Genomic DNA, 72,089 nt, shown 5'->3' on the forward strand with positions numbered 1-72,089 from the left:
AAATATTTTCCAGAAATATTTTTAAAACATATTAATTTTCTATGGAAATGTTTTCGTTACCTTCTATTGTAACTAAAATAAAATACTTTCATACAATATTTTAGGAATATTTCCAGAATATTTTATCGAATGTTGAATACAAAATTTTAAAACAGATATTAAAAATGAATAGAAGCTGTTTACCATCCTGTATATGAAATATAGTTTGTGCTTTTAGTTAATAATTTTCTGATACACTACAGAAATATTTTCCCACATAGGAAGGAATATTTACTCAACCAAAAGAAAATATTTTCCTTGGATTCCAAAAGTTTTTTCTTCTCTGAAGATTTCCATGCTGGTTCTCCCAACGTGTTCCGAATATTTCCCAAAAATGTTTGGAAAACATTTTAGTCAAAACAGGGAAAAGAAACATTAGAAATGAATAGAAAATGTTTTCCGTCGTGTTCTGGAAAGTAGTTGTGTTTAGTGGACAACATTTTCTGATATATTAAAGAAACATTTTTACATTGTTTTCAGAACATATTCTGTTGCTACTGCAGAAAACATATTTAAGAAGTATCCTAAATATTTACCAGAAATATTTTTTAAAAATGTTTGGAAAACTTTTTATGAAGTACAGGAAATACATTTTAGAACGTTAGCAGGAAAATAATGTAAGGAAAATTTTCACAAATTGTACTAGAAACATTGTGTTGAATGTTGAGAGGGAAAACATTTTCGAAGTAATACTAAAAATGTTTTACATACATGATATAGGAAACACAATACGAAAAAGTATTCCATATATATTATAAATGTATTCCAAGAATTATAAATACGAAAATTAGAATGAGTAAAACAAAATGTTGCTAAATGGACAAGACAGTTTTATTTTCGTTTTATTGTTCTTATTTACTGCTCTTTTGACATAAAATTTGCCACATACATGTCTTTGCCGATTATACACGTACTAACATTATAAGAAATACCGGGCAAATTTGTTATCAAATTATATTCCTACAACAACATATCTATAGACATGGGAATATTTTGGACATGAGTGTTCATGTAACCAGAATTCAGATATGTGTATAACTTTGGGAGGATCGTTCTCAGACAACCAAGTAAAGATCCGAGAAAAGGTAATAGATCATAGCGGGTTCCATGCAAACTTTTCGGAGAACCAGGCCCCCTTCCTTGGCTATGGACATCTTTGACATTTTATTTTAGCTCCTTCTTGCCTCATACTAATAGGGCTGAATTTAAACGTTTCAAACCGTTTATTTCAGCGACTCCGAAAACCATGGATTTGACACAAATTTCAGTATTTTTGATTCTATATATGTCCCTGTGCCACCCAAAGAGTGATTCTGGGTTCGATGCACAGTTGAACTCGTGTGGTTCGGACTCCATAAGTTGTAGATCCACGTCTCATAGAGTTTGGCTGCTGAAACGGACGCTAACTCTACCAGTAGCAAACACAAGGATTTTTGTTTGGGGGCTGAAGACCTTTTTTGGGGGTTCAGATTCAGAGACGTTACTAGGGAGTGCATGGGGGAGCACGCCCCCAAAACTTCGCTTCGCCCACCAAATATTTAAAATCACACACACACATCTATCTATCTATCTATCTAACTATCTATATGTATATATATATATATATACATATACATATAGATAGTTAAATATACTGTATATATATATATAATGAAGGGCATTTGCAAATGTGCCTCCCAGAAATCAAAGCTCTGGGTGCGTCCCTTTGCAGATTACCCAATAACTACAAAATTCCATTTTTTGTTCACTCAAGAACACAGTAAAATTTGCCTGCTGTTGGGCAAAAGAATATGGTTAGTTTTACTCGGGTACATTTTTGGCATCATAGTCAAGTTTATTTTATTTTTATTGTTACGGAAATGTATATCCTGACGCCATTTTGCTTTTTTTAAGAGAATCTACTTCTTTTTCATTTTTTTTCTATTTTCTACTTCTGGCCTTCTGCCGGAATGACAATAGAATACGATAAGAAAAAGAATTATTAAATAGCATATAAAGTTATTCAAGGCTTAATAGTCATTTATCTAAAATTTTCCTTGAGAGCTACTTAATAATTCTTTTACATTTTAAAGAAGATATTTATACTGTATAGTAACAGAAGAATAATCAAAGATCAATCACTCAGGAAATATACTAAATTTTAAGGTTTGTGAGTCACTCTTCAGTTGCATTTGGATATGTATTCTTCAACAATGTAATCTCGGTACTCTTTCTTACTATCTTTTTATTATTATCGGTGTGAAATTTACGGGGGCTTGAACCCTCCTAAATAAGACCTATTGACGCCAGTGAACTCTACATCACCTCACCTCATGAGATATTCTATTTTTGTATAATTTTTAAACCTCTTTTCTCTCTTTGAATCCCTTCCTCCTCCATTAGAACATGCACCATAAAATTCTAATGAACCTACGGTCTTGTCTAGACTATAGTCTCTTTGGTAAAGGGTAACATTCTTTTAATGTTATGGTGATATTCTTGTATAGACTAGGATTCAATCCTACGGAATCCAACCACCTAAGGGCAGGTGGATTTAAATTATAACCCAGATAGCACAGAAAAATTTTTAAAAATGTTTAAAAATTTGCAAAGGCAAACTAAAAAGTTTGCAAAAAATACTTGCCTTTTCAAATGAGAAAATTTGCCGAAAGTTCAATGCAAATAACGAAGTTGACGCTGGCTGAGTTTGCAGCAAAGTTGCCTCAGAAAATGAAAACATCTGCCAATACAAACGAAATGTTTGCGACTGCACAGCAAGAAAGTTTTCCAGGACTTTGCTGCAAATATTTTGTGCAAATTTTCTTTGACAAAATTTCCGAAAATGAGCTGATAAATTTGGTGAAAATATTAAAAGGTTTGCATCAACATTGCAGAAAGTGTTTTCACGATCGCAAGATCATGTTTGCTGTAAATGTATCAGGTAATGTTTGCTGCAAAATTATAAAGTGAAACCTAACTTTATGAAACATCAAAATTTTTATAATGTGGATCCGTCTTTTCTTAGTGGCAAGCATTAAACATCTTTAGCTACTTGCCAAAGATAATAAACTTACGAACGATAAACGCACAGACAAAGGATATCGCAATTTATCTACTTACTCAACGATCATATCCCTGTACTTACTCTCACACACATTCACAAAATAACGTCAGGCTGCCTGGGTCAATAAAACCATCTGATAAGAGACCAGTGAGTTTATTCTGGAGTCCTCTGGTGCATTGGTTTTTCTCGATTCTCACTTCCCGCTTGCTTTGTCACAGTTGATGTAGCGCAGTGAATTCTGGGTACGATTCGCGCGCACTCGGTAATATCATCACATATTTGCTTTCAGCAAGTTTTTCGAAACAAGTTTTTTTACAGAGTAGCAAACTGTTTGCGACGGCAAACTTTCAACGCTATATTTTCAAAAAAGATGCAAGTTAATTGCAGTGATGAATTTATTTTTACAAATCAGCGAAAATTTGCAGATCATATTGAAAGCTTTTAATAAATATTAAGAAATTTTGCCTTCGCAAACTTTCAGATTGTTTGCTCCACTAAACGAAGCAAAAATTTGCCGCAAGTATTCGTGCTATCTGGGAAGGAAGAGTCACTGAAATTATATAAATTAAGCTATATAAGCAGTGGCGGATCTAGAAGATAAAAACGGGGGGGGGCAGTCAGTACCCAGACTATGATAGGCATATATAAACTTTCAAAAATATAATAAATAATAGCTTAAATTATTTTGTCACTGGAAAAACTGAGGGGCTTGGCCCCCGGCTATGGCCTAGATCCGCCACTGGATATAAGTTAAGTTAGAGTTAGCAGTTGCTAAAGATATACTTCAAATTACCTTATAACCACCAAGTGAGAAAGCAGAACTTAATCTAGTTTCGTAAACTGCACGTAAGAATTGCTCGTGTGCAGGAGAAAAGAACTCAACTTCGCAATCCTCCTGAATACACTCTTAATTTACAGGAAAGGTAGTAATAGTATAATTCTGAAATCATTGAAGAGGCGATTGAGTTTTGAATGATATATTTCCCAATTGGTGAAAGAATTAGTAAGTCTATCGCAAGGAGATCATAGTTCGTTAATAGAGGAGGAGGAGGATGGGAATCGAGCTAAAGCTACTAGAAAGTGCTACAATAAGGAGAAAGAGTGACATTAAGTTCCTAGTATGATATTAAGCTCCTCTCACACTTACTAGGTTATCACTGTTATATGCAAGAATACAGCGCTTAGAGTGGCAGTGTTCCTTTGCAGTGTGCAAGCAAGGTTCAATAAAATGAACAAATATTGACTGCCTACATTGAGAGTCCTCTTGTCTATACCCTTGTTGTTCAGACAGCGCCGTGGTTTCTTAACTAACGTACATCGCACTACGCTCACTTAAGTTTGGTATGGTGTAATTTAGTTTAACGTCCCACGTTAGGCCGGGTAGGCTAAAGGAGACGTGGACTTACTGATTATACTGGAATCCGAACCACTTTGGTAGTTGAAATGCTCTCCCACCGCGAATCGAACCCGGTCGGGACTCCATGTGCCAAAGGCTTGCATGCTAGCCACTAGACCAGCGGTTAGGGCTACGCACACTTAAACAATCGTACACAGGCTTTTGATGTTACGAATGATCTCAGTTCGTAGCTTGGCTATGTAGTGTCCATTGTTCTTCCCTTCTAAAAACCGGTGGATTTCTCCCTCGTGTGGCGAACTAGATATTCTAATTCGTCCAACATAAACGAATTCCCACATTCGGCACTTTCTTAATAAATAAAGAGAAACTTCAATATTAAAGAAATGTTTATCTTTTTCCTCTTGGGAGCGAAATATTCGGAAGCACTAAGACCCGATTTCCATTTATAATCAAAAGTCTACATAGCGAATTTCAGATTTCCAGCTTAAGCGAAAACTCACATTCACTAAATTCTAATGAAAATTTGTGAATTTTAACAATCAATGTTCTTTTACCCCTTAGAATCGGAATATTCTGAAATCCATAAAATAGTATTTCATTATTTTAAAGTGCAAGCGAATTTCATATCTCAAACTTAAGCGAACACTGATATTTGAAACATTCTGTTTAAGAAAAAGGGGCGAAAATTTAACATTGCGTTCACGCAAATAGACAGGGAATAAAGGACCAGCCGCTTTATTCACATCTTCTTCCATAACGGTTTGCATCGACGCACCGCACTATTTGTGTATTGGTTTGTGGTATTGGCCATAGCAATTATCATGGCTTTTCGATTTTTTTTCTCGCGTTGATTCGCTGTACGCAACTTTTGCGTTGAGACGACACAAACCACATGGAAATGTACCCCCAAGATCTCCAACTTAAGCAAATACAAATATTCGGCACTTTCTGATTAAACAAAGAGATATTGTGTATTAAGTTACACAATACATATTTGGGAACGAGCCAAACGTTAGTCACTGCTGAAGAGTGTAAAAGCGGAACGTTTATTGGAGCGGTGTCGCGAAAAGAAAATTTTAATTTCCTTTTTTAATACTTTTTTTCTTAATAGTGAGTCTTTTCTGTTCTCTGGTATCTCTGTTAGTCTTCCTCTCCAGCGAGGGTCACATGTGACATTTTCATTCGTTTATTGATTCGGGCACGTTAATTTTGATAAATAGAACTGTATTACGCTCTTTCAAGTCACGTTATTGGATCAAGTATGGAATCTCATTAGCCTAGCGGTGGACCAGGGCTGCTAATTACGGGGCAAAAGACACTAAATCTAATAGAGTAACCTCCCCCCCCCGTTCAGCCCATCTGGTTTGTGTCAATGAAATGAAAATGTTTACGTTTGCGATAAACGGCATGGAAATTATATTTAAATTGGATTTTCCATTTCTTGAAATGCGTTGCAATCACAAAGTTGCCAGAATCGGGACCAGAATGAAAATTTACTTGCGTGATCGCAGCTCCTATTTGCGATAATCATCCACATACACGTCACCAAATTTGCTTTGTGTTGCGGCCGCAAAAATGAGAAAGACGATATTTAATACGGGTTTATTATCATTGTCTCAGGTTGAAGGCTTGATTTTTTTCTAGCCATTTCTGGATTTTTTAACTATTGGTTTTAGCCACTTTTCTTCGTTGAGTGTTGGCAATACTAATTGCGACGTTCATTTGTTTTTAGCCGCGCAAATACTCAGCACAGCACAGACAAAGGATCGGTTGTTTTGCTTAACCGAAGTCTAAGCTGGAAGTCGCTTACCTGATAGAGAAGTTTATTTTAATATATAAATATTTTTTTTCTTCAACGTAAGTTATATATACGTTAAAACTTTGGCATATTAGTTGTTTGCTAAAAAAAAGTATTAAATTATATATAATTCATATGAATTATAACATAATTGAAGCGCTTAGATGATAAACGTGTTCTGTTACATTTTTTGAAACGTTGCATTCTCGCGATTGATGCGTAATACATTATTTAGTGAATCCTAGTCTGAATGGAGATATTTGGAAATGATGGTGCTATGTTAACGGACAAAGTTGTGAAAGTCTATTTTTCCGTGATATTCAGTTTGTTACGTAACACCTTTATTCTCTAAGCTCTTCAATTAGCGTGTAGCTAATATCAAATTTCAACCTGTCTGTGTGCCAGTCGCCTTTTGAACCATATAGTGTAATTTTAAAAGTTTGGGTATAACTGACGAAGCGTCATACCAACTTTTTTAATTTACCGGAAAAATTAGTTGCGTTTGAATGGTAAGAAAAGTTCTAACCTACGTGCAGATTAATTATACGGTTTTATACAGAAATGCATGTGGATGGTCATATGCCAGAGCAGTCTATCTACCTTTTTCAACAATTTTGAGTTAACGAATGCTTGTTAGATAAAAAAAAAAAAAAATACGCTTTTTCTTATGCCAGAATGAGCTAGGCAATATCAGCATTAATTTCAAAAGAAAAGGGCCACTGGCTCATTCTGGCATAAGAAAAAGAGCATTTTTTTTTATGTAACAAGCATTCATGAACTCAAAATTGGTGAAAACAGTAGATAGACTACTTTGGCATATGACCATCCATATAGCCTACTTCTTTCTGCATTCACTTTCTGTACCTTCAGTAATCATTGAGGTGTCCACTTGCATTCCCGTTGCAGATTCACTTTAAGAGGTCTTGCACAAAATTACCAACCAACCTCTGCTTGGAAGCTACTGGAAAGAACGAATGCTAAGTCAGGGCAGGAAGGTAGTACGTAGAGAGCACATGCGTCAACGATGGTGGGTCGCGTATTCACTTTCTGTACCTTCAGTAATCATTGAGGTGTCCACTTGCATTCCCGTTGCAGATTCACTTTAAGAGGTCTTGCACAAAATTACCAACCAACCTCTGCTTGGAAGCTACTGGAAAGAACGAATGCTAAGTCAGGGCAGGAAGGTAGTACGTAGAGAGCACATGCGTCAACGATGGTGGGTCGCGTAAGCGAGGATTGTCGAGAACCTGCTTTCACAATATAAAGACATCTTTTTGTTAGTCATTTGCTCGTTATATTTGTCGCACATAGGATTGTCCTTTATTAATCTACCACTACTTACCTTATGGGCGAATACGTGCATATCAGGTTCGACTTTCCTTAACAAGTTGACTGCCCTTATTACATGGTGAGTTTCAGTGGAAACCATATTTGTGTTTTCGAAACATACCGCATTCAAGATGTTCGGGAAATTACGCAAGATTTGATTAAACCTTGACCCATTTAATCCACAATTATCTGAGACCTTGACTTAATTTGTGAAATTTTGTATTTACTTTACCCAAACCCTAGAACTTGGTATTTTCTAACAACACAAGTGTTGTACCTACTAAACAGACCCCCGCGGATACCTTCTCAAATCCTTTACATTGTTATTGTTGTAAAAAATATCAAGTATAAAATGTTTTCTGAGCTGTATCTGGCGTGATTGCTAAATGAACAAAGTAAAATACACTAAATAAAATACAACAAACACATCATGGAAAAAAGGAAAATTAGATAAAAGATTCTTTTCTTAAAAGAAATAAAGTTGTAAACTAAAAAATGGGAGCTTCCTACTTTTGAAATTCAAATGTAATTTTTATTTATTTTTTTTTAATTTAAACGCGAGGAGGCAAGTAAGAAAACCTGCGAGTCTGGCTCTTCTACAGTAGTTAGATTACAATTACCGTGATCAGCTATTTTCTCAGATATTGAAAGGTGTTTCCATCACTACTTATTAACAGGGTTGGCTGGTTTAAACCAGCTGTTTTTTTCAAAAAAACCAACTGGTTTAAACCAAAAAACGAAAATGTTCGTAAAAGTGTGTTTGTAAAATCTTGATGAACACACATTTGTGGGTTATCACGTTTCACTCCCGTATATTATTCGTATTATATTCAGACCTAAATTCCCCATTCATTACTCAAAAAGATTATACTACAAAAGCAACTTTTTTTTATGTAAGTTTATAAATGTTTGTTTTGTGATTTTTTTTTTTGTAGTTATTATTGTTATGTAATTGCAATCAAAGAAACATTCTAAATATTGTTTTGTTTCAATGTTTACTATTGATAAAATACATCGAAATGCCGTACTTTTGTGTGTGTGGGTGGGTGGGGGAGGGTCATACAGACCCCACGAGAGGCATTTAGTGAAATGAGAAGTATCTTTGATATCTATTTATGTATAAATGAGTCTGAGCCAAAGTGGACTCAAATAATTCGTATCTTTGTGATATGCAAATTAAGTCGTTGTATTTCTTGTAATTTGGACCGATAAAAGTCGTTGTTAACTAACTTGAATTAAATTAGTTCTTCTGTACTCCGTAGTACTTTGAAATTGTCCATATGTAATTCAGTATAATGGTTTCACTTGTGCAACTGTTTATCTTTTTGTCCTTCTGAAATGACTCTTGAGAGCTATATTAAGAAGCATGTAAAGAGCAGTACAACGTATTTTTATCAGGATTCCTTCGTGAGTGAGTCGGCAGACGTATCGCATTTGTGGCCAGTTAGTCCTGGTTCCGAGTTCAAATGGAGGACAATTTCTCTCGGATGTAACTCGAGAAGCAGTTTTTATTCCGCTTTAAGCTTATGTGACCCCTTCCAGCATAACCCGGCTGCTGCATAATAACATCAAGGCGAAACAAACTTATTTCTGTCCATATATGATATGAATATATAGAGCAAATTATTTAAACCAAATAAACCTGGTTTAAACCAAAAAACCTGGTTTAAACCAAAAAAACCTGGTTTAAACAAAAAAACGGTTTTTTTTGTTTTTTTAATAAAAACGATGGTTTTTGCCAACCCTGCTTATTAAATTATTAAGCCTTGAGCACACTGTCAGAAAAAAAGGATTTGAAAAGGTCCTTGCCTGAATTTATTGCTGATACTATTCCAGCATTCACTTAATCTGTAAAAGAAAAGCTTGGGGAGACTAGTGAGGATGGCTGGCTATCGAATTTTTAAAAATAGAATTACTTCAATAGTTGTTTCCAGCAAAATTTGAACCTAGGGTCGTACATATAGATGTAAATTCCAGTATTAATAAAAACTCGGTCAAGATATTGTGAAAAAACCTTGCAGATCAGCTACCATAAGAAAGGCTTTTCTCCCCTCGCACCAGGCAAATGTCAGACTGGAATTTATAGCCCACAAGTTGTCTCCTTTCCAATGCCTTGAACGAAGAACATTATCCCTCTGACGTCATCAAGCCGCAGATGCCATAACAAACTATCATGATGGGAAATAAATACGCTTACGTCTTTCTCTGAAGTAATACTGGCAATTTACCATGTTCTTTGGAATTTCTTCGCTATTTCTCGATATCTTTGCTTTTACATTTTCATCAACGGAATTTACATAGCTATTGTTTCTTTTCCTTTAACCAATTCTGACAATTTCTTGGACATCGGGGAAATTGGAGAGCGACTCTTAGTTCGTCAATCAAATATTTTCGGAGAGACGCACTGAAATGATCAAAGATTGCTGTGACGCGCTTATGCGCTGCAAGACGCGCTCCTCACTTTCTTTTACTACCCCTCTAGTTAACAAATTTCCTTCAAATATTTCTTTTTATCTCAACGAAAACGAAACAACAAAGAAAAATATTTATTTATACACTTTTTTTTTTTTTTTTTGGCCAGTACGTTGCAGAAAAACTACTACTAGTACTAGCTGCTGAATATTTATCGAAATCAATCGCAGCTTTCTTTGATGTCAATTGCGGCTACAAATGAACACTATTAATCTGAGGTTTTCTGTTAGCAGATGATATTCGGAACGATGGTGAATGCTTTAAAGTAGACCAATGGTAGGTCACGTGTTTTATTTTTATGGAAGTTAACGATTCCTTGACGCAAATATATTATTTTAATTTCCTCTTAACCAGAGTTTGAAAAAAAACCGTTTTTAAAAAAAGCCCAACCCACCAGGGCCGATATGGGTTTTTTCGTTTTTTTTTTTTTTTTTTTTTGCGTGACATTCAATGCCTTTTGGGGTAAGAGTGTTGAAATGTGATTTATATTTCAAGATTGCCATTGTTACAAATTCCAACAATATTCTAATCACTACTGTTTTGAAAAAATGGCCGCAGTTTTGAAACTTGACGTTCGATTGCCGCCAAAATATATACAGCTAATTTAGTGTGTTTCGTGCTTCTACTCTGAAAATTTCAATTTAAAAGTCCTAAAATTGCTTTTTGTAACGTGCAGGGTTGGCTGGTTTAAACCAAAAAACGAAAAATGTTCGTTAAAGTATTAATGTTCGTAAAATTTTGATAAACACACATTTGTGGGTTATCACGTTCCACTCCCGTATATTTAGTATTATATTCAGACCTAATTTACCCATTCGTAACTCGGAGATTATACTACAAAAGCAACTTTTTTTTATATATATAAGTTTATGAATGTTTCGTTTGTAATTTTTTATTATATAGTTTATGCAATTGCAATCAAAGATAAATTCTAAATAATGTTTACTATTGACAAAATACATCGAAATGCCTTATTTGGGCTGGTCATAAAACCCCACGAGAGGCATTTATTGAAATCAGAAGTATCTATGTCAAATAGGTCAGAGCCAAAGTGGACTCAAATAATTCGTATTTTTATTCACTTTTCTTATTGATATGCAAATTAAGTCGTTGTATTTGTTTAACTTGGACTAATAAGTCGTAGTGAACTAACTTGGACTAAATTAGTTCTTCTGTACTCTGCAATATTTCAAAATTGTCCATATGTAATTTTGTATAATGGTTTCACTTGTGCAACTGTTTATCTTTTTGTCCTTCTGAAATGACTCTTGGCAATTATATTAACAAGTATGTAAAGATCAGTACAACGTATTTTTTATCAGGAGTCCTTTGTGAGTCGGCAGGCGTATCGCATTTGTGGCCAATCAGTCCCGGTTTCGAGTTAAAATCTAGGACAATCCCTCTCGAATGTAAGCAGAGAAGCGGTTTGGGTTCCGCTTTAAGCTCATATGTCCCCTTCCCTCATAACCTGGTTATTGTATAATAACATCAGGGCAAAACAAACTTATTTCTGTGCATATGTGATATAAATACATAGAGCATATTATTTAAACCAAAAAAAAACTGTTTTTTGGTTTTTTCAATAAAAACCATGGTTTTTGCCAACCCTCGTAATGTGGATACCCGCTATTTTGAAAAAAAAAAAAGTCGCTATTTTGAAATTTTACGTTGGTATGCCGCCCAAAATACGTACAGAAAATTGTGTGTTTCGTGCTTGTACCCTCAAAATTTAAGCTTAAATTTAAAAGACTGAAAGTGGTACCCTGTAGTACAGACGAACGAACAAATGCAGATCGAATAATCCCAAGAAACTCTGACATTTGCCAAATATGAACACAAAATATATTAATTTAAAACAAATATATTAATCATGTTTCATAAAATAAATGTTTCAAAATGTCTTAAATGAAATTAAATATTTTCCAGTGTAAAATAAATAGTTTTATTGTTGAAGTTCACTTCCGATACTTTGTGCATTCAATTACGGGAATTTCCCTAGCACTTGTTGCAAGACGGTTCTTTCCAGAAAATTAATTTAAAACAATTAACAAATATGGATTGTTGACACCAGTGTGGAATCCAAAAGTGTTCTCTGTGTGGTTTCTGTCCTAAAATGAGGAAATATCTTCGATTGACGAGTTTGAGTCGTATATGGGTGTGCATGATGTCTCCGAGGTGAAAGTGGCGAAATCCGTATTAAAATTGGTGTTGTGGTTATTTTATTATAAAGAAATAAAAAAAATAGGCCTAATGAACGTTAAAATTCCGTAATCTTTAACAATGAAATCTAGTGCAACGGAAAAACGAAAAGTGCATTTTTATCAGTTACTATTCGTTAAAAGTGTATGTTTGAAATTTTCAACAAAAACAATGAGTGAAACAAAACAATTTTAATAACGTATAACCATAATATGGATACATCAAACATTTCAAACGATGTGCAATGTGCTCATTGTAATAAACATTTTCTTAGCCAAAGAGGCTTATCCATTCACACAGGGAAATGTCATCACGCGACACGCAAGAGTAAGGACAGTAACGTGAAACTTCAACAGCCTACCAACTATATTTCGGATTTATTAACCTTAGATTTCAGTGACAATTCTTCTGAACTTTTAACCAAAATGAATGATCTTATGTCTTATTTGAAGGCTAATGTTCCGGTTCATCGTCGTGTCCCGCGCGGTGCTCGTTCATCGGTAGCTGATTCTCTATGTGATATTATTCGTAATATCAACAACACCAATAATGTTGATTCTTGGATCGACCTTTTAGTTTTCCCCTACGCAGTGCTTTGCATTCCACCGCGTTCTGAGAAAGTAAGTAATCTCACCACTTGGATGAAGCTAAGAGTCAGAAACTGGAGGGAACATCAGCGTGAAGTATTAACAAAGCAGCATCGAGGGACCAACGAACTTCGCAAACCACAAAAATCCGGTTCAACCAATACGAAAAGCATCGAACAAAAATTAGCAGATGGTGATATACGTGGCGCTATCAGACTACTGATATCCGATGACACTGTGGCTACGCCAGATACGTCAGTACTACATGCTCTCAGAGAAAAACATCCAGCCCACGTTCACTCATTCATCAATCCCGAACCACCTGAGGACTCGACTACAGTAACTAAAGTCTCTTCCATCGAATTATTAAAGGCTATAAAATCCTTCCCCTCTGGTTCGGCAGGCGGAATGGATAATCTCCGTCCCTCAATCTTAAAAGATCTACTTATAAATCAAGACTTTGGTTCAAGGGAACGGTTAACCACATCCATTTGTGAATTTATGCACTTAATTATATCTGGGAAAGTGCCGACCATTTTACGACCAATTTTTTTTGGTGCTTCACTTATAGCACTGAAGAAGAAAAGCGGTGGAATTCGCCCAATAGCTGTTGGCAATGTTTGGAGACGCTTATCAGCAAAAATTATCTGCTTCCGGATACGAGATTCATTAATTAATATACTATCACCACACCAACTTGGGGTCTGTATACCATTCGGAGCAGAATCAGCCGTACATGCTGCCAGAATGTACTACTCATCTTCCCATACTGAAGTGAAAGCATTTTTGAAAATTGACTTCCGCAACGCCTTCAATGAACTCAACCGCGACTCAATGTTACAATCTGTTAAAACTAACTTTCCAACGTACTATCCATACATCTACCAATGCTACTCCGAACCAAGCAATCTTTTTATAAGGGATAACATAATTCATTCACAACGTGGAGTACAGCAAGGCGACCCACTTGGACCAGCACTGTTCGCCCTAACAATCCATCACATTATTAAGGATATTAACACAGATTTAAATATCTGGTACTTGGATGACGGTACCATAGCTGGAAATATCGACGTAGTACTACGCGCTTTTAATAAAATTCGTCTAGAAGCTTCATCTATTGGATTGTTTCTTAACTCTGCCAAATGTGAAGTGAGTTTTCTGAGCGCCAGAGCTGATGAGGTCCATGACCTTTATGAAAAGTTTAACGAAGTAGCACCTGGTATCAAACTCTTATCACCTACCAATGCGGAACTTTTAGGGGCTGCCATCTCTACCGAATCAAGGAGCAAAATTTTATTGGACAAGATATCAAAATTAGAATTCTTCTTTTCTCAATTATCAAAACTTTCTGCACACTCCGCTTATTATTTACTACGAGCTTCACTCTCACTTCCAAGATTACTGTATTTCCTCCGTTGCTCCCCTTCTTGGCAGGATGATAAATTACTTGACAAATTCGACCACACTCTTAGAACAGGACTGGAATCCATTCTAAACTGTTCTTTGAAAGACAGTTCATGGTTACAAGCTTCCTTACCAGTTGAGAATGGAGGCCTTGGGATTCGTCGAGCCATGGATATCGCCATACCTTCTTTCCTCGCATCATTCTATGGCTCACGAGAACTAATTGGATCTCTTCTTCAACAGGAAGTTGACTTAGACTCGATTCGAGATGTACAAGAATGCACCGATAAATGGACTAGTCTGGTTGGAATGGATCCCCCACCTATCGACAAAAGACATGTTCAGTCTGTTTGGGATGAACCTATAGTCAAGCTTCGTTTATCTTCACTCCTATCATCAACTAATAACCCAGATGACAAAGCCAGGCTGTTAGCTGTCTCTTCCTCCAAAAACGGAGCATGGCTTCAAGCCCTACCTTCTCACACACTCGGGCTACACCTTTCTAATGAGAGCTTTCGTATTGCTACAGCTCTGCGCTTAGGTGCTAATATTTGTGAGCCTCACTTTTGTCCTGCTTGCAACGCATATGTTGATAATAAAGGATTACATGGCCTTTCATGTAAAAAAAGTGCGGGAAGACAATCTCGACATCATATTGTAAACGACATTATTTGTAGAGCCCTCGTTTCAGCGGGAGTTCCTTCAATAAAAGAACCAAATGGTTGTTGCCGCTCTGATGGTAAAAGGCCTGATGGCATGACCTTGGTACCGTGGAAAAATGGAAAAGCACTAGTCTGGGATTTCACATGTTCCGATACGTTTGCTCATTCCAACTTACCCCATTCTTCAATTCAGGCAGGTCTCGTCGCCGCTCACAGAGAATCAGACAAAAGACTAAAATACTCAAACCTATTGGACAAATATTGGTTTGTAACAGTAGCAATAGAAACCAGTGGGTCTTGGGGTCACGAAGGATTTAATTTAATTAATGAAGTTGGTCATCGAATAGCAATCAAAACTGGTGACCCCCGAGCTACTGCATTCCTTTTCCAACGTATCAGCATCGCCATCCAGCGCGGGAATGTGTCATCGATCTTAGGCACATTACCTCCTGGTAAAGAACTGGACGAGATTTTTCTTCTATAACACACAATAAGACGGAAGGAGACATATCCGAGGAGGCTGACAACCACTTTGACTATGTTCATGAAGAATGTTTTGAATCCAGTTTGGATAAATATACATTATTGGAAGTCATGGCTAATACCGGGAACTGTATTAGATCGAATAGACTACAACATAGAACAAGTCCAAGTGCAGGTACAAGAAGGACTTCAGCAGCTGCAGAAAGCAGAGAAACATCAGAAAAGAAGTCGGAAAATGATGTGTGTTCTAGGAGTGGCAGCTTTTACAATCTTCTTGATGGTGCTGTTGATTGTGGTGAAATCTTAAAATGTTTTTATTTTACTAATTGTGCTTTGAACAAGACTGAAAAAAAAAAAAAAACATTATTTTGTAAATTAAAATGAAATTACTTGTTGCTTTTAGAACGAAGCGCTAATAGCGCAGCTTTTACGTTTCTTTTATTATTTTATTGGAAGAATAACTGCACAAGTCAGCTTGCTTATTAGTTATATTTTACTTTCTCTTCTGAATCTATATATGAATAAATAAATGCTTATTAACAAATACATACTATAATTCATATTTTATAAAGTAAATGTTTCAAAATGTCTTATATGAAATTAAATATTTTCCAGCGTAAAATAAATAGTTTTACTGTTGAAGTATTCAGTTCTGATGCTTTGTGTCTTAAAATGTGGCAGGGTGCCCGAAAAAACCCGTCAATTTTTTCGCATTGGATCCACCTGAGAAAACCCATTTTAAAACCCTTCCCGGGTTTTTGAGCTTTTTGTTAGTATTTTATTGGTGCACTTTTAAGGTGATCACATTGAAAGCGATTATCAGGTTTTGCGCTTTCCTTCGCCGAATTAGATGCTTTCACGTTAAGGTATACAACAGATTCAACATAAGACCTTCATAAAGTTCTGAATACATTGAATGGATAAAGAAAATCCTTACCTTAGCTTGAGATAGAACAAAGTAATGTATGAATTATGCTTGTAACCTATTTAAAATAAAATTTGCAATTTTATATTTTAGAAAATACTTTCCGTGAATAGTGTGCTCGGCGACGCTAAGGGACGTTATCCCTCATACATTTGATGGCTTTAAGACCATGGGTGCCAGTACTACCAGTAAATATCTAGTGTATTAGTAAAACTACTAGTATTTTTTATTACCTTTGATGCTAACACAAGTATTCTTCTGTAAAATTTTGTTTTCCAACAACAACAGTTTATTCCTGTTTAACAGCAGCAACAGCGTAACAATTCTTGTCAAATTTAAGAAGCTTAATGTTCAGAGTTCCGAAAACCAAGTTACGCTTATTATTTCAAGTGCTGAATTCAAACTTAAGTACTAGTGGAAGTTTCGGTGTACAGTGAAGAAAGCTTGTATTTTCGAAGGAAAAAATAAAAACTATACTTTCAATGTGATCACCTTAATTGCACCAATAAAATACTAAGAGAAAGCTCAAAAACCCAGGTGTTTTTTTCAGGTGGTTCCAATCCAAAAAAAAAAAAAAAAAAAAAAAACCCTGCTCTTAACCCTTGAACTAAAGTAAAGACCCTATTTTTTTTCTGAACCTTCTTCCAAAATTAGAATGGAACTGGTTCCGCGACGGTAGGTTCCGAATTGCTTCGCCAATCAGTAGTTTAAATTTTTATCAAAGGACGTGAAAACTGGTCATTGGTATGTAAAAACAGAACAACTTCAATGCCACCACATGGATATAGGCCCTACACCTCACCCTCCTCCCTTGCCACCTATGGACTGAAGTCTATCTTCTTTCTTTAGAAACAAAAGGAGCTTCTAAGAGTTAAGAAAAACCTTGGCTTTATTTTAATACCGCGGTCAGCTTTCAGAAGGTAGGGACAGTGCATTTGACGTCTTGAGGAAAAGTCATTGCAGGTTCAGAGTGTTTTCAATTATAGGAAAATGCAAACATTTTAAAAGAATATCATTCGCGGCAATAGCCTGACGACCAGCGTTGAATGAGATTTTGTTTTTAAATACAGTACATAAGAAAAGCAGTTGCTGTTTGTTCCAATGAAGTGGGTATACTATGGATCGAATGCAACGTATACTTACGTACTTCCTAAATTTTAGGTGGCTATACGATAATTTCCAAAAATTAGAGGTGGATATACGCCGTATACCCTCCATTACATCCCTGCTTACACACTGAACTATCAAAATATTGTATTAAGTTCCAAAGATAGTCTATTTCTAAATTTTGAAAATTTACAGGGATGAAATGAATAATTTTCTTGTTTTTGTGCTTGATAATATATAAGGAGAGCAAAAGTTTTTTTTTTTTTTTTATATACGCGGTTCTCAACATGGAACTATTTGGCAAGCAGAGCGAGGGAACTACTTGGCGCAAGGTTTACCTCATGATAGGATTGTGTGAATATAATGAGCATTTGTATTGTAAACATGGTTGCAGGTATACAAACACGCAGCCGTGGATGTGAAGTAACACTATTTCAGCTTGTGAAACAATAAGGTGATAATCAGTCTTAATAAATATAAAAATAAATTGCAGAAATGTAAGTAAATAATGACAAAGAAAGGTGCTTGTGTATGCTTACCAACCTATGATTCGAAATATTCAACATAGTGGGCAGCATTGTATGTTAGGCGGGCGCTGTAAGATAGATTCTAGATAAGGAATAATGACCCTTGTATCCCACAACGTGTAGATTTATTTAGATACATTCGACTCTATCTCTGGTCATCGTTGGAAACTTCTTCCCGCTGCTTCAAATTAATTACCGTTGATTTTGAGTTGAAAAAACTTAATACTATAACCTTGCACATTGAATACCATGAATAATTATCATGTAGAATCTGTTGACAGGAGTAGTATGCATTAACGAAGGTAAAAGCTGGTTACATATGGTGAAAAGTGTGTTCTTTATTTTCCCTCTTTCGTTTTGAATTACTACCCAGAAATATTCTGTTTTTGGGTTAGGTTCCTTTTTAGTTCCGATACTTACTAGTTAACCCTATGCAGTCTACATAGCACATTATTTTTTCATGTCAAGGTTGCGAACTCCTCGGACAATGTAATTTTTTTTTTTTTTTTTTTCATTTCACTTAATTTTTGCATACAGTCCTTGGAACGGCCTTCGGCCATTAAGGCAGTACTAACTTTTTTCTTATAAGGTGTTTTTACTTTCTGTCAGAAAAGCTTCGTTCATTTGTTTGTTTAATATATAGTTGTACACGAGGGTTAACAATGGAAAATTGAGTCAACGAAAATTAGTTTATACAGAGAAATAACAATGGTTACTATGCAATGCAAAGAAAATTAACCCATTGTCGTTAAATTTTAATCCATTGAACATTGTGAAGTTGTTGCTAGGCGCATATCTCGGAAACGGGAGCACATGGAAAATAAAACTTCGTTTCTGCAAGTCTATATAAAATTTGCAATCAACCAGTGAATTCGGCACTTCTTTAGAGCTTGTGGTTTCCGAAATCCTACTGTTGAAATGAACTGGCTACCAACATACACCCATTGTTGGTGACATATATAAATCTAGCATTCTAATATATAGATTGTATTTTTAAAATCTACTTTCAATTTGTTGCTAGCGAAGCACATGCCAAAATTCAGCGTCCCAAGAAAAGGCTACCACTGAGCAGAGGTGCAATAAATAGTGGTACAGAAACTGCGATACCTGAAAATGTCGAAAGATCGTGAACAAATTCCGCTGGATGAAAGATTAAGCGCTCTGTGGCTTATTATAAGCTTCATAATTACATTAATTTGCTCACCCGTGGTTCAGTGGTGAACATATGGGCCTTCGTTGTGTGAAACCTCCGGTCCGATCCTATGAAAAGCTCACATCTTCAGTGTTGACTCACCATCATGCAGCAGTTGCAGTTCAGGAAGTTACTTGAACTAAGAAATAGCAAGCTCGAGTCTAGGAAACCAGCAATGTGCTGACCACACACACATTCACACATGCAGTGAAAAATCAGGTTGGTCAGTTAAAGTCTTTAGATTTTATTCTATTGCTATTATTTATATTATTATTATTATTATTATTACTACTACTACGAGAACAGTAGCTACCGTCACATACATTAGTGAAGTTGGGAGCTAAAACTAGACTTGTTTCTATTAAGTTTTCCAATAAAGTACTGAGCTCCCTCATTGCTATGTGGGTAGCGTGTGCGCCTTTTGCGCGGGGGACCCTGGTTAATTTCCGGTGGTAGATCATGTGGTTTGGACCCAAGTCATGCCGTATGCCCAAGTTTCATGTAGCCTCGCTATTGAAATGGACTTAAATCATAGCAGCTGCTGCTTAGTGAACTTTCGCCTATTATATTCTTGAAAAAAACATTAAAATTAAATCGAACGAAATCTTTTACTTTTAGTCTCACGGTTGTGCCTGCTATGTTCAAGGTGACGGTGATGATGAGAAATGAATGAAATGACGGAATGAAGAAAGTGGGAGGAAACGTGAGCATCCCGAGAAAACCCACACACAAGGTGTTTGTCCACCACAAAGCTCACTTGGCGCGAGCTGGGATCGAACTAGGGACCCCATGCACCAGAGGTGAACGCTCTACCACTGAGCCACCGCGGCCTATTATACTTTTGTTCATAACCAGACTATAGTTCAATTCATTGTGTTGGAAAGGAGGGGGGGTGATCTGATGTGTCCCGTATTCTCATGAAGAAAATATGGCAGGTTTATTTATGCTGGAAGATGTTAATTTCATATAAGACATTTTGAAACATTTATTTCATACAACATGAATTGTATCTTTGTTTTAAATTAATAGACCCCTTTTGGTATTCATATTTGGCGAATGTCAGTCAGGCTTCTGGATGACTTGATCTACATTTGTTCGTTTGTCTGCCGAGCTCCTTCATGGCTAAGCGGTTAGTGTACTCGTCTTCGGCGTGGGTGACCCGGGTTTGCTTCTGGGGGGAGCTCATGTGGTTCGGATTTCACTTTAATCAGTAGGTCCCATCTCATAGCCTCGCTGCTGAAAGGGACGTTAAACACAAAATCAACTCGTTTGTCTGCCTCTACCACACACACTACAGAGTACAACTTTCGGCCTTCTAAGTTAAATTTTTCAGAGTACAAGCACGTGACACTCTAAATTTCCTGTATAGATTTTGGCGGCATACCAACTTAAAATATCAAAATGGCGGCCATTGTTTCAAAACAGCGAATATCTATCTACGCTACGAAGCGCAATGTTCAGTCTTTTAAATTGAAATTTTGACGGTGGAAGCACAAGATATGCTAAATTTGCTGTATAGATTTTCTTGGCGATTGAATGTAAAATTTCAAAATGGCGGCCATTTTTTCAAAACGGCAGTGAGTAGAAAATTGTTGCAAGTTGTGACAATGACAATCTTGAAATATAAATCACATTTTAACACTTTTACCCCCAGAGACGTTGAAATATTTCGAAAAAAAAAACTATTAAACCCGAAAAAACCCATATGGGCTCAGGTGGGTTGGGCTTTTTCAAAAAAGCCCAGGTTTTTTCAAACCCTTGCTGTGGTGAGTGTCTTTAAGTGGCAAACCAAGGTGAAACGACGTCTAAACGTTGAGGGGTTGCCCTCCCCCTCATTACAGATGTTTGACTTCGTAGCTAGGGCAGACTGGTAAATCAGGACAGGCGGCGAACTGTGGCGGAAGTCACATCAGACTTTGATGCTGGTCAGAGTACAAATGTGTCTGAACACTTCTAACGATGGGTCTCCGCAGCCGACGCTGTGTGCCAGTGTTAACACCACGACATCTGTAACTACGATTGCAATGGGCACGCGATCATCGCCATGGACCTTAGTGCAGTGGCTGACGTCAGAGCGCGTCGCCTCCTTCCCCGGAATTAGGTGACCTGTGTGCGCGGTTGTAGTGCCAACTCCCTCCAGCGACCTACCAAGGCCTCATTGCTTCCATGCCAAAACGCACCGCCGCTGTTTTCCGTGGCAAAGGTGGATATACCGACTATTAAGTAGGTGGTCATAATGTTCTGGGTGATGAGTATATATAGTATTTCTTTAATTGTTTAAAGACGCGAAGAAAGGAAGGAAGCAAGCAAGGCAGAACATTTCGCAGTTTGTATTTGGAGTTATTTCACCTTGGAGGGTCTTCTTAATTTGATTTTGTATATACGTAATAGTTGAGCTGGAGGTCTACAATTTACGATGATTAACATTCATTAGAATTCGAACCTATGGGTTCGTTCTTTCGTCTTGTAACATCGCATTGTTCTGTATTGGAACTCGATCCAAGAACCTACACCAGATATGTGGGCGGTAACCACTGGACCACTTATGTAATGTGTGTAGGTGAATCAGGTAGTTCACTTTATTTCGTGGAAAAAGTAAATGGTTAAAGAAATTAGGTGGACTAACAAATTCCATGATACTGTTCTGTAAAACTTTTTCTTAGAATTGGTATTGTAAGCTCTCGAGTTTCAGAAGCGTCGTTTTTTTTTTAAGATTTGAAAGTCTTTTGATAATAAAAAAAATTAAAGCTGATCATACAGAAAAAAATCAGTTCTAGAATTTTAGTGGAATGTAACTACGCTGTTACTTTTAGTCTAATTTAGAGTGAAATGTTCATTTAAATTTGTTTAAATTCATGAAATGTTCATTTAAACCGAAACAAGTGGAAATTTTGTATATGATGTTGCTGTTGACAAGTTGCAAAAATTCGAGATTAGATGACAGTAAATATAACATTCATAAGTGTTGTTCTTGCTTCCATTACTTTATATGATAATGCAGCGAAAAAATCTTTCACGGTATTCATATATGTTAGCCTAATATTCCTTATACATGACTAATATCAGATATTTACACCAGTGCTAGCCAACTGCTAAACTGGCGTGTCTATGCTTCCCGGAGGCTTTTTTGTAACCTGCATTTTGTTTCGTCAATAATTTTGAAAGAATTTAATTTTCACTCTGTTTTACTCATTATATAGTGTTCCGATTTAGTTCCTGCGGAGAAAGTGCTTCGTAATTCTTGCGATGCAACTATAGTCCTTAGAAGTTGGTCATCACCGATTTACACTAATGAGAAGGATTCCTTTAAAAAATAAATGTACCCGGTTTAATGTTTTCAGTTAATTATTATTGCTATTCACATTTTGAATACGGCTAGATTTTGCTGTGGCTTTCCTCAGAATACGGCGTGTTTTTAAAGTTTTTCATCAATTCTTAAAAGAATATGTAACGATAATATTAGATGTAGTGAATTTATTATAGACTAATATGTAGTGTGAACTACAACCTAAAAGACTTTCCATATTCAAATCGTAATGTTTTAATTGTGTGAAAAGGTTTTCACTACTTCCATTCTTAGAAAAGAAAAAGTCCGTTCCAGTCATCAAAATCAGTTTCAGAACCAGGGCTGGAATCTTGATGGAAGTAATTTCTAGTTTCATCCTCGTTAAACACAACGATCATTTTATTGTCAAATTGTTTGACTCAAAACTTTTGTACAATCTTAAAGGCATCATAAAGCAAAACAGTATAAGTGTATGTGGTTGGTGTCCTACAGATCCCTAGGTGGGCTTGGGCATTTACAACGGTCCGGGTTTCGATCCTTTATCTTTTGGTCGTCTCGTTTAGACTTTAACAACAGTTTGGATCGTTCACCAAAGCCGACCATATAGCCACTGGACAACACGGTTCAGAGTTCGGATCAGAACGTTCTGGGAAATCGACACAAAAGCTGATTCTAATTGTATTCTCAATGCCGATGCAATTTAATAATGTGAAAATTATTACGTTGCATAGGCATTAGTTGTTTATGCTGAAAGAAAAGTATATTAGGTTATTTCTTACAACTAGCAAATCTAAATTTATACCCTGATAATTATTTTGGTAAAGGATGCGCAAGATTTCCGTCGCAGACGCGACGCACACACATATATGCATACTCGTCTGTTTGCTGAAAGAAAAACTCTTACGAGTGCTTTTATACGAGGTTCATTTAAAAATTAAAATTTTCTTCATTAATATTCGATGAGCTGGACCATATGGTTACAACAGGGCCACAGTCACCTATAACTGTTTCATACATAGAGGTGTTGTAGTCGAACTACGACTTTTAACCCCATCTCAATCTTTTCTTTGTATTTAAAAAGCTAAATTTTCAAAGATACCAGCACGACTGGCCGCAGTGACTCATTACAAATTTGCAAACGAATCATATGTTGCCGTCCGCAACGTGCAGACATCCGTAGTCGGTATTAATTGTGTAATTATTTCACTTACAGATATGAGACAGTCGATGTCTAAGATGGTAAGTTACCAGCGATATCTTAAAACCCAAGTCGAGGCTATTTCCGAAGTCATGAATTTACAGGTGACGTCTAAGATGGATGATAAAGGAAACGATATATTGTGTTCTTTAAGCCTACCAGCTCAAAATGAACAATTGCAGAAGCTAGAGGAGAGTTTATCTGACGAAGAAGTGAAGAAGCAGCTGGTAAGTTTCTCTTCGGCTTTTTATGTTGTGTGTGTTTCGAGTACAGCTTACGTGCAGTCGAGAATCACACACTTGTATTTGCAAGATTTCAACAGCACTGAAAAGTCGGGTAAAATGAAATTGATCGGAAAGAATTAAAGAAGCTTTCGTTTCTTTACTAGATAAAGTCGAGGAATTTTGGGGAATGTCTGTTCAAAGTTTAGTTAGTGAAAACTGCGTACATGACTTTTATTTCCCCTCCACAGTCTATCTATTCCTTGCTGTATGAACTTTTCTTTGAAGTTAGTTTATTATTTCTTTTCATGTACTTATTTCATCTCTCATATTTTCGTCTATTAAGATTAGTTTATTGTTTTTCAAGAATTAAGACATTCTCCTTCAGTGTGCAATATAATAGAGATTTCATAGTGTATTATTTTTTCTTTCAGCTGGTCCACCTGACGGTTCTATCGATTAGTTCTAAGTTTCAGATGTTATTTATTTCTAGTTTTGCATTGAGAATTTATCACGTATGAAATGCATATAACGTGCTGTTGTCACTGGCGAACGCATGAAGGTGCTGCACAATCTGCGGCACGTCTCCTCCCTCACCTCCTCTCGAAAGTTTTACCCCCTCTCAAAAATGTTTTTAAAAAGTCGGACTTAGTAACTCGATATATACTCATAGAATTTCTGAATGTTGTCCAGAACCTTCGGGTCTGTTGTTGCATAATTTCTTCCGTATATAGTAAGTTGAGAACTTCATGATTTTAGGTTGTCGGCCTGTCTCTAGAATGGCATTACTTTCTTTTTGTGTATGTTTTATTATTAAACCTACTTTTCATATTTCTTATGAAATAGTATAAGGTATTATTTGAATGAAATAAAAACAGATTGGCAGCTATGTAAATGTTCGAGATTGGGCGAAAAATTTTGGTACTACGCAATCTAATTGGTACAAAAATTTCCACGATAGACAGTGACATTTAAGAAACTGTTCAGCAAAAATCATGAAAAGTCAGGATATTTTAAGATATTGGTGTCCTTAATTTAATACCAATGTTGGTTGGTTTAAATCAAGGTGGTTTAAACCGGTGTTTAAAAATCAATTGGCTGCGTTAATTGTAATCTAGGGTCCAGGGCTTGATTGTGGGGGTTGCAACATTTCTCCTGTGTGTGTAAACCGAATTGCGCCTCGGATGTCACTCTAAGCAGTAAGACCTGTCCTGTTCTGTCACAGAGAAGCTAGTTTGCTTTTAAATGTATTGATAAAAGTTCGGAAAAATTTGTATCTTAATCTGTAGCTTAACTAGAATCTTTAAGTTTTCTTGAACAGCATTAACATACTATTTTTTCTATTTTAAAATTCCAAAATAAATTATTTGTATGAATGTCTTATTTAGTGCACTGGTTATAATACTGTGAATTAGAAATGCAAAAAGCAGTCTTTTTTGGGATTGTTTTTTCATATATATATATAAAGCTTTTCTTAATTTTTAGATGGAAATCTTTTTGACTTTTATGTTTTCCTACTTATGTACCCCCTTTTGTACTGAATTCTACAATGAAAGAAGTGTCCTTACAACAGTTATTACTGTTGTAAGTTACGTTCAGTGTGTGGCTGTCTGTCTTTATTGGTTATTGTACTGATTTCACTGCTAAGCTGCAAGTGTAAGTTACGCAACCCAACATCTTACTAGGGACAAGTTGGTTACGTAATAACAATATCATGTTTCTGAAAGTTACACATCTTGACGTGTGTTGTGCAGGTTGCCTAAATTTACACCGACAGACAAGAAAAAATCATCATCTTAGTTCCAGAAACCCTTTATTGTGAGCTTCAGATACTTTATTAGAACGCAATATAAGTTCAATTGAGAAAATTAGTCATGAACAATCATGCTGTTTGATGTTAGTTTAATACTAGTAACAGGTCATCATTTAAAGAATTTATTCCGTCTTTCTCTATATCGTGTATTAGCGTTTTAAACCTTCCGCTGGAATTGTAACGACCTCAATAAATAATATGTATTTACACACAAGTATTCCGCATGACTTCCTACGTAAAATGTTTACAAAAAAAAGAAAAAAGAAAAAAAAACCACTAAATGTAGTTTCAGTTTATGCATAAATAATAAGTAAGTTTGTTCCACTGAGTGTAACTACTATTTTCAGAACAATTATTGCTAATATTAATTTTTTTACTAATACATGACGGTCGTTAAATATTATTCTAATAGCTTTACAAACATTTCGTTCGAACTAGGAAACTTACTGCGTCTACTAATTTGCCCTTTTTCTTTTCTATCCATTGACCGGTTATCTTTGATTATTGAACATATAACAGTCTTCAGAATGCAGTTTTTTTTTCTTTCTTTATGATAGGAAACAAAAGGTGGGGCACACTGTTATTTCTTCGTAAAAGTTGAAATATTCATAAAAGCCCTAAATTTCCCAAGCCGTGCAATTTTTTTTCATTAAAAAAAAAGCCGTTCTTTTCGAGTCCTTGCATCTCTGGTGATAATCAAATTACTTTCTTGTAAAGCATTTGCTGATAAATAATCACACTAAGGCAGGAGTTTCTCGATACAAAAATTATATACCATCCAACTTTATACTTATCCTGATTCTTGAATATACTATCCGTATTGGGGTAGCGAGTAATGTGGGTGAAGCTTACATTCTGGTACTTCGCGGTAGGAAATCGGATTGTGATTAATGAACACACAATCTAGTGTAATGAACACACCAAACTGAACTAAGGACTGTTCACAAAAAGTTGTTTTTCAAGTGCATTACTTATTCCTATGCATCAGTTGAACATTTTCCGTTTAATCTTGTCTAAGCCCGGAACAAGGCATACTTTCATAGCCCCAGTGTTGCATATGGACGTTAGGGCCAAACAAACTCATTTCTTCTAACCATATGTAATCTGAATAAATAAAGAATTTATTTAAACCAAAACGAATTTTAAAAAGGTGTAGCTTTTGCCAATCGTGTTTAGTACGCATATAGTTCCCTGTTCTTCCATTTTAGATATGTACATTTAGAAGTATAAATTCGTAGTTAGGATCCGAAAAGTAAATGACCTAAAAGTGGAAAGAGCTCTTAAGAAAACGTTAAAATAAAAAGAGATGTCCGAAAAATTGAGGAGGGCCTATAAAATATTCATTTACAATATGCCACCTAGTAACTGTTGCATGCAATAAATAAATAAAATGTTGTGATTCATTATAAACCTGTCTGTTCAGCGCCTAGCATTATCAATAAGTTGTGGTTAATTGTTGTCACATAAAGACGTTTGCGTCCTACGTGTTTTTGGTGGCAGTTAAGCAATTGTTAATTTATATGAAAATATTAGAAAAAGTGAACCTAAGAATGAAAGGGGGGGGGGAGACAGAGTGACGGGTTCTGACTCTCCTGCATGTGATTTGCATATATGCCTTCTTAAGATATGTAAAGGAAAGATGACGTGTCCGCTGCTTTAGGGCCTTACTGATAATTTCTAGATTATTACTTAAACTAAACTTCGTTAATGTATACATGTTTGTTTTTATTTTTTCAGATGGCTTACCTTGCTTTAGCAAAAGGAGGAACTTCTTCCAGAACTGCCTGCAACATGATGTCAAAGATTATCTGTGATGAGGTTGCTGCCTACTATAGTTACAAAGGTCAAAAAGGAAAGAGGGTGTTTCGAGAGTTACTAACGTGCAAAACTGTTATAGGTAAATACTGCACTATAGCCAAACTTCGTACTGTAGATTATGTCAATTTACTACTGTGCTTTAGTTGAATGTCATATATGTTTGACCGGAGACTTTTTACTACATTTCCCCTTATCAGTTTCTTTATATAGGATGTAGCAATATAAATTCTGGATTATTAAAGCAAAATTTAGCATCACTTTATTGGATAAATGACTGAAGAATGCAGATTTTGATTAACGTAGCAGTTCTTTGAGTTGGGTTCAGTTGAAGATAAGAGTCCTGTCGTAATGTAGTTGCCTCATGTGGAGATTAGGTAGGCCTCGTGTGGAGATTAGGCAGGTGGCACCTTGTTGAAACTATGCGTTCATTTTCGACAAGTTCCATTGGAAGGACGAATAACTTGTAGCCATATTCCTGTTCAGCGTCTTCTATCAGCTTTTCCTGAAGCAATCATTCCTTCTGGGAATCTATCCTAGAGAGGCTGAACTTCTGTGCGAAACAGTAGTCTGATAATAGGCTGAATTGATTTTCGCATTTTTATGTACGCGGCGGAGGGTTATCACTAGGAATACCGAGGGAGATTCTCGAATACACAAGGAGCTCCCTCGTAGATATGTAGATAACATACACGCCTTTCGCGCTGGAGCCCCGGGTTCAATTCCCGACTGTAGGTTCGCGTCTCATGGCCTCGATGCTGAACGAGACGACAAACTAAAATCAAAAGTAAATCGAACCCTCGGCGTAACTTTTGTTAAAAATTCTAACAAAATATTATCAGTCAGTTGTTGTACATTTTGAGTTATTTGTTATGGTTATCCAGACAGTTTACTACAGTAGTGTGAAAAATTACTTCATAAATAGCTTAGATGATCATTTTTGAGATCAGTTGGATCTGGCAACTTAGGATATATTTTATACAAAATGCGTCAGTTATGTGTATTGTTACACTCGTTCATATCATGGTACCGTAGTTAACAAAATACACCACCTTCCTCTAAAGCAATTGAAATAAATCTTACATATTTTATGTCCGAAAGAACATACAAGCTAATGGGTTAAGAACATTAAAATAACTCCTTTACTTTTGTATAAAGATGCTAGCTGAAGTGCCTGGCATTGCAGAGGAGGAATAAGTTTATAGAAAATTGTTCGCCCTACGGCCTCGCAGCTCAAAAACACGCGAGTAAACCGAATTTCGGTTCAAATTCCTTGGAACTTCACCTCTAGTCTCCCTCGTTTGCTCAGCGTAAGTTTTTGCACTTCATAACCCTGCAATCATGCCAAATTTTAACTGTCTTCAATTTCTGAAAAACAAACCGGTAAAATTCGGAAGAGAAAAGCACGCGAAAGCCGTAACAATAACATTTGTCCCATCGTTTGGAGGTTTACCTAATCATCCATACTTTTTTTGGCAATATGATCTCGTATTTCATAGCTCTAATAATACTGGGTTTCAACTATATTTTCCAATTTCAAGACAATAACCACTTCAGAAACCTCATACCAAATTTCAATTCCTAATCCCCTAGACTCACATGTTTGTTCGGCCTGCGGCCTCGCATCTCGTAAACCTGGATTCATGCCTAATTTCAATTCCAGAAGAGAAAAGCATGCGATAGCCGTAACAACATTTTCCCATTTTTCCCCTCACCGTTTTTTTTTTTTTTCCTTTTTTTTTTTTCCCTCCTACGTTTGGATAAGCCTGCAATCATACTGAACTTGATTTATTCAAATTTTAAGACAGTAGGCACTTAAGATTTATTAATAAATGTTACGGGATTCAATTCCCAGTGCGACTCGTATGGCTTGGATTCCACGTTAAGTTGTAAATCCACGTCTTACATAGGTTCGCTGCTGAAATAGACGCTAAACTCTATTATTATTATTATTATTATTATTATTATTACTCTGTAAAATTCAGAGTTAGCTGATTACGGGAAACTTTTATTTAATCCATATTGTTCATGATTTTGCATTAGAATTACACTTTTTCGTACATGACATCTGTTAATTGTATTTAGTGTGATAATACGATTTTATGTTTTAACCTCACCCATTCCCAGTTGTAAAAATATAAGTGAGTCACTGAACCGTTGAAATGAACCGATTCATTTTAGTGAGCGAACTACTGAGCGACGAATCTGAGAGGTGAATGGTTTTGCCCATCACTAATATGACATAGTACGTAAGATAACTTGGTATTCCTAGGGTTGACTTACCCTTCTAGTTGAATCTTGGAATAACTCTAAAACGAGTGGGGGGAAACTTTTGTGTCTACTTCTTTTTCCCGGACTGGTGTGCATTCATGCAGATAAGGTTAGGTCTAATCTATAGAGCCTTCAAAATTATCTTACTGGCAGCATTTATATAGCTTGCCACTGTTGGTAATATGTTGAGCTGTGAGAACAACCTTACTTCTACGCCAATTTCTTTATGTTCAGTTATCTTTTATAATGGTGTTGACCCGCTCACTAAAATTACCAAATTGAACAACATTGGTTTTCTGTACTGCTGGGTTCGGACCAGTGGCAAAGATCTTAACTCTGAATCATGTTCCAGGTACGGCTTAGAACGGGCCATTGACTTATCTTCGTTCGAATTTTTTGAATCGCTGTTTACGGCAGTGAATGAATCTTAATTTTTGTCTGGAAACATTATAACTGTACTAGTAAGTTAAACGTAATTTGTACGTAATGCTTAAGTCATTCCTATAAACGAACTTAGTCTCTGTATTTCAGATACTATGAGACGCGTTCATAACCAGGAAGATCTAACGGATAATAAAATTGCAGAGATGATCGGGCATTGGTTAGCCAGAGCAAAATTTAGGATAGAGAAAAGGTAAATACAGAAATTTTCAGAAGTAACTGAGAAACACTTATTGTACAGTTAAGTTTTTGAAGGAACATTGTTATTCATATTAGTTTTTCTTATTTAAAAACGTAGCTAAACATACATTTTAGTTCAATGTTGAAATTGAGCAACTTCCGATTGTCTGTACACTGATGTGGAATTTTCATTCTAAAAAAATATATGTATAAGTTTTGTTTATGGAAAAATCAGTTATCTCAATTTAGACATTGAACCATTTCTTTAGTAGTGAGCTGTTCATTATCGGATACGGAGGTAGTCTACTCTCCATTTCAGCGTTATAGACCCCTGGGTTCAAACAACTATATCTTCGAGCCCAGTTAAAGTAGAGACATGAAATATGCACCATTTTACTCACTGAAGTGTTTACTTTAACAGGTTATTTGCTTGCAATTCTCTGCTTAATACTTTAGGTTATAAAATAAAAAATGTATTTAAAAACGTAATTTTTTTTTGCAATAAATTGGTTTCCTTGAAGTTTAAAGAAAAATATCTCAGTTATTTTTTGCAATACAGGAATGAAATTTTTACTGAATATGAACGAAAGTATACTAAACAAAAGTGCAGTAGTATTTTTAAAATTAATTTTATAGTTAATGTACAATAAGTTATTTTGTTACATGTACCGATCTCTGCCCGTAACTCGTATTAGTGAAGAACGGAAAGCACTGAAGTACGCTCCATTGAATGGCAATATTAACAACGTATACAGTTTTAGTTCAGATACAGACAAAAGGTCCGAAATTACAATATGACAATAGTCATATTTTTTACGATCAGTTACCACTCAGCTGTTGCGACGTTGCCGCATGGAACTTCATGAGTCAGCGTTGCGCGAAGCGCGGGAAGCAGAAATTGTGGCTGTGTTTGTTCTCGTGTGGTTTCTTTTTTATCTTTGTGTGTTTTTTGGTTAGGTTGTAATATAAACAATGAAAAAGCATCATTTTCGAAGTTTCGAGAAACAGTTTATAATAAATGCAAGATCATTTTTTGATTTGGAGAAACAAAACAATGCTCCACAATTTTCGTTCTCCCAATCCGTCAAAAGAACTGCCGAATGCTTAAAGGTGTCTGAAAAAACTGTGAAGCGTGTTTCAAGTGAGTTTCGCAATAATAGTGTCCTAGAATCTCGGGAAAAAAAACAGGTTCCCCGTCAAACAAGTTGGTTATAAATGAATTCCTTCAAGGGTGTATTCGCCGGAAGCTCCACGAATTTTATGTGCGAAAAGAGTATCCAACGGTAAAAAAAACTCTTGGAACAGATAACAGGACTTTACTGATGCTCCAGAAATGAGTGAAACTTCGTTATGGCGTGTGTTGCGAAAACTGGGATTTCGGTATAAAAAGTTTAACAAGAAACCAGTTCTAATGGAAAGTGATAAGATTGCTGGGCAAAGGCATCAGTTTCTACGGCTGTTGAAATTTTACAGACGTAATAATTTTAGTCTTTTACACCGATGAGCCTTGGTGCGGTGCGAACCATTCTGACAAGTTTGGATGGCAAGAGCAAATTCTGCCAGAAGAAGACACACCAGTGTATGACTACTACCGGAGTGCTGTTCAACAGGTTTCGAGTTGGAGAGGGGCATTCGTACTCCTTCCGGTGCTGGGAAGAGAAAAATTATGCTGCATATTGGCAACGAGGAGGGATTTCTTGATGGAGCCGAAGTGTGTTTTGTTGGAAAAAAGAGAACTCAGGATTACCATTCCGAGATGAACGCCAAGCACTATACGCTGGTGAAGTAAACGTAATTTCCGCTTCCTGTTCAGCTAGCTGGTTACAAACAAACCAGCTTTAAGCGGGTTATATGAAGAAGCTTACACGGTACTCGCCTATGAAAATGATTTGTTTCGTTTTCGGGTATAACCATAACAGTTTAAGAGGTGCATTCATTTTTTTGTTTTTGTTTGTTTGTTTTCCCAAGAATGAAATTAGAAATATTGTACTATATAACATATTAAAGAGAAACAAAAACAAAGCCATATTGTACAACAAGCGATATAATGATTAATTACTTATTGGGCAACAGATATATCTCAATCTTTTTGAAGAACACTTTCTCTCCTTGCATATTCTGCCAGAAAGAAATTAAAATACACATATTTTTTTTAGCAAAGTTCCCTTGTTCTATCTTTTTTTGTTCGTTTGTTTGTGACATTTTTAGGCTAATTTCGCTGTTTAATATATATTAATACTCAGAACACTGTAAAATCGTTTCTTAGTAAACTGATAATTGAATCACAGGAAGTTTCCAGTATCTTTGAGTTTTTAAAAGATCGTCTTATTTTAGCTTTCTGTTTTTATTTGTGTACTTGTAGTTTCTTTTTAATATATTTTAGCTCCTAAAAAAGTTTAGTACAGAAGTCCTTAGTGCAAAGGCGGGTGGAAGGTGGTAAAATAAAAATAATCGAAATTAAACCGTATCAGTGTCGTATCCTTAGTTTTCGGTGTTGCTGAAATTAATAGTGACGCTTAAGTCCAAATTCAAGGTCAATATAAGTGTCGAATAAATAGGTTTCTGGGTCGTTAAAATATAGGGACTTTCTGGATAAATTTTAAGTTCATTTTCAGTCTTTATTGGTATAACAGTTGAGACGGGGTGAAAAATGTCTAAATTAATCGAGATTAGTGTCGAATCCATTAGTTCTGGGTCGCTAAGCTGATTAGCTATGATATTTAAAGCAAAGTTAAGCATCCATTTTTATATACGGATGTATTTTTAGATTTACTTACACATCTTGAGTCGAAAGAAGATTCAAGGTTTTTCATTTCATATTTCATAGGTGACGAGACTTCATAATGTAAATCAGGTTACTGAATAAATTTCAGACTAAATGATTTATTGCGTTGTGTAGGAATTTTTATTGCGCAAGTCTTGTAACTTCATAATAAAATACGTTTTTTTATTATTCATTATTCTAGTTGATCACGGAAAAATATATGTATCATCGTTTTCTTTCTTTTTTGTCGTTTTTCCACCAATATGGGAAAGACTGAGTAGGTAATTAGATTACATATTCTGGAAAACTGGGAAAAGTCAAGGAACTCTTCCCGTAATTCTTGTCGCCAGCTTGTGAACGTTTGCCTTGGAGACACGAAATCTTTAAGGGCAGGAAAGCCTCTACTGGAATAAAAAGAAAATGAGCAAGAGTTTCATTCATGACTTGCTCATTCTAGCTTTTTTCTGCCATATTGATCTAGGAGACTGCCACTCTACTCATTTGGTTTTGTGATCGTGCCGGTACAGGAAACTTGGTAAGTTCCGTCACTTGTAATGATATTCTTTTAAAAATCTGGATTTTCATTACGCTTTTTTTAATGGCGTGAGATTTTTTTCGGTACAACAGCTCAGATTTTTCTCATCTCCAGTTCGTTGGTAAAAGTATGATACCGTCATTTTGTGGTTGAAGTTAAGCTCGTCTGCTATTACGCAAAAAGATTTTAGAGTGTTTCACATTTACATCATGCGTGTACGTTGCATGCATTTTAGACAGGACCTTAGTTCCCACTGTTCCCCACCATCAAAAAAGTGCCTGGAACCTCTCAACATCTGCGATCGCGACCAAGCGGCATCGCCGTAGGTTTGTTTTGCCTTTTGTACAGTTTCGGTTACGTTGTATCAAAGTTCGACACAAAACTTGATAAAATACTGTTGCTCGTATCTTCTTTCTCACATTTTCATGACGGTGTACAACTTAGGTCACAACGTTGAACCTTCATTTCACCTCTACACCAAAATGTTAACACTGACACATGACGCGTACGTACTGTGGTAAGTCATACGCGCAGTGTTACCAATTTGTGACTTTAGAATCACCTCACAACTTTTTTTACACACCTGGTAGAAAATACAGTGAACTCCCTATTATTCGCGGGCCGATTATCTACGGTATTAAATGAAAATTACAACGGTAGAATAAGATATGCAATAACGCCTATAACAGAACGTTACACCGAAACATGTAACACCATAAATAAAGGAAATGTAGGGAAGTGGAAGCACGCATATGGAAAGAAAATTCATTAAGTCATAATTGCATGTGAAGGACCACTGCTGTAAGTGAATATCACTGTAAAGATTATTTATGTCCGTCCTTTTTGGTGTGTTTTGTTGATTATCTGTGGTTACTATGCCGGCCAATTCTGTGGATAATCGGGAGTATTAAAAATAACTTCAAATAAGTATTTGAGATGTAAATGTACGCTAGCCTAATTCCTTATTACCCTTCTGTGTTTGAAGAAATGTTTTTGTCAGTATTAAGCCTAATTTCGTAATCTCTTTTTTTCTTAGGACAAAAACAAGTAGTCCATCCGGCGATGAGGGCATTGTCCCGCAACATGATGTCTCTCAAACAGGCGTGTCTGAAGAAAGCGCAACATTGGGGTCGGCGAAATAGTAAATCATGTTCTAGTTTGTTGCGGGCCGTTTTCCCCAACATTGCTTGTACCTTGTAACATTGTAACATTTCTTGTACACTCATGTCCAAAATGGTTGTCGCATATCTGTAACTATCTTCTTGTAAGAATATAATTTGATAATGATTTTGCAGTGTAGTTTTAATACTGATACTATGCGTATAATCGGGAAATGTATATTTGTGGTAAATTTCATAGGAAAAGAATTATAAATACGAAAATTAGAGAGAATAAAACAAAATGTTACTAAATGGACAAGGAAGTTTTATTTTCGTTTTATTGTTATTTACTGCTCTTTTGACATGAAATTTGCTGCATACAGGTCTTTACCGATTAAATACATACTAACATTATAAGAAGTACCGGGAGAATTCGTTATCAAATTATATTCCTACAACATATTTATAGACATGCGACAATAATTTTGGACATGAGTGTACCTTGTACTCAAGACTGAATGCGTCTTTATTCCAAAGTCTCAGCTTTGTTTTCTATTTTCATTATTGTAGTTGTAGATTATTTCGGTGTTGGTTGTATGTTGTGTTAGGTTGATATGTCGTGATGTCTTAAATGTTACCAAACTGTTAATAATGTAACTATTGTATTAGTTACAAGAGATGGAAAGTAAATTGTGAAAGTAAACGTACATACAGGGTGGCTCAAAAGTAGGTATACAGTACCGTACTGATCAGCTCATTGAATTTTATATCATTTCTTAATGTTATTGCTTAGTTTATTATTTGTTCTTAAAGCCTTTTGCTTATACCTTAATCTCGGAACAGTCGAAGCAAATAAACCCACAAGCTAGAATGTTAAACTTGATCAATGCGGGGTTGTATACCTACTTTAGGGCTACCCTGTATATCGGGTATCAAAAATTCAACCGACGAACTTCGAGAAGTGATTCCTCACATCAAAATAAGGGAAAATATTTATATGAATTCGTGGTCAAAAGTCCATAGTTTCGGTGCTATAGGATGCGGAAATATGAAAAGTTTAAGGGTTCATAGCCGCACTACTATAGGACCAATCTTAGTCGGGTCAAGACATCACTTAGAAACTAGTATGCACTCTATTCAAATATCCATGTTTCAGAATCATGCGGTAAAGGCGCAACGAATTGTACAGAGGAACTTGAGGTATTTCATGACTTCTCTTTTAAGTTAAAATATGTTGTGTGGTTGCATAACTTCTGAAAAATATTTTTAGCGTATGTTGTGTGTGGTTGCATAACTTCCGAAAAATATTTGTTGCTGCATGAAAGGGAAAAATGAAATTAGTGATTTTCGATTACTAATAGTAAAATGAAATGATTTTTAAATGTCATCCATATGACTATTGCCATTAATGCTTAATTAGTACTTAAAAGTATCTCCTCGTACTCCAACTTCCTCTATACAATTCGTTGCGCAAGTACCGCAAATATTTGGATATTTGAATAGGGCGCATACGGTTTTATAAGTGATGATCCGACTACGTTCGGTCTCATAATAGTGGAGCTATTTGCCCTTAAAAGTTCGTTTTTTCACGTTTTCGGCAGCCTATAGCTCTGAAACTATGGACTTTTTTTTTTTTTTTTTTTTTTTTTTTTTTTTTTTAATGTGAGGTATGACTTCCCCAAGTTTGTCCCTTGAATTTTTTGACACCTGAAATATTACCGAGATAAACTTCCACTTGTGAATAAAATTCTAAACCTGCTAAAAATGAAGTCAAATCTGTTAATATAATATCTTAATTGATAGCATGATATTTCTTATCTCAATTCCGGTGCATTTCAATTCTCACGAAGAATCTTTCGTCAGAATTTGTTTTGTAAGACGTTCGAAATGCGATGAAAACAGTTACCATCAAGTCGTGCGTGGAAGTAAAAGGATCACACATAGATTGCTCAGGGAGCCTCATATGCAGAACCAGGGATACAAGCATGCTCTTCGAAATCTAATAGACTGCAGATTGATGCAAAAGCAGGGAAGTGTAGATACAATAAAAAATAGAAATTGGGAAATAAGTATCAGAGAAATAATATTTAAGGTGAGTGGTACGGAAATTGAGATTTTTAATAATATACGGGATGTTAACTATACCGACAAACTGTAGGAGGTGATTCCTTACATCAAAATAAGAGAAAAAGTTCATATGGATCTGTGGGTAAAAGTGCTTATTTTCAAAGCTAGGGCTGTCCAGAATTGCGAAAAAGCCAAATTTCAAAAGGCGTTATTTCGAATTCGAGAAACTGTGGACGGTGATCCTTATTAGCGTAAAGGAAGTCACGCATACGGAATCCAAAAATGCATCTTTCATTAATGTTCAATGGGTGTACAGAGTATTCCATACAGGGTGAAATTCCCAGACATGTCATCAGTCTAAATTTGAGATATGCTCTTTGATTCGTCCAAAGTAGGCAAACGATAAGTCTTGATAGCAGCAAACATGAAATCCTTTGGCGCGATATCGGAACTGTTAATGATCTTCAGCAACACGGTCTCTCGTACTCGGTCAAACGAATGCTGCAAGGTTTTCTTTCACGCTTAAAAATGAAGAAAACGTGAAATATACCGTGGCGAAATACATCGCATCACACGTTAATCCGAACACAAGAAAACATTGGGCTGCCGGTTCCTAACACTTCCGACTTCCCTCCGGAGCATTGGATGTCCATTGTTGTTAAGGCTTACCTCTTGCCTACTTTGTACCCTCCTTGAAATCAGGGTATATCTGGAAACTATAGAGAGCATATCTGAGAATTACACCCTGTAGGAAATACCCTGTATACCTATTGAAAATTGACAAAATATGCACTTTTGGGTTGTGTATGTGTGGTTTCCTTTACGCCAATAAGGACCACCATCCACAGTTTCTGGAATTCGAAATAGGGTCTCTTGAAATTTACCTTTTTCGCGATTTTGGACAACCCTAGCTCTGAAACTACACTCTTTTCTCCATAGGTCCATATGAACTTTTCCTATTTTGATGTGAGGAATCAGCTCTTACAGTTTGTCGGTACAGTTCATTACCAAAAATATATATTTGTGAAGAGTTATGATGCTGAAAAAAATAGTGGAAGTAAATGTGTTTTCTCTACTTGAAATGATTACAAGGAAACAAGCCTTAGAAACACGTTAAGCGTACTGCAAAATGTAGCGCTGTTGCATGTATATTGTTTGAAACAAAATTTTAAATACCAGGGCTATTAAGAATTATCCTGGCTAATGCTGTCATGTTCTAATCATACAACATTATTGTCGAAAGGTTTATAAGGAAAATAATTGTAAAGGTACACAAGTGTTTTTGATAGTTTTTTTTCTCACTGTTACAACTATTACGTACGAATATGAAAGAATATTTCATAGTCATATCAATAACTATATCATAATCTTAACTACGTATCAAAATATATTTTTGTTTGTCAAACTGATAGTTTTGTTGTTCACAAAATAAATATGAGGTGATGGTTATACCTTTTTTTAGTTTTTTATTGTTCTAGTCATCTGAATAAAGGTTATTTTCAAATTGAAATATTCGTTGTCTGCTTATTGAATGAATATTAGACCATAACACACTAATGTAAGATTAATTAAATATTTTCTCTCATAATTTAGCGAGATGGCTTTATAACAGGATTGTCCTTGCAGGAACTGAGGGCTTCTGATCAAAAATTGCAATTGTCAGTAGAAATATACAAATTTAGATTTAAATTTCGTTGCGAATACTAACCGAAATGGTACTGCTATTTATTATAATTTACTTTTTTTTTTATTATTATTATTTTCGAATATCCTAAAATTAGGAATTCGTAGGAAACGAGGATAATCATTGCAGTTCATATGATGAATTGGTTGTAGGGAAACAAGGTAAATTTTCGCATTAAATTCAAGTTTTTTTTAGCTTAATTGTAATTGTTGTTTCGGAACTTAATTAAACTTTTTGTTTTTGTTATTATGGCCTGAGTTCGTAATATTTTTAACCCGTCCGGATTTTCTGATTGGGTGGAATAGGTAACGTGATTACAAACTGATCAAAATTATCACAGGAGTGTATTATAAAATGGTGGCTTCCATCCAAGATCTTGTTACTATAATTACCGATGTCTTTCTAATTATTATAAATTCCCTAAAAAGGCAACATAATATATTTTTTTCTAATGAACACCCATTTATCCAGTTCACAAGAAAGCAAAACAATACATTCTACTTCGTCAATAATTATTTTATTAGTACTCGATAAAAAAAAAGTGGACAGTCCATATATTTTGAATTCATTTCTGAATTATTTCCTCAGTTCTTTATTTCGTTCATTTGTTCGCGTCAGTTTGTAATATCAAGCATTTTACTACTTTAATAAAATCTTCAACATTACTAACAATAAAAAAGTATTTTTAATGTCAATATCGAAAAACAATACTGTAAATTATAATTTTACTTATTTGGTAATATGAAAATAGTCCTGTTTTGTATATTTGCAACGGAAATAGGAACCAAAATTCACTAAAATAAAAAAAAAACTATATATTTAAAAAACTAAAGTATAAAAAGTTGATATTTATTTTTTAATTTTGAGTTTCTAGAAGGTACTTTTTTTCACTAATGTATAAGAATTGCCCAAAAGAAAAGGCTCCAACTAGAGCCTTATTTACAGTGTCTGTGTGTGTGTGTGCAATATGCGAAGTATAGTTAACGTTGAACATGATACCTATACATAATTTCCATTAATATTGATCCCAGTGCATAAGTGAATGAATTGTTTCAGTGTACAAACACTGGGGTTACGAAGCCAGTTTCTCACAGGTGACTGTTTTAAGGAGCCGAAGAGGTGGAAATCACATGGGAAGATGCACTTTTTCTGCACGAAGAAATTGGATTACAGCTCCTTGCTCTGATCAGGAGGAATTTGCTGCACTCCTCCATGCGGCAAAACAACTTTCTTCTACTGAATAAACAAGGTCTAAGCTGCTCGGTACAACTGCAAACTGGCACACCGCACCATCTACCTGCGATCATATGTACCCTCTGTGATTCAGTACAATGCTGGTACAGTGAAAATGTCCTTTTCATTTGAGCATGCCTTACAAGTTTTTATCAGATGTAAATTAGTTAGCGTTAGGTACCAGTTTACTTAATTTTGAAGTGTTTTATAATGTAAAAAGATAGGATTATGTTAAATTAATTTCAGATGTGAATTTATGCAACGAAAATCTTTGATTCATTTTTCAAACAGTATTTGATATGTTTTTGATCGGTTATTGTAAGTAGCCTCAGAACACATTAAATATCCGCTAAGATTTTTTTAACTGAGAAATATTTTAAATACTGTATATTTTAATTCCCTTGGTAATATTTGATCGTCATCATAATAACAAACCTACATGTTTGAAATATGTTTTTCCTCAAAACGGAAGTAGATGCCTACTGAAGAAATTTTCCTACCTATAAGTTAAAATACTAGCATTTATTTTTACAAATTTGTGATGCTAGAAGTTTCCGTGTGTTTTAAACCGGTTCCAAAATACATAAACTTCTGCCACGCCATCAATTTATAAAAATGAAATCCAGATATTTTAACTCACAAGAGTTGGAAAACTGCTCAGTATGCATTTCCTTCAGTTTTGAAGAAATGTATTTCAAACTGTAGGTGTTATCGTGATAATGACAAAAAAAATTTTTGAAAGAATTTTATATATTTCTCTGCGAAAACCAGAAAATGTTAGAAAATATTTTAAGTACGTTCTGAAACTACATATATCAAATCAAAAGCATATCAATTGCTAATTGAAAAATGAATCGTAAATATTTTCTTTCTTACCATAAATTCATACCTGAAACTAGTTTCATATTTTCTAAACATTTTCTACTGTTACAAAACAGCAAGAAAACTAATTTGAAAACGTTTTTGATATGTCTACCTTATATTCTTTGAATATCTTGTCATGTAGAGAAAATATTCTTTGAATATTTTCTGTCATGTAGAGAAAATTTTCTTTGAATATTTTGTCATGTAGAGAAAATATTCTCTACATGTTTTCTGTCATGTAGAGAAAATATTCTCTACATGTTTTCTGTCATGTACAGAAAATATTCTCTACATGTTTTCTGTCATGTAGAGAAAATATTCTCTACATGTTTTCTGTCATGTAGAGAAAATATTCTCTACATGTTTTCTGTCATGTAGAGAAAATATTCTCTACATGTTTTCTGTCATGTAGAGAAAATATTCTCTACATGTTTTCTGTCATGTAGAGAAAATATTCTCTACATGTTTTCTGTCATGTAGAGAAAATATTCTCTACATGTTTTCTGTCATGTAGAGAAAATATTCTCTACATGTTTTCTGTCATGTAGAGAAAATATTCTCTACATGTTTTCTGTCATGTAGAGAAAATATTCTCTACATGTTTTCTGTCATGTAGAGAAAATATTCTCTACATGTTTTCTGTCATGTAGAGAAAATATTCTCTACATGTTTTCTGTCATGTAGAGAAAATATTCTCTACATGTTTTCTGTCATGTAGAGAAAATATTCTCTACATGTTTTCTGTCATGTAGAGAAAATATTCTCTACATATTTTCTGTCATATAAAGAAAATATTTTGTCATAAACAGGAAAATATTGTCTAAATACTTTTTTTATGTACAGAAAACATTTTTCGTCATGTATGAAAATATTTTAAAATTATTTTACAGAATACTAATCTTTGTTAAAAATGATTTAAAAATCTTTATAAAATATTTCGACTAATGTACCCAATACATTGTAAAAATATTTTTAAAAAAATTCTTCATTCTTGACAAATTATTTTCTGTGTTATTGGTAAATAATTTTCAAATATTCCATGCGAAATATTTTTAAAAACATTCCGTTAACATTGTATAAAACGTTTTAAATACATTTTCAATAATGTTTGGAAATCGTACAGAAAACATTTTTTGGAAAACTTTTCTAACGGCGTATAAAATATTTCTACAACGTTTTTGAGTTTATTGCGAGAATATTTTCAGTATTATTTGGAAAATGTTTCCAACATCATATGGAATATATTTCCTTAAGGGAAGTAGGATACATTTTCTGAAGGAAAATGATGGCACGTTTTAAAAACGTTTTGAAAATATTTCATTGCTGTGTGGGAAGGTTATCGATCGGCGATACATCGAGAAAAATAACAAATATAAAACTTAACACTATTCTCAGAAAAAACAAAGGCTACAAATCTGGGAGAAAAAAGGTCCCAAGGAACATAAAAATAATCGAAGCAGCTGACGATTCAACTATTCCGAATGAACTAGAAGCCTCGAAGATCCTCTCAATTCCAACTAAAGCAGCAAAGAGTAATGTTATAAAGCAACGGACTTTCCACTCAGCAAATTTTACCTCTGAACTAATACAGGCTAAGTGTGAAATTGATAGTAAATTGGAGAATATCAAGGATAGGGAGACATGATTTTTTGAAAGATAATGCACTTGTCACATCTACACTTATACCAAAAAGCAAGAATGTAAAAAATGTGTTACTCGAAGCCATAGACATCTCAAATAGCGATGATGATGACTTGAATTCCATCGTTCTTGACACTTTTGACGAAAAGTACAAAAATAATAAAGAATTTGTAGTATTGGGAAAATCTATTCATCCTAGCCATCTTGAACCTCTGTTAACGACTCAGGCAGAAAATGTATCCGAATGGTATGTGAAATTTTTTTTAGAAAAGAATTACTTAGCAGCATATTTGTGAAAAAATTAAAAATATAGAGATGTGTCAGTGGTTGTTCGGAGAGCCAAATTTCGTAGAACTTAAGAAAAATGAGTGGGGTGTTGGGTTCGTGTTCCGGGTGCCACAATTTGTCACGTGCCCCACCGTTGAAGTCTCCGTTCCCCGAACTAAAGTTGTTTATGACTCAATGAATACTGATTTCACGGTTTGGAAACCCCATCTCCCCGCGGTATCCCAGGGCTTTAGGGAAATAAGATCCCCTAAGCCGAGAGCAAAAGAAAATTTATTTTATTTGCATCTGTATCCGTGTATTTACATGCTGCAATGCTGAAAAAGAATTCTGCTCTAATTTTTGGTTTGTAGGGACGAACTAGACTGATTTTCACTTTCCATGAAAATTGGAGAATAATAATAATAATAATAATAATAATAATAATAATAATAATAATAATAATAATAATAATGCAAGAAACAAACAAACATCTTGAATTAAAAATTTTGATTGAAAATCATTAAAATCAGTTCAATTCAGTCCATGGTAGATAGAATTAGAAATTTGCCTGGCTTATTAGTTTAGCCTAACAGACTCTAAAAAATGTTATTCCTGAGGTTAGGGATATAATTTCTTCATGAAAGAAAAAGTTCACGAATTTAGTTTAACAATATAATAAACGCTTTAATGAGTAAAAACAAATAAAAATGTTTAGATAAAAATATTTTAAAAAATCAAGTATGATGAAAATTATCACTGAATTTGGAATTTTGTGACAACAGATATGAAGAATAAGGCAGAAGGCCTTAGCACCAAAATTAATTTAAGAGAATTACGTCTCTGTTTTCCTTCTTGACCTACAGCTTGAGTGAATTATTATAAGTAACTTGACATACATAAACAAATTAATGAAACCGATATCCATAACTAGTCCTACCTGAAATTTACGATCACTGCTCAACAAGAAATTGTTTATCTTAATGTTTTTAAATTTACCGAATGATTTTGACGTGCTAATTACGAATCTGGTATTAGTTTTCCTCAAATGTCGATTGTTTGGAAGGAATTTTACAAAATCGTATTTGTTCAAGATATAGGAAGAATTTCAGCCTTTACTTTGGCTGTCCATAAATGGCAACACAGAACAAACTCTTGTGGATTAATTAGTTTCGTTTCGTAACATATGCGTTCTATGATTACAAATTTTGAATACAGCATTTATTTTGAATGACTATCTAGAAAAATACAATTTCTTATTTTTTCACCTTACTTTTACAAAAATATTAACTTTTACTTAAGTAAAGTCAGTAAATTTCTATATGACTCCACTAGGATAGCCAGCTGCATATAGTATTGAGTAACTTTAGTGGTAACTGTATCAGTGGCATTTGGTTTAATTTCACTAGATGCTGTGTGGAAGATAAAATGTCTACAAGTAGGCGTTGTAAAATATCAGTAGACTCATTTTGTTGTTTGCGGATATTACGTAAGCCCCAAACAACTTAAACATAACATTGTGCTTGGAACAAAGTTCTATGTTGCATATGAAGCTTACATTCGAGTGCCCGTAGGTGATCAAGACAAACATTGGGCTCCAAATATGTGTTGCGGTAGTTGCCACTCTACATTAGAAGGTTTGTTACGAGGAATCAAAAAGTGTATGCCATTTGCTATTCCTCAAATTTGGAGAGAGCCTACTAATCACCATAATGACTGCTACTTCTGTTCACTTGACGTGACACACTATAAAAAAAGAAATAATAGGAGAAAAGTAGAATACCCCAGTTTACCTTCATCCATTGCTCCAGTTCCACACACTGACGGACTTCCTGTACCCAAACCACCAGAGATATTGTCATCGGAAGGAGAGCCAGAGGAATCTTCCGATCTTGATATTAGTTTTTCGCATGAAACCAGGAAAAAGGAACAACATTTACTTAATCAGCAAGAACTTGATGATTTGATAAGAGATTTAGATCTTCCCAAATCAAAGGCAGAACTTCTGGCTTCATGTTTAAATGAGTGGAATTTTCTTCTTCCAACATGTAAAATATCAAAATATAGGAAAAGGCAAAATACTTTTTCACAATTCTTCAAAATTGAAGGAAGTTTGTATTGTCAGGACGTAAGTGGTCTATTTGAAGCTATCGGTTTCCCACATCAACCAGAGGAGTTGCGTTTTTTCATAGACAGTTCATCTAAAAGTTTGAAGGTACTTCTTCTGCACAATGGAAATGTGAATCCCTCTGTACCAGTTTCACACTCAGTCCACATGAAGGAAGACTTCGAAAACGTGAAATTATTGTTGGAAAAGATTGAGTACCAAAAATATAAATGGGATATTTGTGGAAATTTTAAGGTGATCGGTTTTCTTCTAGGTTTGCAGAGTGGCAATGCTAAATATTGTGTTTTCTTTGCCTTTGGCATAGCAGAGCTACTGACCGTCATTATACACTCAAGATGTTGCCAGAAAGGAAACATTTACTTCCTAGTACTCGCAATGTCATACATGAACCTTTAGTTGAAAGAGAAAAGCTTTTACTGCCACCACTCCACATAAAATTAGGACTTGTAAAACAGTTTGTTAGAGCAATAGATCCACATTATGCAGTTCTTTCTTACATAAGACAAATGTTTCCACAGTTAACTGGCGCTAAAATCATAGTTGGCTATTTACTGGCCCACAGATACGTGTGATGCTTCAGCCTGAAGAACTTCAGAATAGAATGACTCGAGAGGAAAGAAGCTTTTAGGGCGGTAGAGCAAGGTTTTCTTGGTAAAAATAGGAGTGAAAATTATAGGGAGTTAATAGATTCTTCGATTGACCTATATCGCAATTTGGGTTGTAGAATCTCGTTGAAATTGCACTTTTTGTTTTCCCATCTTGATTTTTTCCGCCCAAATTTAGCAGATGTGAGTGAAGAACATGGTGAACGCTTTCATCATGACATTGAACAAATGGAAATAAGATACCAAGGGCGCTGGGACACCGCGATGATGGGAGATTACATGTGGACATTGATTTCTGATGACACATCAGCTTCGTACAAGCAAAAAAGCAAGCGTACTCATTTCTAAAATGTTCTACATTATGTGATTGTAGTGAAAGTGGATATATTTTTGCTAAGTGTTTTTTTTTTATTTTGTACCCTGTGTTCGAACTCCATAGTGACTAAGTTAATTCTGCATAATTTCTTCAGTGAAGTATATTGTAACATAGCAATTAGCTCTAAATTTCTCGATAAAAATCAAAACCGGGCCAAAACTGCGGTTTATATAGACTATCCATTTAATATTCACTTCTTCTGTGTACAAAAAATGTTAGAAATGTAATATATTTTAGTTGAAATTAGAGGTTAGGAACTATTACACGGAAATAAAAACTGACTTTTTTTTATTTTTCTTTGTCAAGTTCCAGTAGATTTCATATCCAAATTTCTAATTTTGTCCCCAACATTTTGTATCGTCTCGTGAATACCAATTTAGAACTTACAGAATCGTTTTCTCATAAAAAAAAAAAATCTGATGTAATTTGACTAACTGTACAGTGTTGCCAACTCCAGAAATACAATTAAGAATTTTCTCAAAATTTGTTGAATAAATTTTATTTCGCATGTAATATTGCAAATAAATTTACATAATTTAAAAGTCTGTTCCTTTGCTTAAAAAGCAAGGCATAACCGGTTGTATTAGGGCAAATAGTTTCTTAGTTATTACGCTTTAACGAAAAATGGAGGAAAAGTTCGACAAATTACCCGATTTCTAAAAGTTAAAGACGAATTTTAAGGCGATTTTTGACATTTCTTAAAAACTAATGTTATGCACGTTATTAGTACCACCCAACGATATTTAAAAAAGAAAAGAAATCAGATAAGCATAAAGTTGGTCAAAATTTGTAACCCAGTGTTATCCTTACATAATGAGCTCTTATAATTATGCACAATACAAGCTGGTAAATCTATAACCTTACATTTGAAAACATCTATTTGCGTAATATTGGATAATAAACATATGATTAGCGTTAATCAGCTGATACTTTATGACTAATGATATTCCTAAAATTATGAATTTAAGATTGGTATAGTTTGATGGAATCTGAATTTAACTACCTACAATTTAAGTTAAGCAAACAATAAAAAAAATATATAGTGGAATATCCAGAATAAGTTGGAATACGTTGAAATAAGTCGAAATAAGTCATGACTTTGATTTAAGATTTAGTGAGAAATTTGAAAGAAAAGCAGAATGACCTACAGAAACTAAGTAAGCCTATGATTGACTTCTAATCGTTTCTAATCATAACTGGGAATTGAGATAGTTACACTTGATATTAAATTTGATATTCACCTAAACAACAAGAATACATCATACATAATATCAACGCGAGTAATATTGTGATTTAACCATGTATAACATATATACACACATATTGGCGAATATAGAAAAATATCAAGACACAAATATACAATAGATAAATCATAAATATAGGCATACATACATACATAAACAGAATATAGTTAATACTCAAATATTCATAATAGATTCAAAGGCGTCTTTTAAAAGATTTTTTTTTTTTATTGAACAAATTCCCAGATACAGCATAACTTTGCCATTTTACACAGGGACATGCTAACAAAAGAAAGAAAAAAAAACAAGACAACAATAACAACAACATAGAAAAAAAAGAGTGTAAAAGTAAAACTATTCCGTCAAAGCTCGTTTAATTGCTCTTTCAAACACTGGGTAGCTCGAAAAAATGTCCACATCAGTTGTTACTTGATTATAACAGTTTGGTATTCTATAAAAAAGAGACCTCTGTATAACAGCCAACCTAGGACGGGAAAGATGGAATAGGTGGGTATTCCGGGTGATGCGGGAAGGGACACGTAAGGATAGTTCCTGAAGTAATATTTCCGATCTTAAGCTTCCATTAACTATTTTCTGTAGATATTTCAGGTCAGAGATAATTCTGCGTACTTCAGGAGTCTGAATATTAAGATGTCGCAAGAGCTCCTTCTTAGATAATATTCGAAGTGCAGGAACACGAAAACGGACTATAGCGATGAAGAAATTGAGAACAGAATCAAGTCTGGAGAGATGTGTAGGTGCTGCCATGGCCCATATGGGAGAGCAGAATTCGATCTTGGGCGCTATTAAAGTCTTATAAAAAGTTGCTAATGAAGAAACAGTGCGTAGTTCGGTGAATCGATAAAGAAGTCCCAACATGCGCATTGAATTCTTTAGTATTGAGGAGATGTGGTCAGAGAAGGTGAGTTTTGAATCAAAGATGACACCAAGATCGTTATGACTAGCAGAATGTGTGATAGGGGAATCGTTGATGTGGTATGTGGAGGGAACAGGAGACTTTTTCAAAGTAATAGTAATACTGTCACATTTCTTACTGTTGAGTTTCAAGTGCCACATTTCACACCAGCCTGTAAGGTAATTTATGTCTTCCTGTAGAGCAATTGTGTCATGGAGACACGATATTTCTCTGTATAATTTACAATCGTCAGCAAAAAGGAGAAGGCCACTAGGTTGAGCTGATAAGTGCGTGTAGAGATCATCCATATACAGGACAAACAGCAGAGGCCCAAGTACACTCCCCTGAGGCACCCCTGAGATCACGGGTTGGGGGTTAGAAGTCGCCCCTGAAATAACAACTCTCTGTTTACGGTCCTTCAAGTAGCTTGTGATTAGAGAGAGAAATTTGCCATGTACATTAAATCTATTGGAGAGTTTATGAAGAAGATGAATGTGACTGACAGAATCAAAGGCCTTCGAGAGATCAAAGTAGATAACATCTAATTGAGTATTGTTATTCATACATTTGACTGCACAGGAAAGAAGAGTACTTAAGTTTGAGAGACTTGAGCTTTTCGGTAGAAAGCCGTGCTGAGAACTATGGATGTAAGGTGAGGTGAATTTAAGTAGCCTGTCTTTGATTATTTTTTCACAGATAATTGATATTACAGAAAGAAGAGATATTGGCCTATAGGAGGATACATGATCTTTAAGTCCTGATTTATATATTGGGGTCACGTGAGCTAGTTTCCAACTGGTGGGATAATACCCTTCCTTGAAGCATCTATTGAATAAGATAGATAGAGGAACCGCAATAACTGAAGCAGTTTTGTTGAGAAAGAGAGGACTAATTTTATCAGGTCCAAGTGATCTATGTGGAGATAACGATAGTAAGAGAGCCAGAACTTCGCCCGGGGTGGTAGAGAGAATGGATAAGGTGTCCGAACAGATGGGGTGGAGAGGGGGGAGATGGGTCGTAGAGGGAAGGGAAGTAAATGTTTTGCAGAAGTAGTTATTGAAGAGGTCTGGTCTTTGATCATCACTCGCTTCAGTATTTTCATCTTGAACTGTTGCCGGTATGCCCGGAGATTTTGTTCTAGATTTAATTACAGACCAAAAGACTTTAGGGTTACTAACAGTAAAATCACCAATTGAGTCCATGTATTCAAAATATTTACGCCGCTGTACCTTCTTGGCAAGACTTCTAATTCTAGCAAAGTTTTTGTATGTGTAGTCACTCGGATGTGATTTCCATAGAGTCCGGGCAAGACTTTTTGTTTTTAAGAAGTTCACGAAGTTCATTGTCGTACCAGACCGGAAACCTGTTCGATTTTGATGCTTTCACCGGCACAAAGTCCTTTATGGCTGAGTGGACAACAGATGTAAATAAGTCCACAGCGTCGTCAACACTTCCTACCTCTAACAAACACCAAGGAAACAGTTCAATAGCCCGGCAGATGTCACCCCAGGGGGCTTTCTTCCAAACAAGTTGTGACCTACTTTTGAGGGGCTGGTTTGTAGTAGGGGAGGGGAGGAAATCGAAAGAAACATCCAAGGAATCGTGATCCGAGGGAAAAAGATTTCTGCATGGGACAACACAACGAGGTTCTAAGTTAGATAGAATATAGTCAAGATTGCTATTATTGCGGGTATTATGCATATTATGTTGACCTAGACCAAGTCCATGAATAAAATTGTCCATGAAATAACTGTCGTTTCCATCTTTAGCGACGCCATGCTTGCTGTCCTGCCACGTGATGGAAAGGTTGAAATCACCCAATAGGATGACGTCACCGTGTGACAACGCATGCAACAGTGAGTCATGGCAAGCTTCTAAGATGTGCTTGGGGGTGTTCTTGTGCGGTCTATAGAAGCATCCAATAAACACAGAACGACGCTTTGGAATAAATACTTCCACCCAAATAAGTTCACAATCCCGTTCGAGATCCAGTCTTCTCTTGCTCTTCCACTTATTATTTACACAAATCATCACTCCACCTCCACGAGTTATGCGGTCTTTACGATAAATGGTGAAATTATTAGAAAAGCTAATTTCACTGTCGTTCACTGATTCATTCAGCCACGATTCGGTCACTGCGAAACAATCCAGTTCCCTTATCTCACCTAGGTTCAATGAGCACTCAATTAGACAAATGTATCTATTTTCCATGGTTTTCCTTATGTTGCAACAGTAACATACGCATATAGCCGTAGGTTGTCGTTACTAGTGTGATCTATGCGCATAGACCTCTGATCACTCTATTGGTTGGAGGATCAGAATAATTCATTAAATGCGGCTTTGCTTAGCCTACTTAATGGTTATTGCCAATACATACCTTTTATGTCAGAATATAATATCTGTTCCGTTTCATTGAGGGATTCCGTATCTCTAACACAAAAATGACTGATCGTAAGATTATTTGTGGTTTTCTAATTACTAATTAACCGTTGTATTCTCTCGTTAAGCTCTCTACGTCGAATACTTTCAATTGAGACATGACTGCAGATTATTTAATAAGCTCCTGTTACCATATAGATTGAAATAAATATAATCAGTTACCAACTCCTATGTAAATGGCTTTACAAACATAATGATTTCATGCAATTTAAACAATACACTGATTGCACTTCAAAGAAAATATCAAGCTTTGTTTTTAATTACCTTACATCAAAAGAGTGCCTGTCAATAGCTTAGATGACGCACTTTCACTTCATACAAATTTATATATTCTAATTTGAGTACTTAGATTCCCATCTTTTATAAAAAAATTGCACAATTCGAGCCACTAAAAGTCTACATGTTATTTTGTATACATTTAGCTTATCTCTCTTTATCCGCAATTATGCTTCATAAATGCCAAAAAAGAAAAATACAGGAATTAATATATCTTTAATGAGAACGATGCGGTCACTAATATCACATACTATATAAATAAAATTGCCAAAGTGTCTCTATAGTTCAATGTAGGCTGACCTTAAGGTAAAAATTTTAATCTTTGATAGCTAAAGTTCGAATTATAGTATCTATTCTCAATGCGATGAAATTATGCTTGGAAGTCTCAACTATTTCCGCCTTTAGTTTTTGTACAGAGAACGTCTTGCATTTTCATTTAATGCTGAGAATTTTCCTTTTAACACCAATAAATAATTTAGATGGGTCCTACCTTTCGTTGTCACCACTGCCTTGACCACACTCGTTGTTGCCATAGCGTTGACCACTTTCGTTGTTGCCACTGCGCTGATCACACATGCACATAGGTCCTTACGTTTCCTCGTTTCGTGCCTGCGCGACGAATGTCTTGGGTCCTGAGTTCTCTCCTCGGACTCCTCCTGGGCCTTCCTCCTAAACTACCAGGGGCGGCGCTCTTTTGTCTGACCATGTCCATCGAAGCAAGCTCTGTTCCCTCGATCCATCTCTTCAACAATGCACTTTTCTGCACTAATAATTTCAATTATTACACGGCAGCAGCATCACTCTTTGTGTCGTGAGTGTAGTGTCGCACGGACTAATTATATTAAATGTTTTATGAAGTGTTCATGGTAATTCAAACTAATTCCGAATTGTTAAGCTAGTCTAAGTGCTGTCTGAAAGTGTGTAAGCAACGTTCAAGTTTGTGTTCACAACTCGTTAGTAATCTTAGCGAAATCAGTTCGTTAACGCTCGCTGTGCGGAATTCTTCGTAAATATATGAAAGCGCGTGAAAAGGTATCACTCACACAAAATGTCTGTAAACGTTTTACGGTATTCCGGAATTTCAAAGTTTTTCTTAGTTGAAGAAAATCTACGTATAAATGCCTATACTTTAGTGTTGCTGAAAAATATTTCACTGGGCTACTCTTAAACTTAGCCGCGCATTCTGTCTCTTAACTAACTTGTGATAATTAGTGTAGTGTGTGGAACTTTTGTGTAGGACTGAATTTGTATCGCACTTGTTCCCGGTCCCGACTAACTGCTACTGACTTGGAATTTTGAACTCTCAACTCACCGATCTTTTAGAACACGCCTCTAACTGTGTTTTGCTCTTCCTAATTTTCTCTCATTCGTCAAATTATTTTGGTGTCCTCAATTCTATTTTATTAGTATCCGCCCATTTACGGTGATCTAGCGTCGTCTCTCCAAAGTACGTGATTTCTTTAAATTTCACAAGTTATATCGAACATTTTTGTGGGAGTTCATTTGGAGACTTTCTGTCTCGTTCGTGCTCTTGGACCAAATTACAGACCTGTGTCAAAATTTTATCTAGGTTCTACGTGGAGACATCTGACGGAGATGTGTGTTTCACAAATTCATAGAGATTAATTTGTACTACGATTCTATTCAGTTTGACTAGACTTTAATATTTTTCTCCTCTTTCACAGAGAGATGTTAAAAGCTTCTGTTTCTTTCCTTGGGTTCACGAAGGGTCCTTTGTATGTGTGGTCTTGTGTGGCTTCAGACGTTCAGCGAGTATTATTATTGGGACAAAAGAAGGGTAGTTTAACTGTCTTTGCCGCAGCGACAGGTATACAAAAAAGAAAACATTTTACTCTTGGATAGGGAAAGAAAATAAAGAGTGCTATTTGAGTTCACTTTGCTTTTTAACACACAAAACTTAAAATGATATTCGCTAACGTTGTTTTACTCATATGCATAATTATTTGTAAAAGAATTTATTTAAAATTAATAAAATGAATACGAGGCAACTGTCAGAGATACTTAAGTGACTCTGTTTTAGAAACGGGGGGCGCGGTGGCTCAGTGGTAGAGCGTTCACCTCTGGTGCTTGGGGTCCCGGGTTCGATCCCAGCCCCCGCCAAGTGAACTTTGTGGTGGACAAACACCGTGCTCGTGGGTTTTCTCGGGGTTCTCCCGTTTCCTCCCACTTACTTCATTCCACCATTTCACTCATCTCTCATCATCACCGTCTCCTTTAGCCTAACCGGCATAACCGTGGGACGTAAAACTTAAAGATTTCATTTCATTTTTCTGTTTTAGAAACATATCTCTCTATCATAGTTTATGAAGAAAGCAAAAATAACCCTAGTTTGAAAGTTTACGTAGCAGACGCTGTATTAAATTTCTTCAGAAGTGAAGATGCTGTTGTGAAATCTTTCTTTTTTGAAGTGTCGAATTCCAGAGAAAGACATTACACTTATACCTTTTGTATTCAATTATCACTTTTCGTTATTTGTTATGCTAAGGAGCCAAAAAATATTTTCTACCTTGATAGTTTATTACATCTACTGCCTGAGCAGTTGTTACGAACCATACTATCGCTCTTTGTTTCATATTGCAAATTTCATGGTATGTCTTTTAATGTTAATGAATGGAAAATATACGCTACCTGTGATATTCCAGTACAAGCAAACAATTATGACTGTGGTCTGTACGCAGGGGTGCCCATCCCCCCAAAGCTGATGGCGCACTCCCGCACAAAACTAATAGTCTCTTCCCTCCTCAAAACTCAAGTCCTCTAAAAACAATTGCCCAGTGTAGCAGTAGTTTTTATAGTACTAGTAATTTTTATTTTTGTTGTTTTTATTTCCGGTAGTAGTATTATAGAATGCTTGTTGTAGTAGTAGGGGCAGTAGTAATTATAAAAATGGCATTACTTTTATTAGTAGTCTTGGTAGTGTACAATACTAAATATGTTCTATAAGGATATTGAAGGGTATAAAAACTTCTACACACTGTGTATGGCACAGGTATTCTTTTTCTACAATTAGTAGTATTATTTTTTTTTTCTTTACAAAATATTGAATAACTCCCTTGTACATGAAAAGTAAGACGCAAGTTACAAGTTATTGGGTTTGATACCAAAAGAAAATGTTATCCTCGAAATTAGCCTACAAAAAGAAGTGATATTCAACAAAAAACATTCCTGTAAAAGAGCCAAGTACGAGTGGCCTTAAAAAGAATTGAAATCACAAAAATAGGCGCCAAGTTCTGGTGGACAACAGTTACAAACACTCATTGCCTCACTTCAAATTTAGATTTGAAACTTGGCTGTTGTCTGTATGGTTACCACTAGCTCAAAATTATGTCAAACTGCTTTATAATTTTCAACAGACAACATAGGCAAGTTTCAAATCTAAATTTGAAAGTGATTCCTTGAGTGTTTGTAACTGTTGTTCACCAGAACTTGGCGCCATCCTTTCATATAGCAACTTGCGCGGTACTTCATTCATAGAGTTTTTAAGCAGGGGGTAGGGGGATTCATTCTCGAGAATAAAAAAAAATCGCATCGTGTTCCAATGTTATTCTGACGACAGCAAAATTACTTATTCGACATTAGAGTAAAATTCTTCCCCAATTTTTTTATTACTCCCAATTATTTTCTCGATGGCAAAACTTGCGCCATTCATCCCTCCTGTAGGCGGCTCTTCTCTCTTAAAACGAACCAACCTTTCCTTTCATACGGCTACTTGCGCGGTACTTCATTCATCGAGTATCGAAGCAGGGGGTACGGGGGTTCACCCCGGAAAATTTTTGAAAATTAGCTTCTCAAAATCGTGTTTTAATGCTATTCCGACAGTAAAATTGCTAGTTTGAAAGTAGAGTAAAATCCCCCCCAAAACTTTTCTCAATGGCGCGGCTTGCGCCATACATCCCCCCTGTGGGCGGTCCTGTCTGTACGTATGTTTATTCGGAGAAATTCTAATACGAGGGTCACTTGCAAATCTTACATACCATGCACTGGGAAGAATCCATAATTACCGTAAGATTGTAGCATTCAAAATGAAACAATACATGATGAAGGATAGAATTCCGGAACCAAGGACATGTTCTTTTAACAAGAGGAAAGCGCGAACTTTCAAAATTAAGGAAATAGAATGGGCTTGTTTGGTTGTTAAAAGCATTCCTTCAGATATTCCTACAACAACTTTCCTGTCAGAGGTTGTAAAATCGTACTGGGAAGAAAATTCTGACATACGCAATTATGAATCTATGTGCAAAATGCTCGGAGGAAAGATGGTGTTGTGTCGCCAATGTGATCACTGGTTCTATACAGCATGCCTAGGAATCGAAAATGAAAAGTTGCCGAAACTGTACATGTGTCCAAAGTGTTCCTTACACCAAAAGGCATAATAATATATTATTAAAGTTGAAATATCGATGGAAAGTGATATGTATTTTTGACTGAATTTAAAATTGATGTCCATTGTATCCCTCAATCTCATGTTTTTTTGTTTGTTTGTTTGTTTTTTCTTTTTTTTTGTAATGAATATGCACTACCATATGAAAGGGGTGTTTTGTGGCAGACTGTAACATTTTGTAACTTTCGTGACAGCCATTGTAGTATCGAGGGCGGAGAATTAACAAACATTGTTTGAAAGATCTCCAATATATATATAAATATTATAGTGTTGAAGTCATTGTGCCAAAGTTGATGTACAGTCAGCGACAGTAATAACTGGAGGTTGGATACATACGAAATGATAGCTTTTTCCAGTAGCAGAATAGTTTCACTCGATGTCTGATAGTTGGACAACCAACATGACATCAAATACGTACCCGAAAACATAACATGCCAAGATATTCCTCCATTTGGAGGAAAAAGTATTACTATCTGAGAGCATCATTTAGAGAAACAACCACGAGATAAAACTGCAGAAATTCCATTCACATTAAGTTCAAAGAGATAGGAATTAATGCAAAGAAAACGAAAAGAATAATACGTTTCATGCAGAAACCAACGGAAAGCTAAACAAAATGAGAAAAGAAGGAAAGAGGGAAAGGAAAGAGCAAAAGACATAGGAATAAATTAAATAATAACACTTAAGGATAAACAGTGTCCGTCTTTCCCCCTGCCCCCGGCTTGGTTTTTCTCCCTTCATAGGATAAATCTCTTTCAGTATCAAACGCGAACATCATTTATATTGTTGAATTCCTTGAAAAAAAAATTAACTCAGTCTAGGCCGAGACTCGAACCCCAGACCCTTAGAATGACAGTCTCAGGCGGTATTCCTAAATCAGCTATTACTCGCGCTGTTATCAAACGTGTTAAATCAGCTACTGTCGGTGAGTCACCCCAGTTCCATTTGAAGTTTAATTTTATTTACCTCACTTAGCCATCTATGGGTAGCGGTCCCCTTGCTTTCATAAAAAGCATTTGTTCTGTAGATTAAAATCAAGAATGAATTAATCTGTACTCTTGGGTGCTTACTGGTGCACCAACATACCTATCTATCTATCTATCTATATCTATATCTATATCTATATATATATATATATATATATATATATATATATATATATATATATATATATATATATATATATATGTGTGTGTGTGTGTGTGTCGGATTGATTGAGGATTAAAAGAGCGACTTCTTAAATTTACGGAACGCGTGTTAACACAGCAGTAAGGACATCTCGAAGCGTTGTTACGTAACACACTAAATGAAGTTTCAAAACCAGATGTCGGAAGATATGCCGTGGGTAAGTCGGTAAGACATCGGCTTGCTGAGTGGAGAAACCCTGGTTCAAATCTGGGCTGTTTTTTTTTGTTCCGTTGAAAATACATTTCTATATTTTTGCGTTTGAAATTGCTTTCTTTCATTTTTTGTAGATTATCTTAAATTAGTGAAGGCCAAGTAAGGTCAGGTTACATATATGTCTGCTTTATCTGTGTGTACAGTCCAGAGATGGAGTGAGTCAATTGGGTCAAGATTTGTGAGTAGGTCAGTGGGTCGTGTGTCAACAGGACGTGACTCACTGTGACACACCACCCACCATGACCTCTCTGACTCACACTGACCCTACGTTTTAAATTTTAAGGTCTCCCTCTTTATTCGGCCTCCCTCCTTCAAGGTCTCCCTCCTTATTATTAAATTCAATGTATGGATAATTATTAAGTTGAGTTGATTTTGAGTTTAGCGCCCTTTTCAGCAGCGAGGCTATATGAGACGTGACCTACTGATTAACATAGAAACCGAAAAACATGAGCTCCCGTTGGGAATCAAACCAGGGTCTCCCACGCCACAGGTATATAATTGTGTCTTATATAGCAGTTACTATTCTTGCTATAAAGTATCAAATAACTAAACATTTGATGTAAATAAATGAGAAACCTAAAATATTGCAGATTACTGCAATTGCGATTTAATTCAATTTTAAGCATTATACATCCATATGATTGTTGAAGTTGTTTTATAAAGATGCAGATTATGAATTATAGTAATTTTTCAATGAAATGAAATTAAATTAAGTTTGACGTCCAATGCTTATGTCGGCTAGGTAAAAGAGACGGTGATGATGACAAATGAATGAAAATTGTGCAACGGTGTAGGTAGTAGGAAACAAGAGAAACCTGAAGAAACGAACGCACACGGTGTTTCTTCACCACAAGTCTGACTTTGTGCAAGCTGGGATCGAACCAAGGACCCCATGCACCAGAGGTGAACGCTCTACCACTAAGCCACTTCGGCCCTATGAAAAATACAACACTATTTACTCTCTCTCTCTCTCTCTCTCTCTCTCCATATATATAGGTATCGGAAGCATGAATAATTTTCATTTTGGGGGGCGCGGTGGCTCAGTGGTAAAGCGTTCACCTCCGGTGCTTCGGGTCCCTAATTCGATCCCACCTCGCGCCGTTTGGACTTTGTGGTGGACAAACGCCGTGCTCGTGGGTTTTCTCGGAGTTATCCCGTTTCCTCCCACTTTCTTCATTCCACCATTTCACTCATTTCTCATTATCACCGTCTCCTTTAGCCTAACCGGCATAACCATGGGACGTTAAATTTAAAGATTTCATTTTATTTCAATTTTTATTTTGAACGTATGGTTTCAAGTTGGTATTAAACTCAGAACTCTGATCTTAATGAGATGAGTTGATTTGGACTTTAACGTCTGTTTCAACAGCGAGACCACATATGACGTGGACATAAAGATTAACGTAAAACCTGAACCATGTAAATTCCCGCCGTGTCTTGGTGATTGTCATTTTGAGTTTAACTGCCCGGTCAGCAGCGTGGCTATAGAAAACTAAAATCCATAGCTCAAAAAAAATAGAAAGTATGTTTACTACCCCATTATTATCCTCTAATTTGTAACGCAAAACTAATTATAAACAGTGGTGATTTGAGAAAATTATCCTCGGAGGAATTTTTAATAGGGGTGATGGGTATACTCAGTGGTAATCTACATTAAGCATGATCGAAGATAGGTCCCGAAGGCAGAAATTTCTTAGCTTGAAAAGGGTCTCAAATTCTCACTCAGATTACTCCCTGAAATTATCACTGATTACAAGGTTTTCGTAACAAATATAATATTACACTTCTTTCTCATTCCGCATTTTGAAATAGTAGTATCATAACTTAATAGAAACATAAAGAATTCTAAGACTAATCATGTAAAAGTTATCCTGTAAGTTACAATTTTGTGTGGGATTAAAACTCAATTATTTTTTCGCATTGCATTTCAAAGTAACTAATCTCTATATAATCCTGACCTGAAAGCCATGCTCAACTCCAATTAATTAACCAATATTTATAAGAATATTTTTTACTTTACTATTTTCACTATTCCATATTATATACACTTCCAAAATAAAACTCTCGAAAATGTATATTAGACGAGTGGAGACTCGTAAATAAATTACCATTTATCATACATATTGGTCTCTATTCCAAATTCTATTTAATCGAATCCGACAGGAATACTGACAGAAACATCGAGACCTCGTAAAAAGAGATAAAAAATGCGTTGGACTCTCCGGGGACTCGAACTAAGCTCGCAGGGTGTTTTACAAAAAGGATCACCTTAGAGCACTTGGCCAATGTAGCAACTAATGATTGTAGCAAAGGCTTCGAGTAGCAGTTCTTCTTATAGAATAACACTACTTTCTATTGGCTAAAATTTAAACCTAATTTACGTTGATGTAATATGTCTATAAATTTATTTTATGAATACGTTGTTGATTACTTTGACGAATGATGTATGTTGTTGATATAGATTCTATTACACGATCTTTCATAAATACTATAGAAAGTATCAAGGCTATTTATTATCTTTCATGAAAATTGACTGGTAAGCATGATCGCAGTACAGAGAGAAGGCGAAGAAGGAAATGCTAACAGATTGTTACAGTGTTTCGTTCGCAAGCGCGCTTCCTCCTTCTGGGGAGGCGTGAAGGGCTTACAAAGTCCCTTCGTTTTCTTATATCTCTTGAATGATTATACACAATATTCAGCGACATCTTCTACACATTTGGAAGTGATAAATCGTAGTATAAATTAACCGTCCTCCACACACGGTGCTTGTTGATTTTCCAAGATTAACAACTCAAATAATTTTTATTTCAATAGAATATACAAGTTTCAATGGGAGGGGTTACAACCCCTCAACCTCATTACACTGCGTGAGCTATAACTTTCAAGGTAGAATAGAATAATATAGACATGTGACCTACTAAATATATGTTTGGATCATTATACGTTTTCAGAAATATCCACTATTACAATGTCCGTAAATGTTAAGTAATTTATTGTAAATCTTTGTATACACTACTCCAAAAGTGCATTACCACCTGCAATTTTCCTTTTCCTGCAATAGCAGGCAACCCAAAATCTCGGCGTTTGGGATGGTTGCAAATTCGAAAGGCGTTGGACTTAATCTCAATTTTGTCACAAATATATCAGTATGGCAAACTGCAAATAAGAGAATAAAACAAATTGTTAAGAATGAAAATTTTATTATTGTGACGGATTTGGATGACATCAAAAGTTACAAAATGACTTACTTAAGCAGTTCAAACAAGATGAATGGCAAGAAACAGATATAAGAAGAAAGCATTTCTCTCTTCCTCCGTCCCACCCAAAAAAGAAACTCATAAAAAGAAAAAGTTATATATTATAAAGGTTTCATATAAAAACCTAAAAGCACAAAAACAAATAAATAAACGAAACGAAAAAGAGACAAACAAAGAATAGGGAACACCAGTGGCGTAGCAGACTTGCGGCCCTCCCATGCAAGATAAAGAAATGGGACCCTAGTTGTAAACCCCATTTTTATAATAATAATAATAATAATAATTATTATTATTATTATTATTATTATTATTATTGTTATTATTATTATTATTATTAAAAAGTCGTTTCCTTTTCAAAATCTCTGAATCTGTCTAAGAGCATGAATGCATATAACGATCATCATGTGTGCACGTTTTGTCAATGAGCAGTCCCAAAGGCCAAAAGGGGAGGAAATCTCCAAGAGCGAGAAATAAAAAAAATTTCTTATGGTAAATTTTAGTTCAAAGTTCGAAGCACTTTCTTTTGCACGTGATTTTTTGTTTCTTTCTTCAGGGAACAGAAAAGTTCTGATGCCAAAGAACTTACTCCATATAATATTGCAAATTTGCAAGTGGATGTATTTACTTTGCAATTTGTGGTAATAAAAATATTATGATTAGAAAACAATATTGTAAAAAGTAAGTTTAATTTCTTCATCCATCGCAAGTCTTAGAGGCCCCTTATACCTTGCCGCTCCCCGAATATCGATATCGAAAATTTAGAATGATATATTCATATCCATATATTTGCGATATCGAATGTTGATATATGATAATATAGATATCGACGATAGCGATCTATCGACATATCACAGGCCCAGGTCCGAGAAGTAATGCTTGAAATATACTGGAATCAACAATCAAATTCCAAATAAGTTTTCCATTTCCGTATTCAATGTTGAGGGGGAAGGGTGTGAACCCGAATAGAAATTTTGAGAAAAACAAATGTTAATATAAAAGTAGCTTTTCCCTCTCCCTTGAATGTAAAAATTAACAGAAAACTATTACTGTAATTTATGTTTTACTTCTGTTTCTGATTGTTATCACAAATCAGCGACAGTACACATACTTTACATAGTATACCTCTATAACTCTATAACATTACACTCTATAACTTTTCACAACCAAGCAAGCCGGAAGATGAATTTCCTGTGATATTAAAGTGGAATGTTCTAGAAAATAATCATAATTCATTGGCCATATTTCTATCAGTACTTTGGTACGGACTAAGAGCTGCAAGACTAACAGAACTAGAAATTAGAGATTTCTTTCCTTTTTTCTCTCAGACTAAAAGACTTCTGCATTTTCCTGAGATATTCATTTTCTTAATATAAGTCCCCTATCCTGGGCTAATTCTGGCTACCGCGGTTTCGAGGTAATCGGTAAACAAAAGAGCAAAGTTTGTCGACTCTCAACTCTCGACAGTTTGTAGGAAGATATTTCACAGTTTATGTTGTTATTTCTTCGTTACAAAAACACTTCTAGTTGACTCTATTCATGGTGAATTACTGAACTTATAAACATTTACAATTATTGAAAAATGAATAATTATTTTAAACATAAAAGTCGTTACAGTTCAGTAGAATGCAGTAATAGAATGCAGAAATGAAAGAAAATATTGTTTATTTGTTGAGATGTGCAAACTGAACGGGAATAATAAGTGTTTCCCATTCTCTTGTCCAGAGGCGGATCTACGATGGACTTCTGGGGGCTCGGTGTTTGGTAATACTCCTATTTAGAGCTACTTTTAAGAGCTCCAAATTCTGGAATGGGTTTTATTTATATATAAAATAAGAAATATTCCCTTCCTGGGGGACTATCGCCTTGATCGCCCACTGGATCCGCCCGCGCTCTTGTGTAGCAGATTTTTGAAGATATTTAGCTCGTGTATGCTCCTGATGATGCAGATTAGGGATTGCCACATGTGGATAATTTTTGGTAGTGAAGTCGGATAGAAACTTATCCGGATTTGCAATATCGGGTTGACGGATAACAAAACGGATGACGGATAACGGATAATATCAGGATAACGATTACGGATAATATCCCGATAACGAATGACGGATAATATCCAGATAACAGATAGTATCCACATGATGGATAACGGATAATATCCGGATAACGGGTGACGGATAAGATCCGGATAACGGATGATATCCGGATGTCGGATAATATCCGGATAATGGATATATCCGGATAATTTATAAAATTAAGATAACGGATAATATCTGGATACTAGAACATTCGGATAACTGATTACGTCTGGTTGACGAATAAAGGATAGTATTTCCGATAACGAATATGGTTTGAAAAATACCACATTGGAGAGGGACATATCAGTCCTTTGTGCTCATGGAGTTTTTAAAACACGATCATCGGGCAGTGGTCTTTACCATTGAAAGATATTGCTTATTAAAATATTTCCAAGTAACTTCCAATTTTCTTGATCTTTTTCTGGTGCTCAATGGTAAACCGCTTATTCTGGTGCGTGTGGTCTTTATTGTTTCGATCCCTGGCCAAGTAAGTTTGTTTTCGACAAGATCGAGTCCGTAGTTTTTCTCAGGGAACTCCCGCTTTTTGCCACTTTTTATTCTACCATTTTTTTATTATCATTGATTTAATTCAATCATTGGGCGCAGTGGCCCAATGTTAGAGCTCTTCTTTTTGTGGGCCAATTAAGTTTTTTGTGAAAAAGATCGCATACGTGGGTTTCCTCAGTGTACTCCCGCTTCTTCCCACTTTTCATTCCACGAATTCATCTATAATCAATAAATTACTTTAATGATTGGACGCGGTGGCCTAGTGGTAGAGAGCTTCATCTGGTGTGCCAAGTAAGTTTGTAATGGACAACATCGTATTCGTGGGTTTTCTCAGGGTACTCTAGCTTCCTCCCACATTTCATTCCACCAATTCTTCTATTCTCATTGACTTGCTTTAATCATTGGGCACAGTAGCTCAGTGACAGACCGCTTCCTCTGGTGGGCCAAGTGAGTTTGTGGTGGACAAGATTGTATCTGTGGGTTTTCCCAAGGTACACCTGCTTCTTCCCACTTTTCATTCCACCAATTCCTCTATTATCATTGACTTACATTAATCATTGGGCACGGCAGGTTAGTGGTAGAGCGCTTCCTCTGGTGCGTGGGGTCCTTAATGTTCCGATCCCCGTCCTGATAAGTTTGTTGTGGACAAGATCGTATCCGTGAGTTTATTCAGGGTATTCCTGCTTCCTCCTACATTTCTTTCCACTAATTCTTCTATTATCGTTGATTTGCTTCAATCATTGGACGCAGTGACTCAGTGGTAGAGCGTTTCCACTGGTTGGTCAAGTAAGTTTGTGGTGGACAAGATCGTATCCGTGGGTTTTCTCAGGGTACTCCCGCTGCTTCCCACCTTTCATACCACCAATTAGTCTTTTACCGTTGACTTGATTTAATCATTGGACACGGTGCCTGAATGGTAGAACGCTTCCTCTGGTGCATGGGGTCCTTACTGTTTTGATCACTTGCCTGATAAATTTGTGGTGGACAAGATCGTATCCTTGGGTTTTGTCAGGGTACTCCCGCTTCCTCCCACATTTCAGTGCATCAATTCTTCTATTATCATTGACTTACGTTAATCATTGGGCGCAGTGTCTCCATGGAGGAGCGCTTCCATTGGTGGGCAAACTACGTTTGTGGTGGACAAGATCGTATCCATGGTTTTTGACAGGGTACTCCCAATTCCTCCCCCATTTCATGACATCAATTCTTCTATTATCATTGACTTGCTTCAATCATTGGTCACAGTGGTACAGTTGTAGAGCGTCTCTTCTGTTGGACCAACTACGTATGAAGTGGACAAAATCGTATCCGTGGGTTTTCTCAGGATACTCCCGCTTCCTCCCGCATTTTATTCCACCAATTCTTCTATTATCATTGACTTCGTTCAATCATTGGGCGCAGTGCCTCAGCGGTAGAGCGCTTCCTCTGGTGGGCCTAGTAAGTTTATGTTGGATAAGATCGTATCCGTGGGTTTTGTCAGGCTACACCCGCTTCCTCCCACATTTCATTCCATCAAATTTTCTATTATCATTGACTTGGTTCAATCATTGGGCGCAGTGGCTCAGTGGTAGAGCGCTTCCTCTGGTGGACCAACTATGTTTGTGGTGGACAAGATCGTATCCGTGGGTTTTCTCACTGTACTTCAGCTTCTTCTCACTTTTCATTTCTCCAATTCCTCTATTATCATTGACTTACCTTAGTCATAGGGCGCGGTGGCTAAGTGGTAGAGCGCTTCCTCTAGTGGGCAAGGTAAGTTTGTGGTGAACAAGATCGTATAAGTGGGTTTTGTCAGGGTACTCTCACTTAATCCCACATTTCATTTCACCAATTCCTCTACTATCATTGACTTACTTTAATAATTGGCCGCGGTGCCTCAGTGGTAGAGCCCTTTTTCTGGTGGGCCAAGTATGTTTATGGTGGACAAGATCGTCTCCGTGGGTTTTGACAGAGTACTCCCGCTTCCTCCCACATTTATTTTCACCAATACCTCTACTATCATCGACTTACTTTAATCATTGGGCGCGGTGGCTTAGTGGTAGAGAGCTTCCTCTGATGGGCCAAGTAAGTTTGTGGTGGACAAGATCGTATTCGTGATTTTTCTCAGGGTGCTCCCGCTTCCTCCCACATTTCATTCAACCAATTCTTCTATCATCATTGACTTGCTTTAAACATTGGAGAGGTCTTGGTCCCTTGAGCATTGCGGTGATGTCAGAAATCAGATTCGGTCCCAAGCATTTGGGTTGTGATGTAAACCTTTGCTGTGGTTCAATCTCAGTATTTTATTACGCAAGGTAAAACCATCCTTACAGTTATAAATGTTGTTCTATCTTACGCAACCAGGTATTGATATTGAGCCAATGCGGAACCTCATTTTTGGCGCTTTGTGGCCAGGAACTGACTTCGGACATTACGCTGTCCTCAAACGACTAGGATCTTTCCTATGTTACCATCCGCGTCCAACAACTCCATGTTTAAGAGGGGAATAGAAAGGACCCGTGTCTAAAACTTCCGGACCCAGTTTATTGACGTTCAAGGCTAGAGATCGATTTCTGACATCACAATTGTGCTCAACGGATCAAAACCTTTCAAATGCCGCCAACGCCCTCCAACAACTTCATCTTTAATAGGTGAATAGAAGGGACCCGAATCCATAACATCAGGACCCCATTCCTTGAGCTTCGTGGCCTGGGCCAGACTTCTGACATTAATACTCACTCAGGGGACCCGGACCTTTCCTACGCTACCAATCGCGTCCAGCAGCTCCATGTCTAACATGGTCGTCCTGACGTACGAGAATCGACTCCATGTTTTTTTCATAATTATTCTCCAAATGGATTTGTATACAAGGTAGTTTGGCAAGTTTAGCAGCAGGTCTAAAATAAGTCTCTAGAGAGTGGCTCTTATTTGTTAAAGAATACATAACGATCATTTTTGGCTGTTGCAATGGTCTGTCTAAGCGGCTTGGTAAAAAAAACAGCGTAGCATAACAAAAAGATGTTTCTCTTATATATTAAAAATAAAAGCACAGAAAGAAAAAGTCAAAGTTTGGTAAGGTGAGTGTCGGGGGACGCCGAATTCTACTTCGCCCCGGGCAACGATATTTCTAGCTACGGCTTTGAGCTCCAACACTTATCGGTCTTTCAGAGTCTCATCCCTTACCTACAACAATTTAGTTTGATTAACCTGTTATTCCAAAACGTTTGGAAAGAAAGTGTGAGTGTAACTTATTGATAGCTATGCAATATGTTCACAGAGTGCTAGTCTTCAGTTTAGCAACGAAGGTGCCCTTAGGCGAAATTTTACGTTGCTCTCTACTTTTGTCTGTACCTTGTAAATCGTAACATTGTGTTTAAAGGCAAACAGAAACAACGTCAGTTGTTTAGTAGTTCTTTGTAGAGCAACTGATAAGGCGTTTGTGTCTTTTACACAAATAATTTTTGCCAGATTGCTGTTTGAAGCCTTTTTGCATTATACACTATAAAACAACATATCCAGATTCAGAGAAATCCACAGAAAGCTTAAAGAAGGGTGAAAAATATCTTTATTATTCAGATGCCTTATTATTATTATTATTATTATTATTATTATTATTATTATTATTATTATTATTATTATTATTATTATTATTATTATTATTATTATTTTCTTGAGTACAGAGATACAAAGAACAAGAACTCCGTCACCATTAACATGGAAGCGAAAATGACTTCGAATTGGAAATAATAGATCAATGCATTTAATTTCGGGGAGAGGCTAAAGGGCACACACGGATCCAGGGAGCGATCGGGCCAATCGCCCCCCTCCCACGGAAGAGGAAGCTTTCTTATTTTATATATAAATAAAACCCATCCCAAAATTTGGAGCTCTTAAAACTAGCTAAGTAGCAGTATTACAATCCAAGCCCCCCCCAGAAGTCCGTTCTGGATCCGCCCCTGCTACAGGGGTACTTTAGGGTTCACTGCTTTTCCTTGCAATCCACGCTCATTGCTAGATAAGTATTATATTTTATTATATTATTTGTCAAATTGAGCGAAATAGTTTTACCACAGCGGCAAATTCAACAATTAGGTTTAGGAAAAACAACTCATTGGTTCAAACACACACAGAAAGAGAGAGTCCATTTGTTCGGGATGTTTTTTGAGGTTCGCGGCGTCTCCCACGAAGAAATCTTGCTAAAACATATGTTGTTTTTAACAAGGAACGTAAATGAGTATCAGGTATATCAGTACTTCAAATGAAAAGCAAAAAGAAAAGAGACAAAGATGAGTGTAATTTCCTATACTGTATTTTAGGCATTGAAGAATAGCGTTACTGTTTTACTGATCTACTGTACGCACTTCTGCGTTTTACTAACCAGGCCACAATCATGTTATATATACCATATATCGGCTAGGTCCAATCTGATGCCAATACGCCTTTTCTTCAAGGAACTTTTTTTTCTTATTACATGCTCAGAAACAAGGATAATCACCCGAAACCTGAGAGGATCTGGAGAATGACCCAGTAACACTAAACTGACAAAGGGAAGGAAAGACAAAAGTGGAAAACTATTGTAATCGAAAGTCGAGGCATTTTTTCTTGCAATAACCGACCCTTCAAGTCGGGGGAAGTTTCTTGAAATAATAGTAATATATTTTTAACTTGCTCCTTATTTTAGCTTACGTAGTAATTTAAGACACAAAGATGTATCGCAATTTGCAATACATTTTTCAATTTGCAGTGCAAACATGTAATGCAATGTTGCATTTCCATGTTTGCACTGCATTGCATTCCCATTTGCACTGCAAACTGCGATGCGATACTCCACTTAAAAAATGCAAGGAGATTCCTGACAAGTTGTTCTTTCAGAAAAAAATGTTCAGGGCGGGGGGGGGGCACTGTTGGCACTATTCTATTTATTGCTGTATTATAGACGTAATATTTTGGTCTCCTCTGGGGGGCACTCTCAGAGCTCCGGGAGGGGGGCAGTGCCTCAAAAACATATCTGGAAGAAATACTGATATTGACACCAAGATAAGACAAAAGGTAATAACAAACCTGGGCGCACAAATACTTAATTTTGGAGTTGTAGGCTGCCAAAAACATGAAGAAATGAACTTTAAAGGTCCATAGCTCCAAAACTAGGCGACCTACCGTAGTAGGGTCAAGACCGTATTTAGAAACTACTACGTGCGCTATCCAAATATCCATGTTTCAGAATTCTGCCATACTTCTGCAACAATTTTTATACAGGTATTTGGTGAGTACTTCAAATTATATGAACATAGCCAAAGTTCCTCTCTAAAAATTGTCGCGTGTGTACTTTAGATTCTGAAACATTGTATTTTTGGATAGCGGACATATTAGTTTCTAAGTGAAGTCTTAGCACGACTACGATAGTTAGGGATGCGCACGAGACAAGATTTGAGCCTTTCTCGTCTCGAAAATGTCCTGTAAAAGTGATGTCTCGACTCGAAAAATGTATTCTTTTTATTGCAAGAGCTGTGTCTCGACTCGAAATTTGTCAGGAAAATTCTGTCTCGACTCGTCTCGTGCGTATCCCTAACGATACATCCCATAGTTTTACAGCTATGAACCCTTAAAGCCCCGGATCCAGAATATTATCAAGGGAGCGACTAAATCACAGTTTGCCGCTTTATCCAGTGTAAAGCAGGATTGAAGGATATTTTATACAGTGTATACCTGAGTGTCAAGAGGGTTGTAGCTCCCCTTGGATCCGCACCTGTATTATATATATATAACTGTTTCTGAGTGATTAGTTTCTTCAAAACTATTTTAAAAAATATATGAAGAGTTTTGAGACATTCGAGTCGACTCAAAATTTTTACGAGCAGTCTCGATTCGACTCGAATTTTACAAATTGTGTCTCGACTCTTGCGCATCCCTACTTCTCCGTTCGGTTCGATATTAAATAAGCTATGAACCAAGCAGCACAAGTCGTTGGCAACCTTAGACCCAGGCAGAAAAGTTTTAAACATGTTTGCTTGGCACGCTATAACTTCTAACAAATTTTTGCCCAAGCACGAATACTTGCTCCTCCGGAACTCAAACCCAGATCCTCGTGAACGATGTCCTTGTGTCCTAGATTTCACGACTACCGAAATCGGCAGTCAACTAGTTTCTAGTATTCAGACGCAAAACGCCAATCTTTCAACTTTAATTACATAATTTAATAATAATAATAATAATAATAATAATAATAATAATAATAAGTTGTAGTGGAAGTAGCAACATTGATAATAATTATATTGTTTATGCAGAATAAGTGAAAAAGGAACTTGAAACTACACACAAGATTTGGCTCGATTAGGCTCGACTCGACTCAAAACTCGATCCAAATTCGAGTAGAGTTTCGAGTCGAGTTGGAAGAAATTTTTCGAGTCGAGTTCTCGAGTCGAGCTAAAAGATGTCTGTTTCGAGTCGAATCAAGTTTAAAAAAAACTCGCTCGAACTCGCTCGTGCCCATCCCTAACCACTGCCCCTGAGTGCAGTAGTAATGTCAGAAATCAGGCTCAGGCCACGAAGCTCAAGGAATGGGATCTTGACGTTATGGGCTCGGGTTCCCTCTATTCACCTATTAAAGATGAAGTTGTTGGACGGCGTTGGAGACATTTGAAAGGTTTTGATCCGTTGAGCACAATGGTGATATCAGAAATCGATCCCTAAACTTGAACCTCAAGAAACTGGGTCCGGAAGTTTTAGACACGAGTCCTTTCTATTTCCCTTTTAAACACGGGGTTGTTGGACGCGGATGGTAACATTGGAAAGATCCTAGTAATTTGAGGAGAGCGTAATGTCCGAAATCGGTTTCTGGCCTAAAAGCGCCAAAAATATGGTTCCGAATTGACTCAAAATCAATACCTGCTTCCGCAAGATAGAACAACATTTATAGCTCTATGGATAGTTTTATCTCGCGTAATAAAATACTGAGACTGAAGCACAGCAAAGGTTTACATCACAACCGAAATGCTTGGGACCGAATCTGATTTCTGACATCACCGCAATGCTCAAGGGACCAAGGCATCTCGAATGATTAAAGCAAGTCAATGATGATAGAAGAATTGGTTGAATAAAATGTGGGAGGAAGCGAGAGTACCTGGAAAAACCCACGAATACAACCTTGTCCACCACAAACTTACTAAACCGGGAATCGAAACAATAAGGACCCCATTCACCAGCGATAGGGCTCTACCACTGAGCTACCGCGCCCAACGATTCAAGCGTCAATGATAATAGAGAAACTGGTGGAATGGAAAGTGTGAAGAAGCGGGAGTACCCTGAGGAAAACCACGAATACGATCTTGTCCACAACAAACTTACTTGACCGGGGATCGAAACAATAAGGACCCCACGCACCAGAGGAACCGCTCTACCACTTAGCCACCGCTCCCGATGATTAAACAAGTAAATGATAAAACAGGAATTGGTGGAATGAAAAGTGGGAAGAAGCACAAGAACCCTGAGAAAACCCACGGATTTAATCTTGTCCACCACAAATTTACTTGATCCACCAGAGGAAGCGCTCTACCACTGAGCCAAAGCTCCCAATGATTAAAGCAAGTAAATGATAATAGGGGAATTGGAGGAATAAAGAGTGGGAAGAATCGGGAGTACCCTGGGAAAACCCACGGATACGATCTTGTCCATCACAAACTTACTTTGCCAACCAAACGAAGCGCTCTACCACTGAACCATTGCGCCCAATGATTAAAGTAACTCAATGATAATAGAGGAATTGCTGGAATGAAATGTAGGAGGAGGCGGGAGTACCCTGAAAATACCATGGATACGATCTTGTCCACTACAAACTTAATTGGCTCACCAGAGTCAGCGCTCTACCACTGAGCCACCGTGCCCAATGATTAATGTAGGTCAATGATAATAGAGGAATTGGTGGAATGAAAAGTGGGAATTATCGAGTGTAACCTCACAAAGCCCACGGATAGGATCTTGTCCATTACAAACTTACTTGGCACACCACATGAAGCGCTCAACCACTGAGCCAGAGCGTCCAATGATTAAAGTAAGTCAAAGATAATAAAAGAATTGGCGCAATTAAATGTGGGAGGAAGCGAGAGTACCCTCAAGAAACCCACGGATACGATCTTGTAAACCACAAAGTTACCTTTACCACACGAGGAAGCGCTCTACCACTGAGCCACCGCGGCCAATTATTAAACCAAATCAATGATGGTAGAGAAATTGGTGGGATTAAAAGTGGGAGGAACTGGAGTACCCTGAGTAAACCCACGGATACGATCTTGTACACCACAAACTTACTTGGCACACCACACGAAGCGCTCTACCTCTGAGCCACTGCGCCCAATGATTGAAGCAAGTCAATGATAATAGAAGAATTGGTGGAATGAAATGTGGGAGGAAGCGGGAGTACCCTGAAAAACCCATGGATATGATCTTGTCCACTACAATGTTAATTAGCCCACCAGAGGAAGCACTCTACCACTGAGCCACTGTGCCCAATGATTGAAGCAAGTCAATGATAATAGAAGAATTCGTGGAATGAAATGTGGGAGGAAGGGGAGTACCCTGACAAAACCCACAGGTACGATCTCATCTACCTCAAACTTAATTGATCCACCAGAGGAAGCGCTGTACCACTGAGCCACCGCGCGGAATGATTAAAGCCACTCAACAATAATAGAGGAATTTGTGGAATGAAGAGTGGGAAGAAGTGGGAGTACCCTGAGAAAAACCACGGATATGATATTGTCCACTACAAATTTCCTTGGGTGGTGATCGAAACAACAAGGACCCCACGCAAAAGAGGAAGCGCTCTACCACTGAACTGCCGCGCCGAATGATTAAAGTAAGTGAATGATAATAGAATAATTGATGGAGTGAAGAGTGGCAAGAAGCGGGAGTACCCTGAGCGAAGCTACGGATGCGATTTTCTCCACCGCAAACTTACTTGGCCGGGGATCGAAACAATAAGGACCCCACGCGCCAAAGTAAGCGGTCTACCATTACCCACCGCGCCCAACAATAGCAAGAAAATTGGAAGTTACTAGGAAACATTTTAAGAAGCAACATCTTTCAATGGTACAGACCACTGCCCGATGATAGTCTTTTAATAACTTCATGAGGAGGAAGGATTGATAAGTCCCTCTTCTATATTGTCTTTTTCAAAACACATACGTTATCCGGATATTATCCTTTATTCGTCATCCGGATGTACTCAGTTATCCGAATGTTCTATTATCCAGATATTATCCGTTATCTTAATTTTATAAATTATCCATATATTTCCATTATCCGGATATTATCCGTCATCCGGATATCATCCGTTATCCGGATCTTATCCGTCATCCGTTATCCATCATGCGGATAGTATCTGTTATCTCTATATTATCCATCATTCGTTATCCGGATATTATCCGTCATCCATTATCCTGATATTGTCCGTTATCCGTCATCCGTTTTGTTATCCGTCAACCGGATATTGCAAATCCGGATAAGTTTCTATCCGATATCAGTATAAAAATTATCCAGATGTTACAATCCTTAATCACCATTGCAGGAGCATATACGAGCTAAATATCTTCAAAGTCTGCTACACAAGAACGGGGGCGGATCGAGTGGGCGATCATGGTGATTGCCTCTCAGAAAGGGAATATTTTATATATAAATAAAACCCATTCCAGAATTTGGAGCTCTTAAAAGTAGCTCTAAATAGGAGTATTACCAACCACCGAGCCCCCAGAAGTCCATCGTAGATCCACCTCTGGACAAGAGAATGGGAAACACTTATTATTCACATTCAGTTTGCACATCTCAACAAATAAACAATATTTTCTTTCACTTCTGCATTCTACTGAACTGTAACGAATTTTATGTTTAAAAATAATTATTAATTTATCAATAATTGTAAATGTTTATAAGTTCAGTAATCCACCATGAATGGAGTCAACTAGAAGTGTTTTTGTAACGAAGAAATAACAACATGA

General features: G+C 36.2%; 1 protein-coding gene across 2 annotated transcripts; it reads left to right on the top strand.

Moving 5' to 3' along the window:
• The first annotated feature begins 23,225 nt into the window (after positions 1–23,225).
• Positions 23,226–35,362, top strand: LOC145688512 (uncharacterized). 2 transcript variants are annotated; one of them, XM_081762857.1, is made up of 4 exons: positions 23,226–23,838; positions 27,383–27,542; positions 30,263–30,365; positions 34,688–35,362. In XM_081762857.1, the coding sequence occupies exons 1-4, from the start codon at positions 23,629–23,631 to the stop codon at positions 34,791–34,793; spliced, it is 579 nt and encodes a 192-aa protein (XP_081618983.1). In that variant the 5' UTR covers positions 23,226–23,628; the 3' UTR covers positions 34,794–35,362. The 2 variants fall into 2 exon arrangements, with proteins under 2 accessions (XP_081618983.1, XP_081618984.1); XM_081762858.1 differs by lacking the exon at positions 30,263–30,365 and having other exon boundaries at positions 23,231–23,838.
• The last annotated feature ends 36,727 nt before the right edge of the window (positions 35,363–72,089 follow it).

Source organism: Thermobia domestica, chromosome 6 (genome assembly GCF_964235325.1).
Source record: "Thermobia domestica chromosome 6, izTheDome1.hap1.1, whole genome shotgun sequence".
NCBI lineage: Eukaryota > Metazoa > Arthropoda > Insecta > Zygentoma > Lepismatidae > Thermobia > Thermobia domestica.

Excerpts from the sequence above, each read along its gene's own strand:
- LOC145688512 (XM_081762857.1), top strand. The coding sequence starts at position 23,629 with ATGAGACAGTCGATGTCTAAGATGGTAAGTTACCAGCGATATCTTAAA. Across the intron at positions 23,839-27,382 it reads AAGAAGTGAAGAAGCAGCTG|ATGGCTTACCTTGCTTTAGC; the intron begins GTAAGTTTCTCT and ends TTATTTTTTCAG. Across the intron at positions 30,366-34,687 it reads AAATTTAGGATAGAGAAAAG|GACAAAAACAAGTAGTCCAT; the intron begins GTAAATACAGAA and ends TTTTTTTCTTAG.